The 67,555-nt window shown below is 35.8% G+C and overlaps 1 protein-coding gene across 1 annotated transcript; it reads left to right on the forward strand.

Annotated features, from left to right (window-relative positions):
• Nucleotides 1-9,616: 9,616 nt before the first annotated feature.
• LOC129904530 (uncharacterized) lies at nucleotides 9,617-14,521 on the forward strand. The gene is made up of 3 exons (XM_055980089.1): nucleotides 9,617-9,871; nucleotides 13,538-13,670; nucleotides 14,151-14,521. The coding sequence occupies exons 1-3, from the start codon at nucleotides 9,711-9,713 to the stop codon at nucleotides 14,205-14,207; spliced, it is 351 nt and encodes a 116-aa protein (XP_055836064.1). The 5' UTR covers nucleotides 9,617-9,710; the 3' UTR covers nucleotides 14,208-14,521.
• Nucleotides 14,522-67,555: the final 53,034 nt, after the last annotated feature.

Genomic DNA, 67,555 nt, shown 5'->3' on the forward strand with positions numbered 1-67,555 from the left:
TACTTTATTAATCATTTAATATGATTGATATAACTAATTAACAATCAAATTACTCAATCAAGGTTGACTACTCGTGCAATTACTCAATTTATCATCTGTTATGAATAATTTACTATGTAATTGTAAAACATCACCACTAAAATCAAGTATAAGTGTTATGTCGAAAAACAATGGTTTAAAATTAATTTTAACTTTATAGAGAGAAAATCAATTTTAGAAAAAAGAGGAGTTGCCACTTAATTTTTTAAAGAAATTAAGAAAACTTAATTTAAAAGACCCTAATAGATTTAAGTCTTAAAAATTCAGAGAAAAATGTACGATGTTCTTATTTCCACTTTGAGAAGGGGTTAAGCATTCAAAGTAGCCGCTAACGCGCGGTTATCCGACGATTTGAAAATTATTTGACTAACTTTTAAAAATATTAATTTAAAAGCAAACGAAGACTTTAAAATATTTTTTTGGAAAAAAATGATCAAACTTAAACATTGAAAATAATATACATGTATAAAAAAAAGTAAAGTTTACCATATGCCTAAGTAAAGGTAGAAAATCATCTAAAGAATAAATTAACATGAATTGATTTATCTTTAGGGGAATCTAATTAAGTTAAAATAAATTAAAATTAATATCTAAGCAAGCATAAACAACATAAGTGAATATATTATTACAACTCGAATTAATATAAATAAATAATAAACAACACATGATAATATTATCCGACACTTAGTTTCTGTACGCCTAACCCACAATTTTACTGTATATCGCAGCTGTATACACACCGTATATCGGAATGTATATATATTGTATATCAGAATGTACATATATTGTATATCAGTGTATACAATATTGTTTTCTTGCATATCAGACTATATAGATACTGTATATCACTGTATACGACACTATTTTCTACATAAATCATGAATATTACCTTTTTTTTCATTTATCAACTTTCCAGCAATTCAAATAAGATGATGGGAGACTCAAAACTCAACGATGTGCAACGATGGGGTCCAAAGATGGACTCGAATTGATATCACATGCACCAAAATAAAATTACATAAGTATTTACTTATTTTAAGCTAGACCAAAGAATATATAATAATATTTTAAGTTATCAAATTGATGAGCATCCTAGAAGTGACTAACAACATGCATATATGTGGAGAAAGGAAATGAAAGAAGAAATATATTCAAGTAACTAAAGAACATGAATTTAATATATACACTATACTAACTCAAATTTTAAAGAAAGAATTAAATCAATTAGGCGATGAAAATTCTAGTTGAATAATAACTTTAAGCATATTTTTGTTAGCTAAATCATGTTAAAATAAGAAATTAAAAACATAAAAAATCTATATTGTCAAAGAAAACTATTTGGAAAAATAATGAACAAAACTAAGATCTTTAATTAAAATCCTAACACATGATAGCTAATTCATTCTAACACATGCTAACTATAAAAAATTTCCATCATTAATCTAATTATTCGTAATACATGCTAACTAAAAAAAATAAGACTACAAATCAACTAAATATAAAACATGAAATAATTTAATAAAATAAAGCTAAGAAAAGACTTTACCTCTTTCCGGGCAGCAAGACTGAAGACGATGAGCGGAAGAAAACTTCACCACCACCCAAGAGCTTGATGGAACTCCAATAAAAAAAAGAAAATTAAAAATTTAGACTCGAACCTTCGTGGATTCGACGTTATAAGAACACTGTTCTTAGCCTAAATTTCGACTTCAATCTCCTATTTTTTTTGAAGAAAAATATAGATTGAAAGCTAAAAATTTTTACAACTTTTAGACTAGAGAAAAAAGTCCAAAATCCTAGCCAAGTTAAGAAAAGTTTTAACTTTCAGGTGGCTAAAAAATCTCCCACTTCTTCTCTCTTCTTAATAAGAATATGAGTCTTTATATAGGCTCCAAAAACTTCAAATTTTCATACAATTTTCGATGTGGAGATTGGAGATTTTTTTTTTTTAGAAAATACTAAAATTTTCAAAAATGCAAACTATAATTAAACTAACCTAACTAGCATTGTATTTAGTTATAAATGAAATCTTTTTGAGATAATTTTTGAATAACTACATAAATAGTAATCAAAGATACAGTTATATAGAAATGTATATATTATACTAAAATTTATAAATAAAAAAAATAGTTAAGAATAACATGAAAATATCTTTGTTTTATAAAAGCTAATTATTTCAAAAATGTTTGAAATTCAAAGAAACTCGATAGCTAATTTACGTTGTGGAAGGTCAAAATTGGGTGTCAACAACTGTCCCTTTCTTTGGAAGAATCGATAAAAGAGATCCTGAACAAACAAAATTGACAAATCCTATTTTGACTGACTCCATCTTCATCTTTCTAAAAAGGGGTTGTACGGATTTTGAAATTATGGTTGACTCTGAAATAACCACACACCTTTCGATAGGAATGTGATTTGCTGTGGTAGAAGTCGTTCCTCAGCTCATGTCCTATGAGTTTGATATTCCTCTTCGAACTGTGTCCCAGTTCGCTGCTAAGAAAAGATTCCACGTTGTGGTGCTGCATCCTCGTTGATGTTGTTCGCACTTTCCTTCATCCTCTTTGCATGTGAAAAATCTCCATTTATCCATTAGTAGGATAATGCTGCTCTATCGGTAGGAGGGTGATCCATTAATAGGATACTCGGCAAAATAACTGTATGTCCATCGGTAGGACGAATGAAGATCCATTGGTAGGATATAAATGTGTGTGTCCATCGATAGGATGAATGAAGATGATCCACCGATAGGATATGATGTGTGTCTATTATAGGACGAAATGTGATCCATTAATAGGATATTTTAGCAAAATAATTGTTTGTCCATCGGTAGAACGAATGAAGATTCATGATAGGATGTAAATGTGTGTGTCCATCGATAGGACGAATGAAGATGATCCACCGATAGGATATAATGCATCGGCAGGATATGATGTATGTCCATTGGTAGGACGAATAAAGGTGATCCACCGATAGGATATTTTGACAAAATAACTCTCTGTCCATCGGTAGGACAAATGAAGATCCATTGATAGGATGTAAATGTGTATCCATCTATAGGACGAATGAAGCTGATCCATCGACAGGATATGATGCAGTCCATTGGTAGCACGAATAAAGGTGATTCGCCAGTAGGATATTTTGGCAAAATAACTGTCTTTCCATCGGTAGAACGAATAAAGATCCATTGATAGGATGTAAATATGTGTGTCCATTGATAGGACGAATGAAGTTAATCCACCGACATGATATGATGCATGTCCATTGTAGGACGAATAAATATGATCTGTCGGTAGGATATTTTAGCAAAATAACTGTCTGTCCATCGGTAGGACGAATAAAGATCCATTGATAAGATGTAAATGTGTGTCCATCGATAAGACAAATAAAGCTGATCCATCGACAGGATATGATGCATGTCCACTGGTAGGACGAATAAAAGTGATCCATCGGTAGGATATATGTTGCTCCTTCGGTAGGACAATGATCCATTGGCAAGTTGCACTTCAAATATTCTCTAATATTTGATGCGCCTTACATGTGCCCTTCAGACATTTATAACACTGGAAAATACTGATGTTTCTATTTGATGAGATCGATATACAATGGCCTTCTCGGTAATAATATGCAATGTTATACTCTTGGATGATTTGAATGATGCATGACCCTCTTGGTAATGCCATGAAAATGAAATGACCCTCTTGGCAAATGAAAATGCAATGACCCTCTTGGCAAATAAATATGCAATAGCCCTCTTGGCAAATAAATATGCAATAGCCCTTTTGGCAAATGAAAATGCAATGGCTCTCTTGGCAAATAAATATGCAATGGTCCTCTTGGCAAATGAATATGCAATGACACTCTTGGCAAATAACTATGCAATGGCCCTCTTGGCAAATGAAAATGCAATGGTCCTCTTGGCAAATGAATATGCAATGGCCTCTTGGAAAATAAATATGCAATGGCCCTCTTGGCAAATGAAAATGCAATGGCCCTCTTGGCAAATGAAAATGCAATGGCCCTCTTGGCAAATAAAAATGCAATGGCCCTCTTGGCAAATGAAAATGCAATGGCCCTCTTGGCAAATACAAATGCAATAAAATGGCCCTCTTGGCAAATGAAAATACAATTTTCATCCTCTTGGATGATTTGACATATTATCATTTTCTATTTTTTTGAACAATTTGTGTTTGTTGGGACTCATGTCTTTGATGGAAGTTTATATGAGGCCTCGATGGATCTCATCTTGAATTTGTGTTCGCTCCATTCTAGCAATGTTGGAGATCATTTGAAGTTCACTCCGAACTTCTGATAATTCTTAATAGAATTTTTGAGATCTTCCTCCAAAATTCTGTCCCAGTTAGATTCTTGACAAATTCGAGCTGCTGAAAAAGGATTTTGATATTCTTGTGGAATTTTTGAGATCTTCTCAAAAGTTTTGTCCCAGTTTCATATATTAACATGATCTCCAATCTTGATTTGCTGGAGATAGTATCTTCTTGTAAATTTTTGAGATCTTCTCAAAAATTCTGTCCTAGTTTTTATTGTAAGGAAGAAATGAAAATCTTATGGGGAACATGATCGAGCCATTGTGGCGCCTACATATCCTGTTGGTGCAGGAATCAGGTTAAATGTAGTTCCAATCCTGTGGATGATGAGTACTGCAAAATCTGAGACAAAATAATTAGTAGAATATGTGCAATATGAGCATAATGATATGAAAAACTGTATTACTTGCAATATTTACAGCTTAAAATCATGAGATATGCCATCCGTTTGATATGGATGATCCAATGAAGTAAAATAGGCATCTCACACCGATGAGATTAGCCCAATTCACATTATTTAGAGCAAACCATCCAATTTCAAAGGACAAATGCAATTTTTTTTAAAGAATGTAAAGAGATAGTCAAATTTTGACTACAATTGGTACCAACAGTTACGATTGTATAGAAATATAATTTCCTTTCTCATAATTGAGATTGACTTCGAGGTAATTCCTATAGCTTCAAGTAGTACCTCAAACATACTTAAGTGTCAACAAAATTTTTTCATCCTGTTTCAAACAAAAGTTTAGAATTATACCAATCATCATGTTTCAAGTGCCCTCACAATAAACAAAGTCCTATTTCACACATATTTTAAGTGTTTGATTTGAGGACATTTTGCAAAGTGCACTCACACTCTCAAGAAAGTTCAACGCATGCAACTGTGATACCATATGCTTGGCCTGCATGTAAGTCTCTACTAATGTGAGAATATTTAGAATGAGATCATGTAGGGCTTGTTTATTGGCTTGTAATGTAGGCTTAGGGACGGGTAGGATATTTATTTAGAATAAAAATGACTTAATCTCTCCTTGAGCGTCACAATGAATTTGTGTTTTTGATGAAGATTATGCCTTTTGGCATCCGATCCTCTTTGTTATCTCCTTCTTAGATTTCGACATCTTTTTAGTCTTTATTTTTGGAGCTTTTTCTCTTTTCACTCCTTCTTTTTGAGATTTCTCCTCTTTTGTTGGAATTGTTTCCTTTTTGTCTTATAGTAACTCACATTAAAAGACCCTCTTAAACTGTGGAAGAATCGAAAAGAAAGATATAACCACCTAAAGTTGGTCATCCTTCCACAAGCACATCATGATTGACTCAATTTGAGATTAATGGATTTTAAAAATATAATTAAATATAATTCTGTCTTGTTTAGAATTATAGCACAATTAAATTTATGCGGAGAAGAAATCACTGAGCAAGACAAATTTGAAAAAATATACTCCACATTTCCACCGGCGAATATGCTTCTGCAACAACAATATCGCGAAAAGAATTTTAAAAAATATTCTGAATTACTTTCTCACCTTCTTATTGCCGAACGCCACAACGAACTGTTAATGAAAAATTATGATAGTCGGCCCGTTGGTTCTTTGTCACTCCCTAAAGTGAATCAGACAAACTATAACCAACGAGAGTGAGATCATGGCCTAGTCGTGGTCATGGTCGTGGTCGAAGAAAAAATTATAATCATGATACTCGGCGGACACTGAGAAATAATCAGTAATTTAAAAACAAGAGTGAAAATCCAAAAGTTATACCAAAGAAAAATTCAGAAAGTATATGTCATAGATGTGGAGGTATGGGGCACTGGTCATGGACCTACCGGTCATCAAAACTCTAATTCAGCTATATCAGACATTCTTGAAGAGAGCAGAAAATAATCTAGAGATAAACTTTATCTCTGGAGATAATATTGAGCCTATGCATCTGGATGCAACTGATTTCTTTAATTTTTCAGAAGAAAATATGAATATTGATAAGCCTAATAATATTTAAATAATTTCCTTTTTATTTGCCTGTACTAAGTAATATGTTTATATTTTTTTAATTTATGTAAATAAATACAATTTATATAATGATCCATGTTTTAATTATAATGTTTACTTTATTTCTTTTTGAAGAAAAATATGGATATTCCTCAAATTTTATTTGGATCAATGATCAATCACGAGGATATTTGTGTAATTGATGGTGGAATAACTCATGCCATTTTTAAAGACGAAAAATATTTTTTCAACTTATTTAGAAGAAAAATAAATATTACTACAATTTCTGGTAATCCAAAAATGATTGAAGGCTCCGGAAGAGCTATTATATTTCTGCCTAAGTAGACAAAGATTGTTATAAAAAATGCATTATTCTCTTCTAAATCTCCAAGAAACTTGTTAAGTTTTAAAGATATCCGCAGAAATGGATATCATGTTAAGACACTAAATGAAATGAATATTGAATACCTTGGTATAACCAAGAGTGTCTCAGGCCAGAAATATATTTTGGAAAAATTACCAACTTTGTCGTCTGGCCTATATTATGCAAAAATTAGTGTCATTGAAGCATATTTTATCGTAAATCATAAGTTTACTGATCTAAATACATTTGTGCTATGGCATGATCGAATGGGTCATTCTGGATCAATAATGATGAGATAAATTTTTAAAAATCCAACTCGTCATCCGTTAAAGAATCTGAAGATTCTTACGAATGATGAATTTTTATGTGCTGCTTATTATCAAAACAAATTAATTGCCAAACCATCAACCCTAAATATTGACATCGAATCTCCTGATTTTTTAGAGCGTATACATGGGGATATATGTGGACCTATTCATCCACTTAGTGGATTATTTCGATATTTTATGGTCTTAATAGATGCATCATCCAGATGGTCTCATGTGTGTCTCTTATCATCTCGCAACCTAGAGTTTTTGAAGTTATTAGCACAAATAATAAGATTAAGGGCGCAATTCCCATATTATCTAATTAAGGCAATTCGCCTTGATAATGTTGGAGAATTTACATCCCAAGCTTTTGATGATTATTACTTATCAATTGGGATAAAAATTGAACATCCTGTTGTTCTCATACTCAAAATGACCTTGCAGAATCATTTATTAAGAGTCTATAATTGATAGCAAGACCTCTACTAATGAAAATAAAATTGTCGATTACTATTTGGGGTCATGCTATTTTATATGCAACAACACTTGTACGTCTTAGACCAACAAATTATAATAAATACTCTCCTTCGCAATTAGTATTTGGTCATGAGCCAAATATAGCCCATCTACGAATTTTTGGTTGTACGGTATACGTTCATGTAGCACCACCATAACATACAAAGATGGCCCCTCAACGAAGATTGGGCATATATGTTGGGTTTGATTCACCCTCCACAATTCGCTACCTTGAACCGTTGACAGAAGATTCATTTACTGCTTGATTTACAGATTGTCGGTTTGATAAAGCAACTTTTTCACAATTAGGGGGAGAGAAAAAGGAACCCGAAAGAGAAATTGCGTGAAAAGTTTCATCACTATCTCATTTTGATCCGCGTACCTGCACATGTGAGCAGGAGGTCCAGAATATCATTCACTTACAGAACATAGCAAATCAAATGCCAGATATATTTACTGATTTGAAATGGATAACTAAGTCACATATCACTGCAGTGAATGTGCCTGTCCTGATTGATGTCCCATAAGGACCATCTACTAGTATTATAGATTCTGAATCCCAAACACGCCTGAAGCGTGGTAGACCATTAGGTTCAAAGGATAAAAATCCTAGAAAGAGAAGTGTGAGGAATATAAAGATGATACTACAAAAGAACCTCCTGAAGAAGGTCAAGATTTGAGTAATCCTGATATTTTTGAAGAAATCAATGAACTCGAGACTCAAGTGAATGAAAAACTTTCAATAAATTCTACCGGTGATGAGATAAATTTAGATAGATCTAAAATTATAGTGAATAATATTTTTGCATATAATATTGTACTTAACCTCATGAAAGATAGTGAAAGTCTTGAGTCTAAATCCGTCGAAGAATGTTGACGTAGATGTGATTGGCCAGAATGGAAAAAGGCAATTCAATCAGAATTAGACTCGCTTTCTTCTTCTTAGAAATTTAAATTCCTCTTCTGCGTCTCTTCTTCTTCGAAAAAAAATTGAGAAAATTTCTCAACTTCTTCTTCGTTTCTTCTTCTTATCCATTTTTCTCTTCTTCTTTGTACTCATGTCTTTGCCACCTCTTTGTTCTCGTCATCTTGCTTCTCTCATTGTTAGAATTTCAACACTCTTCAAAGATAAAGATCTTTTTCTTTCTCTCATAGTTAGGGTTTCAATTTTTCTAATGAAAATGATGATTTAGGTTAAAAAAGATGAAAAAGTATATAGATTTTTAAGTTTTGTTGTTCCATGCCCTCGTAAATATGTTCTTGGGTTGTTTTTATTGTGATATGTTTTTAAATATATTATTGTTCTTTGATTTTTGTTAATGTACTCCTTGTGCGAAAATATGTTGTTATTTAAGTTGTTTTACTCTTTGAGAGAAAAAAATATGTCCTTGTAATTGATGGTGGATTGATGTTGGAGGTTGGTTCATCAGATCTGAGGAACAAACCACCAACATCAATCCAACATCAATTACAAGAATATATTTTTTCTTTCAAAGAGTAAAACAACTTCAAAAGCAACATATTTTCTCACTAAGAGTATAACGATCAAAATCAAAGAACAACAATATATTTAAAAACACATCACAATAAAAACAACCCAAAAACATATTTATGAGGACATGCAACAACAAAATTTGTAAAATCTATATACTTTTTCGTCTTCTTTAAGCTCAATTATCATTTTCACAAGAAAAATTAAAATTCTTACTATGAAAAAAAAAGAACTTTACCTTTTAAGAGTGTTGTAACCCTAACAATGAGAGAAGCAACATGATGAGAATGAAGAGGAGGAAGACAACGCGAGTACAAAGAAGAAGAAAAAAATGGCGAAGAAGAAGAGACAAAAAAGAAGTTGAGAAATTTTCTTAGTTTTCTTTCAAAGAAGAATAGAAGGAGAATTTAAATTTCTAAGAAAAAGAAAGAGAAAATAAATTTGAAATGGGGACATATAAGTTATTTTTGTATTTTATTAAAATTTCAAAAAAGTATATTTTACTCCTACTTAACTTAATTCCTAATTAATAAAATATTTAGTTTTACGTAACTTAATTTCTATTTAGTAAGAGATTTAACTTTGACTAGCGAAAGTTGTCACCAATTGAAAACTTTTGTTACCTGAGGCTCAATTTTCTGTAGAAAAAATGTGTTTTGTCTGTCTTTGGGGGTGAAAATGGCGGCATCATTCAGATGGGTACTACAGCTACACAAGGACGTCCCAAAAGCAGCAAGATTCTTCTCAGAGGGCTTGGATTTCACCATTAACGTCTGTACTCAGAGATGGGCTGAGCTCCAATCTGGGCCCCTCAAACTTGCTCTTATGCATTCATCAACGTACTTCTCTCTCTTGCCAAATTTCCTGAATTATCATCTAAACAGCTGATTCTGGATGAAAATGTGTTAATTTCACAGTTTGGATTCTGGGTTTAGGTAGTTTAGTGTGCTTATATTTGAAATTTAGTGCTTTCTCTTTTCCCAATAATTTCAGGATTTTTGTGTTTCTTTCCCTTGCCAATTGTGCATGAATACCCATCCAAAATGTTATTGTTCAAAACAATGTGTTGAATTTGTCATTTTAGGTTGTGTTTATGTTTAAAAGTTAGGATCTTTTACTGTTCTTCTCTTTACAAGAAGTTGATTGTTGATCAACATTTTGGGTTCTGTCATTGGGTAGTTTAGTGTCTTAGATTGAAAGAGTGGTTTTCCACAACTATAATCCCCATTCCCGTCATATCAAAATGGTGAAAATATACATTTTAAATTTTTTGATCAAAGCTCACTTAGTTTGAATATTAGGAAGCAGTTGGAATGGACAGTTCATTGTTTAGGGTATGTTCGGTATTGAGGAAAATGCTTTCTAATTTTTTCATGTTGGATTGGTCAAAATTTTTGGAAAATATTTTCTTTAGGAAGACATGTTAATGACTTCCCTGGAGGAACTAGGGAAAGTGAGTTCCACCCGTGGCATCTAAATTAATTGTGTCCTTCCCACCTCCAACACACTTCATCTTTATCCCACCCCCTAGCCCCCTAGCCCCCATCCCCACCACCTCATCTCTCATAGTATTTGCCTAGATTATATACAAATGCTTTTAGGATAATATTTTTGCTTACGTACATAATTCCAATAAATAAGTAAGAAACTTACTTATTTTTCTTGAAATCTTTTTCGAAGAAAATAGTTTCCATGAAAGCCTTTTTCACTCATATTGAACACATCCTAAGGGTTGAAGGCAGTTTTGAGGAACAGTTCTTATATGCTTATTTTGGAGTAGTTGGCTTGAGAGAAATAGTAGATGCTTTAGTGGGAAGAAAGAGCATGTCTTAAGAGTCCTTCTTGTGGTGTAAGAAGAAAATAATTACTGACTTTGTTTCTTTGTCTGAGGTTATGTACTCCTTCAACCTATATATGGAACGAAACTTCCTTGTACTACTATAGTACCTCCTTGGAACATCTTTAACACAAAATTACTTTCTCATAAAAAAAAGAGCCAAACATCTTGGGGCATCAGGAGTATTTCTGTGGGTGGCTGCCTGACAGGTGATATAACAGGAAAAGCCATATGAGAACTCTAGCAGCTCCCAATCATTTCAATTGTGTTACTTACAGTGGGTGATTTTCTAGAATTGATATTGTCATCTTTTCAGGATGTAAGGTTTTATATGTGTTTTTTCCCTAGCTAATTTTATTTTGAATACTCAGCTCAAAATGGTTTGAGCTGCTTTAAGCCTTTAACAATCCGCTTATGCCATAAATATTTGATTGGGGATCAAGGTGTATCGAGATTCTCATTTTGGTATTGGGAGTTGGGCAGTTGAGCATGCTTATACTAATTTTTATAATACAATTCATACTTGGTGGCTTTGAGAACTTGCTCCGGTCATAATATTTTTTATATGTAGTAGGGTGCTTAAGGAAGTTACATTAATTGTTTGGATTCGAATTTGCACTTTACTACCTAATCCTAATGTGCAATAGTTTTGCTAGCAGCATCCCTTTTTAGATCATTGGTAATTATCTTTAAGAAAGAAGTATTTCTTTAGTTATAGTTAATTGGATTAGAAAATCTTTTTTTTAACATCATACTGAGTTACATGTGCTATACTCTTTTTTTTCTGTTTTTTTTTTTGGGTAAAAGATGAATATATAGACAAACAATATCAAGTAAGTGCTGAGGAGAATGTACAGAACAATAACACTACAGGTTTTGTTATGTGCTCAAAAAATCTAACATGGCTCGTACACCGTTAAATGGAGCCATATTTTACCAAAAAGAGAGTAAAGAAATACATCTGAATTTAACTATGGACACAGATTCTTTTTTGTTCTCAAAGATTCTAGTGTTCCTTCCCTTCCATATTGTCCACTAGATAACTGCTGGAATCGCGTTCCATTACCTGATTGACGTATTTCCTGGACCTTTTTTGTGCTAGCATGACAAAAAATCCAAGGTAGAATAGGGCATTGTCCATGTAAGGCCTAGGACGTTGAAGAAAAGTTCTCATAATTGGGAGGTGAATGAGCAATGGAGGAAGATGGTTGGAGTCTTCTAACTGACATTTGCAGAGTGAGCAAGCAGATTGTTGGACCTTTTTTTCGCAGATTGCACTATGTTAGACAGCTTCTTTTGTTGCCTACCAAGTGAAGCAGATGACCTTGGAGGGGACTGCACTTTTCCAGATTCTTTCCAAGGCCAGAAGAGTTTAAAGCACTATTACTGGAGGGAAATAGATGACCTTTTTTTGACAGTGAATCTACCATCAGGAGATTCATTCCATGACAAGTATCAGGCATATATATTAACTGGAATGACATATGAAGTAACAATTCTGGCAGGAAATTTGTTGTCTGTGAGAAGGAATAATAAAATCAAATTTTGGACTAGGCATTGTAAATTATGTCAAGTTTGGGTTCCAATCATTTTTTTAATGATGTCAACAGCTACTCATTGAAGCTCCTTACGGAGTATCGTATACCATCATATTACCAATCTGACATTATGCTGGTGTTCTATTGAGGAATTACACATTGGGCAACTCTGACAGGATAATTAGTTTACAGGCCTCGTAGAGAATGATGCAAAGCAGCTCACTCAAGCTCCTTTGGGAACAGCTGATACTGTGCTGGATATTTGTGGGCTACCAGATAGAAGACACATCTTGAATCAGATTCTTAAGCTGTAATGAGTGTTCAGAAAGTCTAGGTAGATCTAAGTTTTAACCACATCCATACACGCTGAAGTGTTAGAATATTCGATCCCTTCTAGTGCAACTATGAACCATTTAGTATATGTACAAATGCCACTGAGATGAACCATCTAGTATATGTACAAAGGCCAGGTCAGTGCATATAAGGATGATTCACCGTTTGATAGAGTTTGTACTTGTCAAGATAAGGTCAAGTTATGATAAATCTCAGCTCTTACCGCATCACCTTCACAGTCCTGGATATGCCTTAAGCTTAGTTTGTTTAGTTTGCATTCGGATATATGATAGCCTAGTTTAATATCCTTTGCTTACTGTATTCTGCTGCATTTTTAACCATTGCTCCTCCCAATCATCTCTCTTAATTAGTTCTCAGGAGTCGAGAATGTGTGTGATGACCCTATGATCCTTTTTCCTTTTTGTTCTTTTGTCAAAACTTTATGCAGTAGCGTTCACAATGTTGTCAGTTATTACTTCAAGTTTTAGTCTGCAGCTCAAACTCACTTATTAACTATGACAATTTTCTGTCTTCGCTTACTGAGTAAAATTGATTTTACTGAGCCGAGGGTCTCTCGGAAACAGCCGTCCTACCTTGGTACCTTGGTAAGAGTCAGGTCTGCGTACACTATACCCTCCCCAGACCCCATATTGTGGGATTTCACTGGGTCGTTGTTGTTGTTGTTGCTTACTGAGTAAAATTATTTCGTATCAATTGGTCACTTTTTTCTGTTTATGATTCCTTTTTTTATTATTGAACATCATACAACCGGTTAGCTGCTAACTATAGTTTTACAGCGACATTGTTGTGCAGAAGGGATACTCATCCCTCCTATCCTTTACAGTTGGTGATATAAACAACTCGGTGACCAAGCTATTGGCTTTAGGGGCTGAGTTGGATGGCCCCATCAAATATGAAATCCATGGAAAGGTAACCAAAATTTCCTAAGGTTGCTCTTCTACTTTTTTGTTGCTTTAAAGCATTAGTATCATTGTTATTGTACTTATATCGTTATTGATTAATCGGAAGTATTTACTCTAGTTGCTAGCTGTGATTTCTGTTTCACCAATTAGACGTTCGTTTTTTTTCTTTTTCCTTTTTAGCTGAGAAAGAGATAGCAAATTCTGCTGTGAACTAGCATAAAATGTGAATTTCGATGTGCTTCTCTAAATCATTATAATTAAAAGGTCAAAATTTTCTTTCCCATGCTATAAAGCTGTAATTGTTACTATGTGGATTGGTTCATATCTATGTGGTTTGCTTATAGTTGTTGACCGGCAATCTATTACTGGTTTATGCTCGTTATTTACATATTGATTCAGAATTTTGTGGCGCAATGAGCATTAGTTTGCCCCCATCATTTATGTCCGCAAAAGCTGACCTATCACATACTATATATGGTTCTCGTAGGTTGCTGCCTTGAGGTGTGTGGATGGGCATATGTTGGGTCTTTATGAGCCATCCTAAGACTTCCTTGAGACAACTGCTTGCAGCAGGTAAACGAAATTGCGACTTTTGTTATAAAGGCAAATCGCATGCTTGACACAAATTTTGCAGAAGAGAGATCTCACTCTTGTTCATGGAGTTGAAGCACAAGAAGATAGACAGGAGATGGTCAATTACTCATTACTGTAACAATTGTTTACAGCAAGAAACAGCCATTACAGTAGTTGAATTCCTACTGTTGATTTCAACTTCATCCCTTTTTGTAATACAGATGCATGTCCTGATAGCATTAAAAGTTCTTCATTCAAATGAGTCTTCAAGTTTTAAACTTCAAATTTTGGTTTAGCGGATAATGTTATCACCATCCTTTTCTTTTCAGGGGATTTTGTTTGTCTCCAATATTCTGCTGCCCTCATGAAGGGCATTGATTGATCTGTCCTTTTTACAGCTACAAAATGATGTTAGACTAGCATAACGATTTAAACGTTTCTAGGATTGTCTGAAATTTCTTGTCTCCGCAAAATCATACAAGACAACAAGCACTTGTTAACAAATCAAAACCATAATTATCTATCCGACTGTAACAAAATAAAACTAGATCACCAAAATATAGTTAGAAAGTCCAACACATAACTTGCAAGTCTTAAAGATAACCAAAGTATTCAAAATTGACTAATAACACTACATTAAAAGTTTAAAAGACACAATAATAGATGACAAAGACTCTTCATCCGCTTGAACCAATACGGGCTCTAACTAGTACCATCAACTTTGCTCTTGCTTTCTAGGAGACGAAGGGTCACTAGTTGTCTCTGTACACAACACTAGAAAAAGAGTGAGCTTACCATAAGTACCATCATGAATACCATAAGTACAAACTCTACAAGATATATTGTTGTAAATAAATACATACGTTTGCGAGGTGGTCCAATCATGTAATCAATGTGCCTCCTACCTTAATGGATAGCCAAAGGTAAACTATGACCCCTCTCATGAAAGTGTAAAATCATAAAGATGCTCCTAGTCAAGATACGATAAGATGCTCCTAGTCAAGATACGATAAGATGCTCTGGATCTAATTAATCTAGCATTACCTAGGGGATCTGTCAAAATCTCCTCCCAAACTAATAAAACAAAAAAACACAATGACCTTGAATTTTTATGATCAAAACTTGATTCTTCTCTGCTTTCTTTCTATACTTCTCTAGAACGCTTGTATTTTTCCACTGAACACGTGCTTTGCTTTATTCCTAAGAACTTTGCTAAGAAAAGCTTCTGACGAGTTGCTCAATTTGATCTTAAGGATTTTGCACACTCTCCCCCTAAATTCTTGTAACTGTAACACCCCTGAAGTTTCTAGTCTAAATTAACTCTAAAAAGATCAGAAAAAGGGTAAAGTTGCAGATCAGGGCTTTTCACAAGCCCTTTCACGGACCGTGGTAGGCTCCACGAGCCGTGAAAGGAGTCGTGGAGTTGAGGCCAAGTTGGAAAATTTCCCAAGGGAAGGTTTACAGACCCCTCCACGAACAGTGGTGGTTACTACGAGTCGCGGAGTTCATCTGTGAACATCCCCCTGAGCCAAGTCTCCCTCACCTTCATGGAACCCTCCACGAGCCATGAAAGTCTCTACGGGACGTGGAAATGTTCCGTGGACCTGGGTCCTCAAGAATTTTCTTTCAGTGCCTTTTCATGGATGCCTTCACGGTCCATGAAGATCCATACGACCAATGAAAGGCCTCTCGTGAAACTGCCCCGCTCAGTTTTAATGAGGGGCATCTCGGTCTTTTTCCACCTTTTCTCAACTGAACCCTACACGTTTACGGATCAAAAAAATTAGGCTCTTATCATACCCAAAAAGTTGTTTTTCTTCTCATTAACACTTCAACGTTTGAGAGAAGAGATTGGAGAGGAGAAAGAGGGCTAGGGTTCAAGCGCTCCACTTTCATTCTTTGCGTTTGATTGTTCTCCGATTTCCAGGTATGTAAATCTAATCATAATGTTGGAATGAGTTCTTTCTCGTGCCCTACATCTTCATTGAGTCGAGTTGAGTTTGAGTTTCGAGTTTTCATGAATTGAGTTTTTGAGTAATCTATAATTCTATCTAGTTCTTAATATATAATTGCTTATGAATTGATGATATCAATGAATTGAGTATTTCAGGTATACGTTCATGTCTTCATTCACATGAATCCTAATTGAGTTTTGGCATTTAAATACTTTATGCATTGATTGAGTCTAAAAGCGTGATTTGGGAATGTCTTGTATGAGAATGAGTTAAGTCTGAGAAGTCTTTAAAATTATTATTATTTGAACATGAGAATTTTGAGTATAAATGATAGTTTTGAGATAGAGTTTTGAGGAGATATGAATGAGTTTGAAAGCATGCTTTAAATGAAAGAGTTGATGATTGAGATTATATTGAGCTTGATGAGAGTCCAATGAGACTAGATGATATGATTTGACTATAATGATTTGATTAAGCATATGAGCATATTGAGTATTTTGGGAGTAGTATTGATGATTTTTATAAGATCAATAACAACTCAAACTCCATAAACTACATAGCTAGTGTAGGATAGAGGCTATGCCTCTCTGGTCCTAAAAAGAGGACTTTGATTGATTGTGGATCCAATGAGGTTGATCGTCCCTTACCCTGACAAGGTATTGGACAGCTGCGACAACAACAGTGTAAAGCGTTGTATCATCACTAGCTCATAAGTGATGGTTGTAGGTTAGAAAAACTCCCTGATAGTAAGTGTCATGATTTTTACTGAGTTTCATATTACTGAGTCTATTTTCAAAGTATTTTTTATTTATAAACTTGCATATCATCTTGAGTTAATTTGAGCTACCTCCAGAGTTGAGTCCTTTGAGTAGAGTTATCTGATCGTATTTCATTTTAGCTATTTTACATACTTGTACATTCCATGTACTAACACCATTTGGCCTGCATCATATTATGATGCAGATACAGGTGCTAGAGATCATCAACAAGCGCTCCCGTGAAGATCCATTTCCTTCCTGATAGTGGTGAAACCTCATTGCTTTCGGAGGAATCATAATTATTTCATTCGTTGCTTATGAGTAGTTTTTTTTATTGTAGCCGTGGGCTTGTCTTGACACTTTCTTGATAGTTGATAGGGGCTTCATAGATATAGACTGAGTAGATTGGAGTTGATGTCCCTTTTAAGTCTATTTTTGCAAAACCTATTATTTATAAGACTGAGTTAACTTTTAAAATTGTTTATTTAAAACTATTCCTTCCCTAAGTATCGATTGCCAGTCCGCTTGAACATCTCTTTATTATTAGATTGAGTCTTTTGTTGAATGATTGAATGAATGATCATACTAAGTGGTTCACTTGGGGACCAGCAATGGTTTTTGAGTGTTGGCCACCACTAAGGTACCCTCTCGGGCATGACAAACTTGGATCAGAGCACATAGTTCAAGAGTCCTAGGGCGTCTATGAAGTCGTGTCTAGTAGAGTCTTACTTATGGGTATGTCGTACACCACACTTATAATTAGAAGGCTACAGGATATTGGGAATTGTTTCACTTCTTCACATTCTGTGTTCGTGCAATAGAGTTTAACTCTATAAAATTTCCTTCCTAATTCGTGCATTTATGCATTTGCAGATAATGCCTCCAAAATATACTGCCAGTTAGAGGAACACGACTAGTACCATCATTCCATAGTTCCATATACCCTTACAGTCAGGGGTGAGAATGAGGGGATGACCTACACAGTCTACTGAGGTGCCCTAAATTCCTACTACTCAGCCTGCTCCTACTTCAGAGGAGCTATTGCCATTCTCACTCAGTTGGTAGCTGTCTAGAGTGGTAGTTGGAGTTCACCAACTCCTATCTCTAGCTCTCAAGAGACATAAGCTTCTGTGAGAATTAGGAATTTCTTGAGGATGAACCCACCAGTCTTCACGGGATTTAAGGTTGAGAAGGACCCCCAAAACTTCTTTGATGAGCTATGGAAGATTTTAAAAGTGATGCATGCTACTGAGGTTGAGGGGGTTGAGTTGGTTTCCTATCAATTCAAGGACGTGGCGAATGTTTGGTACAACCAATGGGAGGATGTTCATGGGGAAGATGCTGAGTTGGCTATTTGGGATGAGTTTGAGGGTGCATTCCTTGATTACTTCTTTTTCCAGAGAATTGAGGGAAGCTAAAGTTGAACAGTTTGTGAATCTAAAGAAAGAGGGGATGATAGTGAAAGAGTACAACCTTAACTTCATTCAGCTATTTAGATATGCTCTGGAGATAGTTCCAAATGTGAGAGCTAAGATGAGAAAGTTTGTTTCTGGATTGGGCAAGCACGTCAAGAAGGAGTGCAAAACATCATTATTGATTTCGAACATGGATATTTCTAGGCTAATAGTGTATGAACAATAGGTGGACGGTGATAAGAAGGAAGATCGAGAAGAGAATCTAAGCAAGAAGGCCAAATCAGTTGGGCATGAGAATGATCAAAAACAAAGTAAGGACAATAGGTCCTTCTTCTAGAAACAGTCTTCTGGCTATGCTCCATCATCAACAAGTGCACCTGTGCCCAACTACATGTATGTACATATATTGCATAGTCACCAAAATTTCAAAGCTCAGGGTTCCCAATCCCAAGAAAGTGTGGCTCAAGGTTTGAAAGGGAAACCACCTTGTGGCAAATGTAGTAAACTCCATTTGAAAGAGTGTACAGAGGGCACCAATGGTTGCTATAAATATGGTTAGATGGTTCATTTTGAGAGAGAGTCTTTGATGCAGGATGACAGAGCCTAATTTTCTATCGCAGCACCATCAGGTTGAGGTAATTAGAGGGGTACTACTTCAGGTATAGGCGGAGGTTCAAATAGTCTGTATGCTATGGCTAGTCTCCAGGATCTGGAACTCGCCAGATATTGTCACTGGCATGATTTGAGTCTTTTCCTTTGATGTCTATGCATTGCTTGATCCAGGGGCCACCTTGTCTTTTGTGACCCTATATGTGGCCAATAAGTTTGAGATTTTTCCTAAGTGTCTTCTTGAGCCTTTTGGTTTTTCTACCCCTGTTGGTGAGTCTATTCTAGCTGAGGGTCTATAGAGATTATATTGTGTCCATCTAGCACAGAGATATGTCATTCTAGTCATAGACTGGCTTTATGCTTGTATGCCACTATCGATTGTAGAACTCGAGTTGTCAAGTTTCAGTTTCCGAATGAACTTGTCTTAAAATGGAAAGGTAGTCCAACTTTGCCTAAGGGTCGATTCATTTCATACCTTAGGGCCAGAAATTTAATCTCCAAGGGGTGTATTTACCACATAGTTTGAGTTAGAGATGATAGTTTGGAGACTCCATCACTTGAGTAAGTTCCTATTGTTAATGAGTTCCCAAAGTCTTCCTTGATGATCTGCCCGGAGTCCCTGATAGGGAGATCAACTTTGGGATTGATATTTTTTTTGATACATAGCCTATCTCTATTCCGCCATACAAAATGGCTCCCATTGAGTTGATAGAGAAGTTGAAAGATCTCTTAGATAAGGGATTCATTAGGCCGAGTGTCTCACCTTGGGGCACTCATGTCCTATTCGTGTGGAAGAAAGATGGTTCTCTCAGAATATGTATTGACTATCATCAGTAGAAGAAGGTCACCATTAATAATAAGTATCCTCTTCCCAAAATATATGATTTGTTTGACCAACCACTTATTCCTCCAAGATAGATCTCATATCAGGCTATCACCAATTGAAGATGAAAGAATGTGAAATCCCAAAAATGGCCTTCCGAACCCAATATGGTCACTTCGAGTTTCTTGTTATGTCCTTTAGTTTGACTAACGCCCTTGCAACATGTATGGATTTGATGAATCGAATAGTTAAACAGTATTTGGACATGTTTGTGATTGTGTTTATCGATGATATTTTGGTCTACTCCAGAAATGAGCAGGAGCATGCCAACCATCTCAAAATTGTTCTTTAGACTCTAAAGGCTGGGAGTTAAATGCTAAGTTTTAAAAGTGAAAATTTTGTCTTGCTTCTGTGTCATTCTTAGGCCATGTTATATCTGGTTAAGATATTTGAGTTAATTCATAAAAGATTAAGGTGGTAAAGAACTGGCCCAAATCCACATCCTAGATTGACATAAGAAGTTTCTTGGGTTTGGTTGGTTACTACAGAAGGTTCGTAGAAGTATTCTCATCTATATCATCACCATTGACTAAGCTGAGACATAAGAAGGCTAAATTTCAATGGTCCAATGCTTGTGAGAAGAGTTTTCAAGAGCTGAAAATGAGGTTGACTACCACTCCAATATTGTCCCTACTAAAGGGGATTGGTGGTTTCGTTATCTATTGTTATGCGTCCAGATTTGGGTTGGGTTGTGTATTGATGCAGAAGGGTAAGGTTATTATATATGCTTCCAGACAACTTAAGACTCATGAGAAGAAATATCCGACTTACGACCTTGAGTTGGCATTCATAGTATTCGCTCTCAAGATTTGGCTTCACTATCTCTGTGGTATGCATATTGATGTGCTTACTAATTACAAGAGCTTGCAGTATGTGTTTTGTTAGAAAAAGCTAAACTTGAGGCATAAGGGGTGGCTTGAGTTGCTCAAGGACTTTGATATGAGCATTCTCTACCACCCAGGTAAAACTAATGTTGTTGTTGATGCTCTAGGAGGTTATCCATGGGAATCACAGCTCATGTTGAGGAATGAAAGAAAGAGTTAGCTAAAGAAGTGCATAGGCTTGCACGTTTGGGATTTTTCCTTGTGGACTTAAGTGAGGATGGTGTCATAGTTCAAAATAGTCCTGATCCTTTATTAGTGGTGGAAGTGATAGAAAAGAAAGACCAAGATCCTATTCTCCTCCGATTGAAAGAAGATGCTCATAAGCAGAAAGTGATGGTTTTTCCCAAAGAGGGATGGGGTGTTGAGATATCCCGATGGATTATGTGTTTTGAGGATCGATGGTCTTTGAAACAGAATTATGGCAGAGGCTCATACCTCCAGATATTTGATTCATATGAGATCTATAAAGATGTACTATGACTTGAGAGACGTCTATTGGTGGAATAACATGAAGAGAGATATAATGGAGTTCATTTCCAAGTGCCCTAATTGCCAACAAGTCAAAGTTGAGCAGCAAAGACCTTGTGGTGTAGCTCATAATATAGAGTTTCCATAATGGAAATGGGATATGATTAATATGAATTTCACTATAGGCTTACCCCGATGTTGCAGACATCATGACTCGATATGTGTGATTATGGATAGAATGACCAAATTAGCCCACTTCTTGTCCGTTAAGACTACAGAATCAGCAGAGGATTATGCAAGGTTGTACATTCGAGAGATAGTTATATTACACGGATTTACCTTGTCCATCATCTCAGATAGAGGTACCTAATTCACTACGTAGTTTTGGAAGTCATTTCGGAAAGGTTTGGGTTCAAATGTAAATCTTAGTACGACTTTCCACCCCCAGAAAGATGGTCAGGCAGAGCATACTATTCAGACCTTTGAAGACATTTTAAGATCTTGTGTTATCGATTTCAAAGTAAATGAAGATGACCACTTGCTGCTCATTGAGTTTTCTTACAACAACAGTTTCCATTCGAGCCTTTAGATGGCTCTATATGAGGCTCTTTATGGGAAAAGATGTAAATTGCCAATTAGGTGGTTTGAGGTTGGTGAAGCTGCATTGATAGGGCCATACTTAGTTCATTAAGCTATGGAGAAGATAAAGATCATTCAGCAAAGGCTGAAGACTATACAAAGTCGATAAAAGTCCTACATTGATGTTAGGAGAAGAGACTTGAAATTTGAGGTAAATAATTGGGTATATTTAAAAGTTTCACCCATGAAAGAAGTTATGAGGTTTGGGAAGAAAGGGAATTTGAGTCTGCATTACATTGGTCTTTACCAGATTATAAAGAGAATTGGCAATGTTGCCTATGAGTTAGAGCTTCCACCAGAGTTAGATTTCGTTCATCCAATATGCCATATCTCCATGCTTAAGAAGTGCTTAGGAGATCCTTCACTCATTGTTCCTATAGAAAATATTGGGGTGAAAGATATCTTGTCCTATGAGGACGTTCCTCTATAGATTCTTGATCGTCACGTCCATAAATTTAGAACCAAGGTCACTTCAGTCAAGGTTCTATGGCGAAATTAATTTCTTGAAGAGGCTACATGAGAAGCTGAAGAGTATATGAAAGCTAAATACCCTTATCTATTCATGCCATCTAATGATGATGTTGATGGTAATATTCCTTTTTCTATGTTTGAGTTGATGTTCATTTTGAGATTGAGTATATGCTGTGTATTCTTGAGTCCGTGTAAATGATTGCTTAAATGTTTGAGTTCTTGATTTACATTCGTTCCTTGAGTGAGATCCTGTTGATCATTTAAGGATGAATGATCCCAAGAGGGAGATATTGTAACACCCTTAAAGTTCCTAGCCTAAACTAACCCTAAAAAGATCAGAAAAAGGGTAAAGTTGCAGTTCAAGGATTTTCAAAAGCCCCTTCACGGACCGTGGTGGGAACCACGAGCTGTGAGGGAGTCGTAGAGTTTGAGACCAAGTTGGAAACATTACCAAGAGAGGGTCTACGAACCCCTCAACAGATCGTGATGGTTAATACGAGTCGTGGAGTTTATCTGTGAACCTCCCCTTAAGCCAAGTCTCCCTCAGCTTTATGGAACGCTCCATGATCCATAAAAGTCTTCACAGGCCGTGGAAGTATTTTGTGGACGTGGACCCTCAGGAATTTTCTTTTAGTGCCTTTTCATGGTTTGTGAAGAGCTATACAGCCCGTGATGGGCCTTTTGTGAAACTACCTACCCAATTTTAATGAGGGGCATCTCAGTCTTTTCCAACCTTTTCCCAAATAAACCCTACATGTTTAGGGAGAAAAACAATCAGTCTCTTATTATGCACAAAAATGGGTTTTTCCTCTCATTAACACTTAAATATTTAAGAGAAGAGATTTGACAGGAGAAAGAGGGCAAGGGTTCAAGCACTCAACATTCATTCTTTGAGTTCGATTGTTCTCCGGTTTTTAGGTATGTAAGGCTAATCACAATGTTGGACTAATTTCTTCCTCATTCCCTACTTCTTCATTGAGTTGAGTTAAGGTTGAGTTTCGAGTTTTCATGAATTGATTTTTTGAGTAATCTATATTTTTATGTAGTTCTTAATAATAATTGCATATGAATTGATGATGTCTATGAGTTGAGTATTTGAGGTATATGTTCATGTCTTCATTCACATGAATCCTAATTTAGTTTTGGCATTTAAATACATTATGCATTTATTGAGTCTAAAAGCGTGATTTGTGAATGTCTTGAATGAGTATGAGTTGAGCCTGACAAGTCTTTAAAATTATTATTATTTGAATATGAGCATTTTGAGTATAAATGATTATTTTGAGATAGAGTTTTGAGGGGATATGAACGAGTTTGAAGGCTTGTTTTAAATAAAAGAGTTGATGATTGAGATGAGATTGAGCTTGATGAGAGTCCAATGAGACTAGATGTGATGATTTGACTATAATGATTCGATTAAGCATATGAGAAAAATGAGTCTTTTGGGAGTAGTATTGAGCACTGATTTGGGTAAAAGCAAATAAAAACTCAAACTTCATAAACTACGTAGCCAGCGTTGGATAGAGGCTATGCCTCTCTAGTCTTAATATAAGGCTTTGATTGATTGTGGATCGAATGAGGTTGATCTTCTCTTACCCTGGCAAGGTATTGGAGAGTTGATGCAATGGTAGTACAAAACGTTGTATCATCACTAGCTCATTAGTGATGGTTGTCGGTTAGAAAAACTCTCTAATAGTAAGTGTCATGATTTTTACTGAGTTGCATATTACTGAGTCTATTTTCAAAGCATTGCTTTTTTATAAACTTGTATATCATTTTGAGTTGATTTGAGCTACCTCTATAGTTGAGTCCCTTGAGTTGAGTTATTTGATTGTATTTACTTCAAGCTATTTTACATGCTCATACATTCTATGTACTAAAGCCATTTGGCCTGCATTGGTTTATGTTGCAGATACAAGTGCTAGAGATCATCAATAGGGGCTCCGTTGAAGATCCATTTCCTTTCTGTTAGTGATGATACCACATTGCTTTTGGAGGAATCATAATTATTTCATTTAATACATATGAGTATTTCTTTTAAGGTAGCTGTGGGTTTATGTCGATACCTTCTTGATAGTTGATAGAGATTTCATAGACATAGACTGAGTAGATTGAAGTTGATGGCCCTTTTGAGTCTTCTTTTATAAAAACTATTATTTATATGATTGAATTAACTTTTAAATTTTTTTATTTAAAATTCCTTCTTTGAGTATTAATTGGTTATCCCTCTCCTTATTATTGGATTGAATCTTCCGCTGAATGATTGAATGAGTGATCGGACTAAGCGGTTTGCTTGGAGACCATCAATAGTTTCTAAATGCCGGTGACGCCTAGGGTACCTTCTCGGTGAGTGACAGTAACCCTCCGTCAACTCCACTTATGGTCTTTGGATTTTATTCTTGCTTCTATATATTATTTTGGCTGATGGCTCAAATATCCAACATCCTATTGCATCTTTCTCTTCTGATAAATTCCATTTTTTTCTCAACTTTAGTAGTCATGACAAGTTGATGTCTGGTTCTATATGAGTGATGAGTGCCTGATGATGAAGTGTCACAACCTGAACTAGGGCCAAGCCGTGACATGGAAATTGGGATGAGAGAGACCCCAACCATAATCCATCTTAGTATACATCGCATACATAAGGTAAAGAAACATGACAATATAAGCGGAAGTACTCAACATAGGGGAACGAGTCTAAGGGATAACAATGCAAAAGATGTCTAATTTGGACTACATCATAAACCGTCTAAACATGCCTCTAATATAGTCTTTGATGGGATATTATAACAAGCTCTTAGATCACCCGAGCAATAAGAAGAAAATCAAGTAATGGAAACAAGAAACAAGGTCATTGTCCTCGAGAAGATAAGGACTCACCAACTCTTTAAAAATCTAAAATAATCTCTAGCCACAAATAGGATGGTCGTGAGTGTCATCCATCCCTACATTATGAGACAATGTAGTCAAAAAAATATGCATTAGTACATTTGAATGTAATAAGTATGTGAGGCATGCATGAACAAGTCAAAGAATGTAATCAATATGCCATAATTAACATGAGTAAATCTGAAAAGCATTTTAAAACATATGAAACTCATGGTCAATGCATATCATACAACTTCAACTTTCAACTTATAACTTAATTCAACTTGTGTGGGATAATGCCTTTAACCGACATCTAAGATCATGAGAGCTATTACATGGAATCCAATGACTCCTGTATCGAGACAGGGGAGACTACCTTTCCAGGGCATACTCCATAAGTAACTCATCTCAACTCAACTGTGATGTATGTAGATCCACTAGATAGGCCATAAGGGAAACTTACTTGGGAAACATAGTTTGAGACTTTAGTTTGCTACTAGCATTCCCTTGGGTAACTAATTGGAACCCTACCTAGAAGTCCTCTTGGTTCTTATCAATATCCCAATGGAAACTCATAAAAACATGATCATAACATAATAGGAAAAGATAGTAATTGCCTATCAATCTATCTTTAAAACATATTAGGAATAGCTCATTAACTTCGGTGATAATTATCCTTATCACTATCTTTAAACATATTTGTATGAGAATTTAACTTATCACACTATAATAACATCTTTGATCATCATAATAACTTCATCTTTCAAAATCATAATCCCACCTTTAACTCATAAAACTTTCATTGAAAATCATTTCACTTATGATCAACTCATAAAAATCATCTTTAACTTATAATCATAGCTTGAGAATAACTTTATGAATGAGCATCCATAATTCAACATAAAATCATGCAACTCATATGAGAGCATTCATATAGTGATCATTGATAACATCTAAAAATGGAATTTAATCATCCCAATGCAATTCATCAGATCTAGGGTTCCTAATCAATTAAAAATGGAATGAAAACTTGAGAAATCTTTGGGACTTCATTGGTGAAAGCACCCATGAATCAATCCCCACATACCTTGCTTGAATTCACTAAGAATTGAAGAAGAACCTTGAAGAAATCTGAAAACCCTAGCTTGAATTTGAAGAGAAACCTTGAGAGACGTTGTTGTTGCCTTAGAAAATTTTGGGAGAATGAATTGAATAGGAGGAAAATTTGAAGAATTGAGTATTTATAGAATTTGAATTTGGCCATAAAAGTCTCTTTGTTCATTGAACCAAACTTGGGAAAAGACACAATTGCCCTTCATTAAACTTTGAATTTTGACCCTACGGATCACCTTCTACGTGCCGTCTAAGTAATGACGAGTCATCTAAATGACTCGTCTTGCAGGTCTAAGAAAAATGCCAAAATCGAGTCTCTCAAGTTTAGGAATGGGTCGTGTTTATGACCCATCAACTAGTCTATGGGCTGTCCTTTGGGCTCGTCCTACAGGCTTCAAAAACCTACAATTGGAGTATCTCTAAATTTTTGTCCCGAGTTATTCTTACAACCCATAACAACTTCTACGACCAATCCTGGCAAGTGATAGAATTGGCCTTGAGGAATCTCTGAGCAAGGTCTTTGTACTTTGGTTTACGAGGGGTCTCTACGACCTGTCAATAGGACGATGACTCGTAGAGCTTCTCCTGAGGTCAACATCTTATTTTTCTCAAAGGGTAGCTTTACGACTCAGCTTTACGACCCGTAGAAAGCTCTGCGAGCTATAGAGTTGCTCGTTCACATGGGTTAGTTCAACATTTTGAGAATTTCTCCTTGGTTTCAACTTTTCGAATTGCGGGTTCTAACAATATCTCCCCCTTGGGAACATTCGTCCTCGAATGAGATTAACTTATCATAGGAAGGATATGGAAAGAGGACTAGCAACCCAACATGAACATGATGACATCTTAAAATGCATGGAACATGAGAACTTCAACTTAACATAAAATCATGACTTTAAAAATTAACTTTTTCATGAACATGTATGCATGTGAATGATATGGGAGGAATTGAATAAGTAAGAGTTTGATTTATCTTAGATAAGAACAACTTACTATTTTAGGCTTGAGTAGAGGGAAAGAGGTATGTGTATCATTTTATCATATCTGCCTCTGCTTCCCAAGTAGCACTTTCTACTTGTTGATTCCTCCATAACACTTTGACGGACACAACTTCTTTGTTTCTTAACATCTTAACTTGCTGGTCTAAGATTTCCACCGGGGCTTTTTCATAAGTCAAATTCTCCTCAACACTTACATCCTTTAATGACATAACGGAGTTTGGATCACCCACAAACTTCCTTAACATAGACACATGAAATATCGGGTGAACCACAGCTAACTCAAGTGGCAAATCTAACTCATAAGACACATTGCCAACACGTCCCAATATCTTATAAGGTCCAACATTTCTAGGAATCAATTTCCCTTTCTTGCCAAAACGCATTACGCCTTTCATGGTTGAAACCTTCAAATAGATCCAATCATCTATTTCAAAGTCAAGCTCTCTTTTCACAAGCTTTCAACCATTGAAACTTCACCTTCTTTTGAGTCAGCTTGGTAAAAGGTGACGAGACTGATGAAAAACCTTCCACAAATCTCCTATAGTATCCGGCTAGGCTCAAGAAACTCCTAATATCTGAAGGAGATAATAGTGTAGGCCAATTCTTCACCGCCTTGATTTTTTTAGGATCGACCATAATCCCTTCACTAGACACGATGTGACCAAGAAAAGCCATCTCTCTTAATCAAAACTCATAATTATTGAATTTGGCAAATGATTGTTTGTCCCTTAGAGTTTGCAACACAATCCTCAAGTGATTAGTATGCTCTTCCTCATTCTGGGAGTAAACCAATATATCATTAATAAATACAATTACAAACATGTACAAATATTATTTGAACACCCTATTCATCACGTCCATAAAAGTCGCGGAGCATTGGTCAAACCGAACGACATGACTAGAAACTTATAATGGCCATACCATGTTAGAAATGCCATTTTGGGAATGTCACACTCCCTCAACCTCAATTGGTGATAACTAGAATAAAGATCTATTTTAGAGAAGTAACTTTTCCATTGCAATTGATCAATCAAGTCATCTATCCTCGGAATCGAGTATTTATTCTTGATGGTTACCTTGTTCAATTGCCGGTAGTCAATGCACATACGCAATGAGTCATCCCTCTTTCTAATAAACAATCTGGGAGCACCCTATGGGGATATACTTGTTCTAATGAAACCTTTGTCTAACAAGTCTTTCAATTGATCCTTCAACTCCTTTAAATCTATTGGAGACATCTGATAAGGAGAAATAAAAATAGGTTGGGTGTCCGAAAGAAGGTCTATGACAAAGTCAATTTCCCTTTTGGGAGAAACATCGAGTAAATCATTAAGGAACACATTCAGAAACTCATTAATAATGGGAACCAACTCTAAGATAGGGGCTTCAGAATTCTCATCCCTAACCCTCACAAGATGGTAAATACAACCCTTGGAAATCATTTTTTGAGCTTTAAGGCAAGAAATTAATTGATCTATAAATGGAATTACTACCCTTCCATTTTAGTATTGTCTCATTTGGAAATTGGAACTTAACCACTCGTGTTCTATAATCAATAGAAGCATTACATGTATATAGTCAATCCATACTAAGGATAACATCAAAATCGGCCATCTCAAGCTCAACTAGATCACATAGAGTAACTTTATGGAAGACCGTAATCAAACAACTTCTACAAACTCTTTTAGCCACAATCGACTCACCTACGGGAGTATAAATGGAGAAAGACTCTAACAATATCTCAAGACTAACATCAAATCTAATGGCCACAGAAGGGGGAAATAAAAGACAAGTTTGCACCCGAATCAAGCAAATCATAAATATCATAGAGAAAGACCCGTAACGTACCAGTAACAACATCGGGAGTCTATTCCACTTCTTGCCTACCATGGAGGGCATAAAACCTATTATTTCATTGACCACCCTTTGGTTGCACTTGGGCCCCTTAAACAACTTGGCCTTGAGGACGAATATTTTTGAACTTGCATTCCTTGGAATGATGACCCAACTTACCACAACAGTAGCACATATTCAAGCCAGCTAGGCATTCACCCTTATGGTTCCTACCACACTTCTTGCATGCAGGATTAACTCAGCCAATAGGAGCACCTTCTTGAGGCTTAGGATTGTGCACCTTATACTTGTCAAATCTTGGAGTAGTGGCATTAGAAGACCCTTGGCCGGAGTACTTTTGGTGAAAACAAGGATGTCCACCACTTCCGCTCTTAGCATGAGAGAATTCACTACCATTGGTCTTTGGTATTTTGGACTCCCTATTCTTCATCTTTAATTTCTCACCCTCTACTTGCTGCGCATAGGTCATGAGTCTAAATAGATCCATCTCCTGAATCAACATAGCTATTTTGCACTCCATAACGACCATATCTGACACACCCAATACGAACTTACTCATACAAGCTCTTGAGTCGGCAACCATGAACGGAGCATATTTTGACAATTGAGTAAACTTGAGGGAATACTCCCTCACACTAATACAACCTTGCTTAAGGTTGATGAACTCTTGTACTTTGGCCTCCCTCAACTCCAATGGGAAAAAGCAATCAAGAAACATTCCCTTGAACTCATCCCAATCACAGGCTCTGCCTCTCTAGGCCTCTCGCTTTTCCATTGATCAAACCAAATTTGAAAAACACCCCTTAATTGGTACGTAGCCAACTCCACCCTCTTAACCGGGCTAATCCCCATGATTTCAACAATCTTATGGATGCTATCAACAAACTCTTGTGAGTCCTTATTCATTTTAGAACCCCAAAACTCTAGAGGATTCATCCTCACGAAATCACGAACTCTTGTCACTACTGTACCCATATTTGGGTTCACGAGAGCAACCACCTCATCATTAACTTGAGTAATAACTGCTTGAGCAATTACTTAAAAGGCCTCTTGGAACTCAACATTAGAAACTTGATCATTCATAGGATCATTTGGAGCTTGTTGCTCCTCTTCAATCACGTTCCTTCTAGTGGGGTATCTTCATGAAGGCATCTTCTAAAAATTGCAAAGAACAAGCGTTAGAGGGAAAAGATTTAACCACTCTACTGCATGACATAGATCATGAAAGAAATTAGACTTTCCTAATACGTTTCATAGCCTACTATTCATGGATGTGGCGTACTTCACACCAATGAATAAGATTCTACTTAACGTGACATGTTAAACTTCCTAGGACTCTTCCAAACCTTATGCTCTGATACCAAGTTTGTCATAATGAACTAGGGCCAAGATGCGATACGACCATTAGGATGTGTGAGGGGCCCCAACCATAAGCCATCTTAGCATACATAAAATACATAAGGTAACAAAACATGACAATATAAGTGGAAGTACTCAACATAGGTTAACGGGTCCAAGGGATAATAACTCAAAAGATGTCCAATCCGAACTACATCATAAACCGTATAAATATGCCTCTAATCTAGTATTTGATGGGGTCTTAGGACAAGATCCTATATCACCAGAACAATAAGAAGAAAGTCAAGTAATGAAAACAAGAAACAAGGTCATTGTCCTAGAGAAGATGAGGACTCACCAACTCCTTGAAAATCTAGAGCAATCTCTTGCCACGAATAGGATAGTCGTGAGTGTTGTCTGTCCTACATTATGAGACAATGTAGGCAAAAAAATATGTGTTTGTATGTTTGAATGTACTAATTATGTAAGACATGCATGAACAAGTCAAAGAACGTAATCAATATGCCATAAGATGCATGACCAACCATAGTGAACAGTCAATAAAATATGGTTGGTCAACCATAATGACTACATAATGACTTAACTTTGTGTAGTCAATCCCAAAAAGAAAACAATTAATAAAATATTGTTTTTATCTAAATTCCAATATTTCAAATTTAATTTGCAACCAAAAAATGAGAAACAAAAGAATTAGGGTTAAAAAGTTTCAGTACTCGATAACCAATAACGTTACTGTCAGTTACGTTTTAGCCTTAAAATGTGTCTATGAGTAACGAATTAATAAAATGTATTTGACAGTAATGATTTATGTCTCTTTACTTCGTCATATATTATTCTTTTAGCTATTGATTTTTTTTGAATAAAATAAAACCTAAAATGTTACTGTCAAATATATTTATTTTAGTTTTGTAATTTTTTTTTTTTAAATATATTATTTTGATAAACGGATGGAAATAATGACTTACTTTGATAATTTCTTTTTGTTATTTCATATCCTTTTCAAAATTATCCAATAATTTACTTTTCCACTTCTCTCAAATGAGCTTCTATGAAAGTTTTACATCGTTAATTTAAGTGAAATATTTTACATTTATATATATGAAAAATATATACAAATCTACAAGCATTGACGACACCTTGATGCAATCATCTAGCATTCCATTACATTGTCTGTTGTGTGTGGGATTGGAAAGATAGATTTTATGGACACAAGTAAATCTTGAAGATAGTCTTCATATACTAGTTAACAACTATGTAAGAACTCATCAATTATCTGAAATGGCTCGGTATCAATATCCTGAAATCATATTTTCTAAAACACCTGAGATAAGTACTCCAAAAACTCTTCAAATCAGAGTTGTATTTCTAATTAATGAGTTCAAGGATATGTAACAATATTAGTACATCAATAGATAGTGTCACCTGAAGATCGAACTTCAAAATCCTTCATGAGTGATCAGAATTTAAGATAACCAATAATGTCATAGTAGTCCTTCCCGATAATCTTAATGAAGGCACATCATCCCTTGAATCCGAATCACTTGCTATCAAAATTCAATCTTTATTTGTATCTAGGTACTTGATTGAAAAGCTTTGAAGGGGTATCTTAAGCCTCTTTTCCACTTCCTTCTTCAATTCTATCAAGGTTAATGAAGGGGAGAGATTGAACTTTATGATATCACTTCCACATGTCACCTTTACAATCATCACACTCTCATAAGATTTTTCTTAAGGACAAGATATTTCGTAAATCAAATGATCTGCCTTTTTTTCTTGGTAAAGATCATAACATCATTGATCTCCCACATTCTATAGAGATTTGTATTGGCTAACATGGTGATAAACCTTCTAGTCTTATGATGTGGCCATCTAGATATACCATATTCTTTACGTATTCATTTCAATGTTGATCGACTAACTGGAAAGTCCAGAAAAAGAATTTTAGTGAGCCTATGCAAAAAAACATACATATATATAAACGATAAAAGCCACAAACACAAATATATAAAGGATAAAAATCTCAAATGATATTTGTTATATATTGTTTCATAATGCACCATATTGTATTGTATAGTTTTGTATCATATTGTTTCAATAAATACATTATTTTTATAAATTATATTATTCTACGTTGTTATATAATGTGACACATCAAGAATTTGAATAATAAATCTACAAAAAAGTAGGGTACATGATAGAACTACTATGAAAAGGTAGAGTAAAGTATATTATAGGAATACTAGCACACCAAATCAATCATTACACAAAATGTGACTTTTCATGGTACTAACAGTAATATAAATATAATATTTAAACTAACAATACAATATAATACAGTAATGACCCTCTGGTCACTTTTGAGTTAATGCATTCATTTCATTGTTTAGAGTATTCCTATAGAGACCCAAGTCATTTATAATTAGCTGGCACTGACTATTCGGACATCTGGTCATTCGTTTGGGTTTTAGGCATGTTTCTATGTTTCGGAGCTTTAAAAACTTAAAAAGATTATTTTGGTCATAACATCAGGTAAACAACCTTAAAATAGGATTCTAATAGTTTCTTCAGCTCTGGAATGACCAAATTAGGCTAGTAGCATCGTCGGCATGAGTATCAAGGCATTCAGTGTGAGTTTGAGGTCATTTGACATTTTAGCCTTTGAAATTTGACGACTTGGTCAACATTTTTGAAAAACGCACTCAGATGAAAATTTTGTTAGCATGGTTAGTTTTAGAATGTCAATTTTGGTCTAGAACGACTCTTCGTTTGCATTTTAAGGCCTTCGGTCTAATTTCGAGACCCGTTGTGGAAATTAGCTAAATATGACACTTATGTGTGGGATCTGCTTTTTATTAAAATGACCTCATATAAAAATTTTGAATGTGAAATTGAGTCTGAAACATCGAATTTAGTGGGGTAGCATATCTCATTAGTGCGCACAGGGTTCCGAATGAATCCCGAGCATCCCGTCGAGAATTTTAAAATAGAAAAACTCAGCTGGTGCATCAGCTGATACTGTAGAACCCGGTACCCATCGCATTCGCGAGACCTATGGTTGCAATCATGAAGGTCTGGCCCCCTCAGCTTCCGTAACCAAGTGGCCCTTCTTGCGATCACGATGAGGTGTTGACCCGCATTGACCCTCCATGTTCTTTGAGATTGCGAGGTCTTACCTCCGTGATCGTGATAGTCAGTATGTCAGTGGACCATGATCGTGAGCCTTTGACTCGGCGATTGCGAAGAGCATTTCATCTGATTTCTTAAATAGGTGATCATACGCGATCAACCATTATTCATAAACTTAGAATAGCCATAACACTCTCGATTCTTATCCAAAATTAGTGATTCAAAGCCTGGATTTGCAAATATTTCTAGGAGAACGCATGGGTGACTTTGGAAAGAGTTGGATACTTGTGTTTGAGGTAAAAACGATCCTGTAAATGCTTCCATAATTTTATTTTGAGCTTAAATTCTTGATTTTCTTGCATGCTTTGATTTATATTTTTTTGAGTGTCAAATTGTGTTCCATTTTCAAAACAAGTTCAGGGTGGTGCTTCAAACCTTTTCACGGAGTCAATTTCGAAATTACTGAAGCAGATTCCACATTTCCTAATTTTGACTCCCAATATGGTTCATCTCTAAATTTGATAATTATAGGGATAAAAAACCATATTGACCTTGTGATTATATTTTTGATAGCTTGGCAACATTCTGAGGATGTATGGATAGAAAAATACCTGGCAATGTGATTTGTAGTGCGCATGGTCAGCCTACAGGTAGGATACGACTTCCCTCTCCTTAGACTGAGCATGACTAAGCATTGGTATATTGAGTTGTGTGAATTTAGGGGTAATTGGTGGTTGAGTATGCTAAATTCCTAGAAATCATGCCTTAGACTCTATTTTTTTGGGTAATTCAGGTTATTGAAGCATGTCTTTTGTTATTATTGACCATCCATTCCCTTTGGTGTGTATTGTGTGATTTATTTATACCATTGGAAGCATGTTTAGCCTTAGTCTAAGCTTATACTAGTGATTTCCATAGACTTGCATACTTTTGGAGACCTTAGGCCTTGAAACTTTGTCTGCATCGCTTTGGATAGCTTAACTCTTTGTAGACTAATGTGGCAGACTTGAATCTGATAGTCTGGGCCTTGGCTAGGCAGTAACACCGCTCTTGGAACCGATATCCATAATTCCCTGATTTCATCAATCACGTATCACTTGATTCTTGGTTATGGAAGTTTACTCATTGATTTGGTCGAATGTGTTTTAAGCTGGAGTGATTTATTAATGGCACTCAGATTGGGGGTACTCCCCGTGATGCTGGTTGGTTGTTGATCATAATTCTGAGTAATTCGCCTCTATTCGTGGTTCAAGACCCCAATTCAATCCACTAGACATGTTTCAAGTCCCAGTACCCTACAATCATGATTTAAGTCCACCGCTCCTTTTAGCCTTGGTTTAAGTCTATAGCTACCTTAACTTCTGTTCAAGTCCTTGATCATAATTACTCATGGTTCAAGTCCACAATCACCCTTATCCTTGGTTGATACAAATCCCGGTTCAAGTCCTTGATCTTTTCATCTCTATTCGATTCAAGTCCTCTTTTCAGCTTTGGATAATGCTTCTAGCTCACAGAGTGGTTCAGTTCAAGTCCGCAGAAAGTTTTGGCATTGTTGGAACTTCATTGAATTCTCTTATTTCACTTCAACTTAGCCTTGCTACTATTGGGCTTATGGGATTCCATTCAAGTTTTACTTTTAACTTGTGCACGAGCGTACCTATCAGGTTTATTAGAGCCCGACATATTTAGTTAGCTACTCTCTATCTCTTTGCATTTTATGTACATACCAATGTTTATGGGAGCCCAATGGATTTAATTAGCTACTCTCTTTCTCTTTGTGTGTCATGTACATACCTATTTGATTTTCTCATTCCTATCTCTGGCAGTGTTTCAAATTCTTGCATTTCATATTAGTTTTACTTTTCTAGCTAAGTCGGCCTATGATGACTACTGGGTACCTGCTTGTTTGGTACTTATATTGCACTTTATATCTTTTTTTGTGATGCAGGTCCCAGCACCAACTATTAGTGTTGATCCCAAGCCAACTGCAATCTTGTTTAGAGGCGAGGGTGAGCACACAATGTCCTGGATTTACTCGTCTCCTTGTGTATATATATTGACTTGTCTTTTTCTTTTTGAGATAGTCTTATTTCTGTGGTCCACTTTTGAGACTTGCACTCTTGTTTTTTAGTAGCTTTGTACATGTGACTTTCAAGTTCTTGGAGGGATCTTTTATTTGTATATAGTTTTGGTTTGTTTCTGCTCTTTCATTTGTGATTACTGTTTTAGCTAAATATTGATCTTCTACTGTTACATACCATTAGTCATAGTTTTGGGATATGGTTTGGCTTCCCTACTGGTGGGTTATAGTAGGAGTTATCATAACTCGAGGATTTGAGTCATGACAAATTGGTATCAGAGCCTCAGGTTCACTGGTCTCACTTGTACCGAGCTAACATCTAGTAGAGTTCTGCGGAGATGTCCGTTACTTATATTTGGGAGGCTATAAGGTGTATTTAGGAACTTGTTCTCTTTTGTATCACTGTCATGCAGGGTGTGTCTTATCAGTTTCATGAAATCTCACTTGTTCTACTCTTTCACAATATAGCTTACTCACATGATAAAGCCATATCCAGGGATAAAAGCCAACCCGTGGTCATGCTAGGGCTGCAGCCCTAGCCTAAGACAAAGAGTAGACTCTGGAGCTGGAGGTGGAGCCACAGGTAGCTCTAGGACACCCTTAGCCAGTGGTCCTGAGACTATCCTAGCCATCGCCCATACCAGTTGTAGCTCTAGACCTACAGCCTATGCTAGCCCAAATATTGGCTGCTATAGGAGGCATGCAACAAGCTCCAATTATAGCTGCTCCAGCCCTGTAGGGTCATCTTGCACCAGCGACACTAGTAGTTCAGTTGACACCTGCCACCTGCCACCCGACCAAATGATTTAGAGGGCGTCATGCCATTACACAAAAATAAAATGCTTAGGGTGTTTCTTATATTATCACCATTGTGGTTTTCTGGGGATGTGGGTGAGGATGCCCATAAGTTTCTATTTATTTAGCGTGAGCGACTGTATGCCTTTAGATTGGTGGAGTCGTAAAGAACTGACTTCATCATATATCAGCGAGATGGCCTAGTCAGATAGTGACGACATTCATATTTAGAGACAAAGTCAGTTGGGTCTCCATTATGTCATGCACTGAGTTTTGTAAGGCCATTTTGGCCAGGTTCATTCCTAAGAGTTTTAGAGATTCTCTTTGAGATTAGTTTCTGTGGATAGAGTAGGGCTCCAAGATCGTGTCAGAGTATGAGGCTAGATTTCATGAGCTCTCCAGTCATGCCACCATAATCTTACCTACCGAAGAGGGGAGACTTCGATACCTTCGTTCAATGTTTGAGACTCTAGATGTAGATTCAGACTCAATCCCTAGTCTCAGCGGGCTTCTCCTTTCTAGATGTTGTAGACCACGCCCTCACGCTTGAGCATCTCTATTACGAGGCCTAAAGGGGAAGGGACAAGAGAGTTAAATAAGATGATAGCTAGGGTGCGCCCCATTTAAGCCTAGAGATTTATATGATAGGTCCCACCTGAGGTTCCAGGTAGGTCAATCCAGTCTCTCATTCCAGGCGTCGCTACATTCTACAGAGGGTGACTAACACTGTGTATATCTAGTACTAGTCCGAGTCATGGTCGAGGTGTATTTAAATGGGTTCTTCGAACCAAAGTGGACGACCTTTATTTGCAAGAAAACTACCATAAGGGTGCTATGAATTCGAGGAGCCAGATCATTTGTCCCATGAGTGTCCCCTCTGTAGGTCAACCTCACCCGCTCCACAGGTGTCTAGACCCGCACCAACAGCAGCACCTCTAGTCAAAGGGGGAGACTAGGGTCAGGACCGTAGAGGTGGTCACCAGGGTGCATAAGGAGGTCTCTGGGGAAGCAGGATAGGTGGTCGAGTTGATGTACGGGGTAAAGGCGCCAACCCACTTATATGCAGCTCCAGCTAGAGTAAAGTTGAGGCATCAGACGATGTGATCACAGGTATAATTATTTTATGCCATCAGCCCTCCTTTACTTTATTTGACCCCCAGCTCCACTTATTCATATATATTTTTGTTTTGTGCCCCTCAATTAAGCATGAGTCCAAAGTCCCTAGCAGAGTTATTGCATGTTTCGATCATAATAGATGATTCTTTAGTAGTGGATCAGGTTTTCAAATCATGTGTGGTGACTATTCAGGGATGGGACACTAGGTCTAATCTTATTTTTCTGGATATGTTAGATTTTGACATGATTTTAGGCATGGACTGGTTATCCCCTCATCGAGTGATCTTGGATTTCTATGCCATGACCATTACCTTAGTTTTACCTGGTATTCCACTGGTGGTGTAGCAGGGCTCTTGTAGTCGTATACTGGTTGGGTGATTTCTTTTATTCGGGCTTAGAGGTTAGTGGCTAGCGGGTGTTTGTCTTACTTATCTTATGTTAGAGATGTTAATAGGGAGGTCTCTATAGTTTATTCAATAACTATAGTCCAAAAGTTTGCAGATATGTTTCCTGCCAACCTACCCGGCCTTCCTCCAGATTATGATATTGACTTAGCCATTGATTTAGAGATGAGTACCCATCTGATTTCTATCCCACCATACTATATGACCCCCGTAGAGCTCAAGGAGCTCAATGTTCAGCTTTAGGATCTCTTGGGTAAGGGATTCATTTTGTCTAGTGTATCACCTTGGAGAGACCCAATCCTATTTGTAAAGAAGAAAGATAGTACTATGCGGATGTGTGTTGATTACAGGTACCTGAACAAAAGTGACAGTGAAGAACCATTGCTCTATGCCTCACATTGATGATCTATTTGACTTGTTTCAAGATATCGTGATGTTTCCTAAGATTGATTTGAGATTTGGCTACCACCAATTGAGGATTTGGGTAGCGGGCATCCTAAGACTACATTTAGGAATCGGTATGGTCATTATGGATTCTTAGTGATGTCTTTTGGGTTGACTAATGCTCTTGCCACCTCTATAGACTTATGACTTATGTATTCAGGCAGTATCTGGACTCCTTTGTTATACTCTTCATCAATGATGTATTGTTATACTCATGGAACCAAAGTGATCATGAGCATCATTTGAAGACAATGTTGTAGACTTTGAGAGATCAATGAATTTATGAAAAGTTCTCAAACTGCGAGTTTTGGCTTGACTCTATAGCATTCTTGGGGCAGTGGTGTCCATGGATGGAATTATGGTGGATCCGGCAAAAATTGAGGTTATTTGTGATTGGGCCAGATCCACTTATGTGACTGAGATTTGTAGCTTTCATCAGATTGGCAGGGTACTACAAATATTTGTTGAGGGCTTCTCTACTATAGCGGCACATTTGACTCAGCTGACTCATCAAAATGTTCCCTTTGAGTGGTTGGAGGAGTGTGAAAGGGTCTTTTTGAGCCTCAAGGAGTTGCTTACTACTGCTCCTCTATTGACTCTTCCAGTTGAGGGTAAGGGATTCACGGTTTATTATGATTTATTCAGAATTGGTTTGGGTTGTGTACTGAGGTAGAAGGGTTGGGTTATTACTTATATGTTGAGGTAACTTAAGTTTATGAGAAAAATTAACCCACTCATGACTTAGAGTTGGCAGCGGTAGTTTTCACACTTAAGATTTGAAGGCACTACTTATATGGTGTCCGATGTGAGATCTACATTGATTACAATGTCGGTCAGGATACCTTAGATCCAGATGGGATATTTAGGTTTGGTGGTCATCTCTGTGTTTCAAGAGTTGGGGGTTTGATCTAGTTGATTCTTAGCAAGGCCCATGATTCCAGATACTATATCCATTCGGGCACAACTAAGATGTATTGTAACTTAAGGAAATGTTATTGGTGGAGTGGCATGAAGATATATATTGCAGACTATGTGTCACATTTTTTGAGTTATCAGTAGGTGAAGGCCGAGCATTTGAGGCCTGGTGGCGAGTTTCAGAGATTATCCATTCTTGAGTGAAAATGGGAGCATATCACCATGGACTTCATTATGGGGTTTCCTCACACTTCCAAAGGTATTGATAGTATTTGGGTCATCGTTGATCGGTTGACCAAGTCAGCACACTTTCTCCCTGTTCATACTTCCTACAATGTTGAGAGGTTGGCCCGTATCTATATTTGGGAGGTGGTTTATCTTTATGGTGTGCCTATTTCTATCATTTTAGACTAGGGCTCATAGTTCACATCCATCTTTAGAAGGACTTTTCAGGAGGAGTTGGGTACCTGTGTCAATCTTAGCACAACTTTTTACCTACAGACTGATGGCCATCGGAGCGCACTACTCAGGTTCTTGAGGATATGCTGTGGGCCTGTGTTATGAATTTTAGAGGTCAGTGGAACCAGTTTTTATCTTCGACATAGTTTGCATACAACAACAGCTACCACTCTAGTATTCAGATGGCTTCATTTAAGGCCTTCTATATAGGTATTATCACTCTCCGATTGATTGATTTGAGTCTACGGAGCCCTGGCCACGCGATATAGATTTAATGTTGGATGACATAGATCCTGTGAGGTGATTCAGAATAGCTCAAGACAATTCAGAGTAGATACCAGAATTATACAGATTGTAGGTGTCGATTGTTGAGATTTATCATTGGTGACAGAGTATTCCTTCATGTATCGCCCATGAAGGGCATGAAGATTTATTGGTCTTTTTGAGATTTTGAGGACAGTTGATGAGGTTGTAAATGAGTTACCTTTACCCCCAGCCTTCCCATCTATCTATCCGATTTTCTATGTTTTGACGTTGTGCTGGTATGTTCCAAATGAGTCTCATGTACTCCAGTATGATGCAGTTGAGTTGGATGATCTTATGAGTTATATTAAGGAGACAGTTGCTATGTTGAATAGATATGTCAGATAGTTGCGATCTAGAACCATTCCTATGGCTAAGGTTCATTGGATGCATCTTCCTATTGAGGAGGCTACCTAGGAGACCGAGCAGGAGATGAGGGAGCAATTTCCTAGCTTATTTGAGCCTTCAGGTACTTCTCAACTCTTACTTTTGTGGACAAAAGTTTTTTTAGTAGTGGATGTTGTAATGACCCTCCGGGACACTTTTGAATTAATGTATTCATTTTGTCATTTAGAGCGTTCCTACAGCTACCCCAAGTCATTTATGACATATTGGCACTAACTGTTCGGTTTCCTGGTCGTTCATTTGGGTTTTATGCCTATTTTCCTATTTCAGAGCTTTTGAAACTTGAAAAGTTGATTTCGATTATAGCAATAGGTAAATGACCATGGAAAAGAATTTGGACGGTTTCATCAACTCTAGTTTGATAGGGCATGAGTATCGAGGCATTTAGTGCGAGTTTGGGGCCATTTGGTGTTTTAGCCTTTAAAATTTGACCTAAGGTTGACTTTGGTGACTATTCTTGGAAAACACGCTTGTATTAAATTTCACTAGCGCAATTAGTTCTGAAAGACCATGTTTGGTCTAGAACAACCTTTCGATTGCTTCTCCAAGCCTCCGGTCTAATTTTGAGGCCCGTTGTAGAAATTAGCTAAATATGTTACTTGGGTATGGGACCCACTTTTTATTAAAATGACATAGTATGGAAAATTTAAATGCGCTATTGAGTCTAGAATATTGAATTTGGTGGGGTAACATATCTTATTTGCGTGCACGAGGTTCTGAATGAATCTCGAGTACTCCGTCGGCAATTTTTAAATGGCCAAAACTCAACTGGTGAGTGAGCTGATGTTGCATACCTCAGTACCTATCTCATTCGCGAGGCCTATAGCCACGATTGCATGGGTCTATCCCTTTTGGCTACTGTGATTGCATGATACATTTCGCGATTGCGATGAGGTATTGAGTTGCATTGACCCTCTTTAGTCGTCATGATTGCGAGGTCCCACCTCTGTGATTGCGATGGTCATCCTGTCACTAGGCCGCGATCATGAGCCTTTGGCTCTGTGATCGCAATGAGTATTTTGTCTAGTCTCTTAAATAAGAGATGAGACGCGATCAACTATCATTCTTAAACTTAGAATAGCCATAACTCTCCCGATTCTTGTCCAAAATTAGTGATCAAAGCCTAGATTGTGGATAATTTCTAGTAGAGCGTGTGGGTGACTTTGAAAAGCTGTATTTTGAGCTCAGATTTGTGATTTTCTTGCATACTTTGGTTTGCATTATTCCAAGCCCGAATTGTGTTTCATTTTGGAACACATGTTTAGGGTGGTGCTTAAGACCTTTTTACAGAGTCAATTTTGAAATTATCAGAGCGAGTCCCACATTTCCATTTTTTACTCTAAAATTGGGATTTCTTTGAATTTGGTAATTGTAGGGTTAAAATTACTATATTGACATTGTAATTCTATTTTTGATAGCATTGCAGTGTTCTAAGGCAGTATGGAAGGGAAAAGCTTTGGCAACGTAATTTGGAGGGTGCACAGTTGGCCTACAGGTAGGCTACAACTTTCTTCTCCTTAGACTAAGCATGACTTAGCATTGGTATATTAATTTGTGTGAATATAGGTGTATTGGTCGTTGAGCATGCTAAATTACCATAAAACATTCCTTAGGCTTTATTATTCGGGTAATTCGGGTTATTGAAGCATGTCTTTTGTTATCGTTGACCAGCCATACCTTGTGGTGTGTAGTGTGTGATTTGTTTATATCATTTAAAGCATGTTTGGACTTAGTCTAGGCTTAGACTAGTGATATCCATAGACTTGCATACTTTTGGAGCCCTTAGGCCTTGAAACTTCCTCGACGTCACTTCGAACGACTTAGCTTCCTGTAGACTAAGGTAGAAGATTTGATTCTGATAGTCTGGGCCTTAGATAGGTAGTAATACCACTCTTGGATCTATATATCCATAATTCCCTAATTTTGTTGACCCCTATATCACTTGATTCTTTGTTTTGGAAGTTTACTTCTCAATTTTAGTTAGATGTGGTTCGGAATTGGAGTGATTTATTGATGGCACTCGGATTAGGGGTATCCCCTTGATGCTTGGTTGGACGCTGATTCTAATTTTGATTGATTCACCGCTATTCATGATCCAAGTCCTCAATTCACTTCATTGGGTGTGGTTCAAGTCCTTGTCTTGGTATTATAGCCCCGGTTCAAGTCCTTGTCTTCTTACAACGGTGGTTCAAGTCCACCGCTCCTTTTAGCCTTGGTTCAAGTCCAAAGCTAGCTTAACCTCTATTCAAGTCCTTGGTCATAATTATACGTGGTTCAAATCTATGATCATCCTTATCCTTGGTTGATCCAAATCTTTGTTCAAGTCCTTGATACTTTCATCTCTATCCGGTTCAATTCCTTAACTCTTTTCAGCTTTGGTTAAAGCTTCTAGCACATGGAATGGTTTTGTTCAAGTCCACAAAAAGTTGTGGTATTATTGGAACTTCATTAAATTTTCTCATTTCACTTCAACTCAGCCTCTATCATATCAGGCTTTCAAGAGTCCATTCAGGTTTTACTTTTATTGTGCACGAGCATACACATCGGGTTTATAGAAGCCCGATGGATTTAGTTAGCTACTCTCTTTCTCTTTATGTGTGAGTACGCTTGTGTATATACCTATTTGATTTTCTCATTCGTGTCTCCAGTAGTGTTTTAGATTCTAGCATTTCATATTACTTTTGCTTTTGTTACTTAGTCGTCATATGATGCCTACTGGGTACCTGTTGTTTTGGTACTCATACTGCACTTTGCATCTATCTAAGCACTAGCTATCAACGTTGATCTCAAGCCAGCTGGAATCTTATTTTGAGGTAAGGCTGAGCACATAAAGCCCTTGATTTACCCGTCTCCTTTTAACATACATTGACTTGTCTTGTGCTTTTTGAGACAGTCTTGTTTCTGTGGTCCACTTTGAGGACTTTTGCTCATTTAGTTAGTAGCTCTGTACATGTGACTTTTAGGTTCTGGGAGAATCTTTTATTTGTATATAATTTTGGCTTGCTTCCGCTCTTTCATTTGTGATTCCTGTTATTATATTACTATTTTTAGCTGAATGTTGATTTACATTCCATTAGTCATAGTTCTGGGATATGGGTTGGCTTGCCTACTGGTGGATTATAGTAAGCGTCATCGTGACTTGAGGATTTAGGTCATGACAAATACAATACAACAGATTAACATGTAGATCTTTAGCAACATCTTCACGAGCCATGCTAAAATGTTGCTCCTGAATCGGCGAGTTATCCCATAGTCTTTTACTATCCTCTATATTGCATTATTTTTCTGTGAATCAATTCCAGATCTTACAATATCCACATTGGATTGTGAATCAATTTCTACCTCTAAGGGTTATTGTTGTTTGTTGGTTGTGGAAAAGAAGAATCAAGTTATGCTAGCTCTTTCGAATTAAATGGTCCAAGCCAATACTCATCAACTTGTGCATTAGTCGTTTGAATTTCCCCTCCAATTTCACATGGAATTGGTGAGCAGTTGGTGAACAATGGAAAATAATCACATATCATTAAAAGTTTAAGTGCTTCGAAAAGTTCATTTCCAAAGGAATTAAGACAAGTTTGATTGGTGTTAGTATACATATCAGTAGATGACAAGGTTACAACAAACTAGGACGGCTCAACCGTGCTATAAAAAAAGAAAAATAACACTTATACCCCAAAATAGAAAAATATTTACCCTTTAAAATGACATAAATTAATTTTTAAAATTCGCATGTTGATGTCATGTTGACGTCAGCACCAACCCTATATAATACTGATAGGGTATCAATATACCGAATGAATATCACAGAGGATTAAGTTCAATCCTATGTGATTGCGATATGGTATCAATATCGATGGAGTATCACAAAGAATATATTTACTAATTTAGAGTTTACTAAATAAGATTATAATTTTTTTTATTTCTTAAAAAAACTCAATCCTATATAATACTAATAGAGTATCAATATATCAACAGAGTATCACAAAGAATTAAGCTCAATCTTATATGATACCGATATGATATCAATATACCGATAGAATATCACAGAGGATTATTTCATAGCAGTAATGTTGACATCAGCGTGACGTTATGCACGAAATTAATAGGTAGAAAGTGGTGTAAGCAGATAAATAATTTGGGCTATGAGTCTATTAAAGGTAAATAGTGAGTTTGGTCTAATTTGAGTAAATAGTTTCACAGTTGGGTCTATTTTGTGTAATTTTTTCTAAAAAGGGCATGCTACTTTGGGGGCATTTTTTAACAATAATTAGTATACATATCCATGCAATGCACATAGAAAATATTAAAATATTATTTTTAGCATTTTAGATTATAATGTCTTATTTGGACATGTTAAATGGGGAAAATGAGATAAAAAGGTCTCACAAGTCTCGAATTAAAAAAAGAAGAAGAAGGGACAAGTGGGGCTTCTTCTTTTTTTTATCTCTATTTATTTAATTCTTATTTGATATAAGGGAATAAATTAGTAATTTTAAAAAAACCTTTTTTGAATTGATAAGTATACTAACAGAGCAGGTGTTTTCCTTTTCAATCATTAGCTTCTAATAGAAGGTAAATTTTCTTCTCTTTTCTATTCCAAAGGATTAAAACTAGGGTTTAATAAAGAAGTTAATCATCCTCATCTACCTATTATATATATATATACAACAATACAACAATAACAACCTAGTGTAATCCCACAACGTGGGGTCTGGGGAGGGTAAATTGTACGCAGACCTTACTCTTACCAAGGTAGGACGGCTGTTTCTGGGAGACCCTCGGCTCAATAAAGCATAAAAAGACGTTAGATAATGCTAAGAAGTGAAGAGGTCAATAATATATATATATATATTGCATTATATTTATTCTGCTTGAACTTGAAATTAACTCAAAAGAGCATTTTGATAAGCATACAAATTATTTTTTATCCATTCTTTAGCTGGGTTTAGTGAATTCAATTTAGTTGTTTCAACCAACAACTTTTGTAGTTGTCTGGGTAATTATTGGTGTTGTTTGTAGAAATAACTAGATATGTCTTTTAAATATAGAAATTGTCCAACAATTGTTTGTAGTTGTCAGACGATTACAAATTTTGTCCCTACAACTACTGCAGTTGTTAGAAAATTGTGTTCAATTGTTGGTCAATTGATTAGTTGTAGGATCAATAATTTAATTATTTGTCTATAATGTACTAAGATTTCTCTTTTTATGTTGATTCTATTCAGTTAATTTTTTTATTATGTACTAATTTTTAACTATTTTAGTGTAGATATAATGATTTGATATAAGAGGAAGAGAACTAGAACATTTTCATCAAATTCAGATGCTAGACAAGTTGAGAGCTTAATTGATGCTAGAAAAAGAGGTATCACAACACTTCAAAGAATCGATGGAAAACCATCTGGAGAAGAAAAAAGTGATCAAAGTAGCGAAAAAGTGACCAAAGTAGCGACGAGCAATATAGCAAAATGGAACAAAATAGTAAGAATAGTAGAGACTTATAATGTGAACAAGAAAATGATAAATATAGCAAAAACAATTCAAGTGAAGAGATAAAAGATGGCGAGAATGATAGAGATAAATTAAATAGAGAGGAAAATAGTGAAAGTGAGAAATCAAATGAAAAAGAAGAAGAAGAAGAAGGTATTGAATCCTTTCAAAATTATGTCAAAATCATTTCCAATGATAACCATAAATTTAAGACCAATTTGAATGTGTTTGGGTCTTATGATTCAAGAATCCATGCGAGAGTTAGTTTTGAAGCTCAATTTGTTGAGTTTAGAAAGATTTTAATCGAATGACATAATGAAAATGGTTTCAAAAAATCTTATTTTGGTCACTTTTTGAAGTTGGATCAAGCTGTAGCAGTACAACTTCCAATGAAGTTAGTACATGACCTTTGTCTTCGTCGTATATTTTCTGAAAAGAAAAAAGAGGTTTGAATTGATTATAATGGTTTGACTGCTTGTTTCAGCATTGATGAATTTGCTATTATGATTGGACTTCGATGTCATTCTCTTCATCCTCTAAGTCAGCAGTTAGCAAAAATTTAAAAAGAAGGAGAACTTTTAATTAATATAGTGGATGAATCTGCAAATGGTGTTGTACTCATAAAAATGATGTGTGATCCAAACTTGACCAAATAGTAAAAGCTTGCTATTAGTAATGTTTGATTTTTGCATTATGTATTGTGTTTAAAACGTGCAGATAAGAAGATAGAAATTTATTGGCTAAAGATACTATAGAAAAAAATGTATTTAATTCATATCCATGGGGTTGATTAAGCTTTGATCTTACCGTTAGCTATCTTTTGAAAGAGCTGGATTCAACCAAATCATAGTATAATCTTCATGGATTTTTATGAGTGTTTGACGTAAGTAATTAAAATGGTGTTTTCATTCTATGATTTATAGTTAAACTATTATTTGACTTTATTATGTATACTAAGATATTTTTAATATTATATTATAGGCTTAGACGTTTGAAGCTATTACGACACTTCAACGATTTTTCAAAGATTCTTCACCTGAAAGATCAATTTCAAGAATAATTAAATGGATGGCTGCAACACCTATTTATAAGACAAATATTAATCCTATTTAGCAGACAAAAGAACAAGCACAATTATATCTACATAATATTATTAATTGTTTAATGCAATAGTTAAACAACAGTTGTAATTATTTGACAACTGAACTTGTTGTTACCACAACTATTTTAGTTGTCCAACAACAGTAGAAGTTGTACACATACAACTAAAATTGTTGTTACATAGTTGAATTAGTTGTTTCAAAAAAATTATATATTTACATAATATCAATTATTTTATGTAGCAGTTAAATACTACTGTAATTATTAGACCACTGAACTTGTTGTTTCCGTAACTACTTCAGTTGTCCAAAAACAATAAAAATTCTTCCAACAATCACATATAACTGGAGATATTGTTGGCCAACTGAATTAGTTGTTTTAAATTATATATAACTTATTTTTTTTAAATACGGATTAAAAATCAAGTTGTTCACCCTTTTCTTTTTCAAACAATCATAGAGAAGAAACATATTTCTGTTCAAGATATTGAGCCCTATGAAGATAGTCCTAATTCAAAAATTGATGCTTTAAAAGAAGAGTTGAAACTTGTAACAACTATAAAAATGAATATAAATGTTGGTGATGAGGGTCTGGAGACAACTGGTGGAGAGAATAGTGTTCTGAGAGATTATGGTGTTGAGAGAGATAGTAATGGTCAGATTGATCTAGATACTTATAGATCTTTTGTAGGAGTAGAAAGAGATGACTTATATTTAGCTGATATCAGTAGGGGAGGAGATACCCCTGGTGTGATAAAAACAACAAATGTGAATGACTCCAACGTTGATTTTTATTGTAAATGTGAAACATGATGTGATAAGTATGAAACCCTATTGAATGATGTAAAGTCCTTACAAAAAAGGTTTTATGGACAACAATCAAAGAGGACTTTAGTTTTGAGTTATGCAAGAAAATCTCCTTATACTCCTACGTTAGAAAGAAGGTTGGCCATGAATTCCAAGACCAAACATGCGAGGAAGAACAAATTAGAAGTGAATTTATACAAATATCTTAATGTGGAGAAAAGAGAGGCCTTTAACGTATTCATTAGTAAGAAGGAAGAGGAAAGAAAAATGTATTTGAATGGTAGATTTAATTATCAGGACTTGGTGACCATGACTGATCCATATTTTTTTGTTCAAGTGTAAGAAAAATATTACTAAAATTTTAATTTATTCAATTATCTATTGATATTGAATTGACTGTCAACTTTTTTTGGCAGCATGTTGATGAGATCTTGGCCCTTATGAGCAAGAGACAAATTTGGTATTTCAGGCACTATAATCAAACAGATCTAATTTTAGATCTAAATTTCTACAACACCTTGTATGATCAGTACAATAACTTGAGTGATAAAAGTTTTGTGGATTGTGCTCCAACAATGCATGAGGCACTCACATTATTAGAGATGGATAGTGACATACTCAGATACTGTAAAGGTGAAAGACTCTATCCATATGGCCGAAAGTGGAATGGAGCAAACAAATTTTATGTCGTGATAAAAATAAAGAATACACACTTTATTGCACTTGATATTTTGATAGAGAAGAGCTTAATTCAAATTTATGATTGCAATATTCATGTGTGTGATGAGCCGACTCTTTTTACATTGATTCAATCCATTCTTGAATTGTGGCCCAAACTACTCAAGCAAAGAGGAATGCTCAATCATTTGTCTGATTTGTTTTTTGAATGATGCATGGTCATATGAGCGTCTAAAGGATATGCCAAGTAACAATTCTTGTGTGGCATGTGGACCATATTCTTGTGTTTTTAGTGATCACTTTCTTATTGGAATGAATATGAATTGCCTTAACGACAATGAGATGGATAATTTTAGGATGAAATATGATGTTGCGGTGCTTGAGAAGGAATTAGTTCCTTGAGAAGGTAGTTGTGTTTGAAGGTGGTTTTTTCACTTGATTTACAAAATATTTGGATCAATGAAATTAGTTTTTGTGTTAATTTTTATCTAATTATTTCAGTATTTTGTCTATTTGTTATCATCTGCTTTAATTGTCTCTACAACTGCTTCAATTGCCCCTATTACTGTTACAATTATTTCTACAACTGACAATTAAATTATGTTACAATTTCACTTCACTATTTTTCTATCCACTTTATCTCCACCACTCTCACCATCTTTTTTTCTCTTCACTTTAATTTTTGTTGCTATTTTCATCACTTTTTTCTTCACCTGCTAGGTAACTGCTATTCTTACTGTTTTTTTCATTTTTCTAAATTACTCGTCGCTACTTTGATAACTTTTTTCTTCTCCAGATGGTTGCCCATCGATACTTTGAAGTGTTGTGGTACCTCTTTTTCTAGCAACAGTAAAGCTCTTAGTATTTTCTCTGGCATCTGAATTGGATTAAGATGTTCGAGTTCTCTTCCTCTTATATTGAATCATTATATCTACACAAAAATAGTTGAAATTTAGTACATAGTAAAAAAGTTAACTGAAAAGGATCAGTAGAAAAGGAGAAATCATAGTATATTATAGAAAAATAATTAAATTATTGATTCTACAACTAATCAATTGAAGAATAATTGAACGCGTTGTCTAACAACTGCAATAGTTGTTGAAAAACTTCTATAATCGTCCGACAACTACAGACAGTTGTTGGACAATTTATGTATCTAACAGACATATTTATTTATTTCTACAACCAACTCCAGTAGTTGCCCAAACAATGATGAAAGTTGTTGGTTGAAACAACTAAATTGAATTCATTAAGCCCAAGTAAAGAATTGTAATGACCCTCAACGTCATTTTTATCTTTCTCCTATATTTTCAGCTTTTAGAGCTTTCCTACAGTGACCCCAAGTCATTTATGACTTTCTATCACTAACAGTGCGGTTGCCTGGTCGTTCGTTTGGGTTTCATGCCCGTTTACCTATTTTGAAGCTATTAGAGTGTGAATGGTTGACTTCGGTAAAAACTCTAGAAAAATGACCAAAAAATGAAATTCTAACAATTCCATCAGCTTTAGAATAACCAAATTAGGCTAGTAGCATGGTCGGCACGAGCATCGAGCCTTACGGTGAGAGTTTGAGCCAATAGGTGTTTTAACCTTTAAGTTTTAGCCTAAGGTTGTCTTTGATCAACATTCTTGGTAAACGCACTCAGATTGAAATTTTGTCAACCCGATTAGCTTTAGAATATCGAGTTTATCTAGAATCACCTTTCGTTCGTGTCCCGAGGCTTCCGGTCTCATTTTAAGCCTCTTTGAAGAATTGAAAAAAATTATGCTTGGGTGTGGGACCCATATTTTTATCGAGATAACCTTAGATAGAAATTTTAACTCTACCATTGAATCTAGAACGTCGAATTTGGTGGGTTAACATAGTCTGTTTGTGCGCACAGGATTCCAAACGAATCCTAAAAACCCCGTCAGAGCTTTTCAAAGCTCAAGTTTGAGCTGGTGCAGCACTTGCTGGTGCCAACACCATTTCTCATCGCGTTCGCAATGCATAGGCATCACTATCATGAAACCTTATCACCTAGACCTTCGCATTATCAAAGTGGTCGCCATCGCGATGTACTGGCTCAGTAGGCTTCTTTTTCATGAGGCCAAAGGCCGCGATCGCGATGTATTGTCTCGCCTGGTCTTTTAATTTAAGACCAGACGCGAATAGCCCTAACCTCCATTCCCTATTTGGTGATTTTCTGAGCTAGGAAGCTCCAAATTGGGTGATTCTAGTCCAGTGGGTTTGTATTGATCGTGGGTACGTGTTGGTAGATTTGGGGAAGTGTGCAAGGTGTTGCTTTGAGGTAATTTTTTCCCCAAACGGGCTACCCTAACTTAGTTTAAGCTTTAATGATATTTTTAATTTTTAGGTTAATTTAGGATGTTTTGAGCATTGATTTATGTCCCATTTTAGGGTACTTGCTCAATAATGTGTTTACAACCTTTTCACGGAGTCATTTTTGGCTTTTCTATTACGGGTCCCATAATCTCATTTTAGACTCAATTTTGGGTCTGTCTCTCAAAAATATTATTTTAGTGTTAAAATGTTCGTATTGATGAGGCGATCAATATTTTGATAGCATGGTGGCATTTTGAGTCATTTTTTTTAGCCAAAACCTATTAGAAAATGGACTTGGATCGCACATGTTCGGCTTTGAGGTAGGCTATGAATCTTATTCTTTGATTGAGCTTTAATAGGTATTGTTTAGTATAATTTGCTTGTGGTTTGAATTGTATGTGATGGATTAGGCTTGACTCCTAAATTATTGTCTCGTTGTTCTGGTATAAGCCTTAGGCTAGTTTGCCTTTATGAGATTTCCCGTTTAGTTGGTAAGCTTGTTAATTATGCCTTAGTTTGGCCTTGTTTAGCCTATCTTAGGTGACTTGATTTATGTTATGGTGGTTGGCGGAATTTTTTTCTTAGAATTGATTTTTGGGATGAAACTTAGTTTATGAAGCCATTGTTGGCCAGAAGTTATGAGACTTGGTATCCTTCTCTATTATAGCACCTATGTTGAAGCCTTGGTATAGTGGCTCTAACACAGTTAGGCTTGTGAATTATTGTTGGATCCCATTTATGGATTTAGAGCTAGAATCCCTTATGCTTTCTTGTCACATTTGGCGGGGCTATCTGTGGTTATGAATCTCGAGGTGATATTTTTCAGATGGATCTGGAGGTATTGATTGACTAGCTGAGCACATGTTTTCTCATATCCTCCTCCTTGTTATCTAGTTAGAGTTTAGTTCCCTTTTGGGATTTGTGGTTGGGTTAGAGGAGTAGATTGTTTTCTCATTCGAACATTGTTTTCTCATGGATGTAGTCGACCCCGATGCATGCATTGGTTCTTGGTATTGATTTGAGAAAGTTGGGTTGTAACACAAACTATTTAATACTAATTTTTCTGAAAAGAGGGTCATACTACCTTTATTACTACTATTTTCAGTGGACTGGAAGCATCGAGGATGTGCTCATTTTATGATATTGATTTGAGGCATTGAGGATGCACTCTTTTATTATATTGATTTGAGGCATCGAGGATACACTCGTTTTATGATACTGTCTCGGTTGATATGCTCAAATTACACGTTCCTAAAGAAGTATAAAGTGATCGTTGATCAAATATAGAACCTAACGAAGGTTAGGGTCGATCCCATGAGGAATATGATTTAGACTTTGGATCAATCATTTATTATTTACTTTAGTAATCCATTTATTTCTGTAAAGAGAAGGGGGATTTTTATAAAACTAACTATCAAATCAAACATCAACAAACACAAATACGGTTTTAATGTAGTTTAAAATCAATATGAAGTAAAACTAGGATTTTATGTTTACCCCATGAATCCTTAACTAAGTAGACCTTTTAGGCAAGAAAACCCTAAAGATTTAATCGAGTGTCTAGGGTACTCAGACTTCACCTAGATACTCATGCATTCATTCAGTACAACCCCACCCCTACTTAAAAAACCTTGCATTATTCTCAATGCAATACAACAAAAAGTAAAAAATATGAGGGATTAGAAAAAGATATGTGGCGCATAAGCGCCGAAATCTATATGGTGGCATTCGGGTCCATAGGTGTGGATCCCAGTGCAGTAGTATATAGCACTATGGCAGTTTGTGCATCATCATGAGTGTCAACACATGAGCTCGAAGCTCCAATAGCACGCTACCTCTCTTTCTTTCGTTAATCTCCTCGGTCACTCTAGATGCTCGAGTGGCCTCCTCAATATCATGGTGCTCCTTTCTTTTTATTTTACTTGCCTCATCCCTGTCTGAAGTGTAATCATTAGTATGGGGTCATTTTCTCAGACCAGTATAGACTCATCATCCGCAAACAAATCAAATAATTGTGGTGGCTGAACAATAGGCAAAGCAAATGATATAAGGGATGGTGTAGCCAAGGATGTGACCTCCGCATATATTACTCAAATCTCATTTTGAATGGCAGCAATGTCAGAACTGGACGAGGTCTGCAGCCTCGCATTCACCCTTATCTCAAAATTATCAATACACGCCTGAATTTGTCGATCTCGCTCAGCCAAGGCATCTTCAAACTTTGCCGCCATGTGCTCCTTTGATTCAGTAACAGATTTTCTGACCCATGAATTTAACTTCTGAATCAACTGACCCAATTGGGCCTCAGTCAGTGCTTGCTGCTGCATCAAAGTATAGTAGGTTGTGGCTAAGATAGTGATCAAACCTGTGTGTTGTTGATGCAGCATACTCATAAATGGGACTACCAAGGCTGCCTGGGCGGCCGCTGATGGCTCTATAGGAGGTGTCTTGAGGTCTGGGGCAGCTGCCGAATCATCTTGCATAGGTGGTTGAATATGCTCGAACTCCGGTAGCTTCACTACTGGAAGGGGGCCACGCTGCTCTCCCACCGAGTTAGTATCATCTTTAATGAGCCCTGATTCTATAGTCCTATTCACTCTAATCAGCGGGTCGACCCCTTCAATCAATGAAACTATGGCGTCTCTATACAATGCAAACAAAAGATATGGGAACGATATGGTGATGTTCTGCCGAATAGACTGCTCATGAATCTTAGACATGATGATCTTTATGCAATCAACCTCATACCCAGCCATCAAACTAGCCACAATCACAGCTCGATCCAGAGTCAAATGGTTTTCTGCATTTTTCGGGCAGAGGCGATGTCAGACAATAGCCCACCAAAATTTTGCGGCAAAATTTAGGGATGCCTTCTTGATTGGAGTTGGGTGTGATACCCAATCTGCAGCTATGCCCTTCTCAGCTATGTAACCCACTACCAATCTAAGTAGCTTTCTATGTTACTATCACCACCCAAAAACACTTAACCTCCAAGGTGGAATAACCAATGATATAAATCCCAACTTATATTAGTGATTCAACTCATAAAACACGATAATATTGCGGAAGCTCAAACCTTATTAAAGTAAGAAATAACAATCCACTAGAATCTACTACATAACATTTTCCAAAATCTGAAAGTCATCACATCAAGGACATCTAATTCTAAAATACTAAGTCTAGAAATATCAAACACCAAAATAAATAAATAACATAATGTGTCCAAAAACTAAAGGCATCATGCCATGCCCGAGAAAAACCAACACAAGCTAGAAGGAATTATTCACCCTAGAACCTAATGTGATGTACATAGGCTAGAGCTGAGGGCGAGTCGAAGTCGATGGAATACTTGTAGCACTCCACAAAATAAAATAAAGAAAAATACAAGTAAGGGTCAGTACAAGATAACAGTACTGAGTAGGTATCATTGGTCAACTCGAAATAGAAATCAATATGCATAAAGTAATAGCGGTAAATCAACCATAACACTTAACAGGTGACAACCAACAAGATCAAGATCAAGTGACAACACAATGAACAATTACATAACCAGTCACTAATATTAAGATAACATATGAGGATTCAGGCCTCCACATTACGCTCTTTTGGAAAATAAGTTATTTGAGATTAGGTAGCATTAAGTCATTTTAATATATTTTCCTTTAACATTACCATGCCAGAAACTGACAACCGATCCAATAATACCATGTCGGAATATGACACTCGAACTTAATATACCATGCCGAAATATGACACCCAATTCAAATATACCATGTTGCAATATGACACCCGATCCAATAATATCGTGTCAAAACATAACACCCGATCCAATAATATCGTGTCAGAATATGACACCTAATCAAAATATATAATTAATTAATCATTCTTTATTATCACATTTTATTTTATTAAAAATATTTTATCAAGCCTTCTTTATTTAAGACATCACTTTTGATAGGATAAGTTTAAGATTATGGATTTCATGGTCTTGGGATTGCAAACTAATCAAAACAACATATCAATCATTCAAACCACAATAATTAAATGCATAATAACCTTCACACATTACTCAATGACTATGAATCACTATTAAGAGTTTATCTATGATATAGAATAAACCATAACCTACCTCAACCGAAGAACCGAAGTCAAGCAAGCTAATTCACTAGTGATTTTCCTTTCTTCGGTGCTTCAAAATATTTTCAATCTATCAAGTGTATAATATTCGTAAGTAAATGAATCCGTAGACACCAATATTATGTATATATTTAACCTAGACCCAACAACTCGCCAAACTCTATAATCAATTTCTTTAAACTCAAGTCTAGGGTTAAGCCTCAATTCTTCAAATATCATAAATCTAATGGTATTCATATAATATAACACCTAATATTTAATTGTCTATGTCAATATATCAAAACATAGATTAAAATATGATAATCATAAGAAAATTTCCCAGGCCCGAACTAATTTATGCTGTCAATAACCTTCGATAATGGAATCAAATATGCAGACTACCTCTATCATACAAAAATGCACCAAAAAATAACCCCAATGATTAACCCCTCATTGGTTGTCATTGATTCCCATCCAATATTTTCATCATTACCTAATTATTAAATACCACTTGTCTGCCTACTATTTTTAGCCAAAAACCTTTCAAAACAACAACAATTCATTGTCTTAGTTCCCTTTCTTTAATATATATATATATATATATATATATATATATATATATATAAAGGAGCTTTAAGCTTTAATATGTTCATGCCTGGAGAACGTCGCCCGCCCTTTTGCAGTTCGTTCGTAACTTCACCAATTTTGAGTTATGACTCAAAAATATCAATCCCTATCTACTTATTTTAATAAATAGTATAGGATAATAAATAAATCATCAACTTAGCCCACCAATTAAATTAATTATCTAAAGTTACCCTTAAATAAATAACCGTAGTTATCGAATAGTTCAAAATACTTATTAAAAATTTACGAGATGAGTCTTTTATGAAACAAAAAGCTCTCGTACTCAAAATGACGTAATGGATTGTTATAGTTACATTAGGTCCTTCATTGTATTTTTATATCAAACCACTTTTATTTTTTGATCAAACTCTACCATTGAGGCTGTCGATGGAGATTTTGGGTCGTAGAGGACACTTCAGACTGTCTCCTATGATAAAATAATCAAAATCTCCCAGACCAGCATGGTCAAAGGTAATGGCTGCTCTAGTTCTTTTTCTTTAGAAGGAGTCAACTATTTGATCATAACCACGTATGAAGCATAGAACTCATGGACCATGTTATTGTTGTAACTCCTGGGGTGCTCAGCCATCCACTCTAGTCTGTGGTAAAGGAATAAGTCACGAATCTCAGGGACTTGTTCAAGCCTAGTTATGATCAGATGCGGCTCCTCAGTAATGGGTCTTCTTAGATTCTGACGATCATTTCTCTCTTTCCCCATTCTATAAAAGTCTAGTATCCCTGGAATACACCATCGCTTTGGTTGTCTTCCTATGTGGACTAGTATGGAGGGATGCTCGGGAGTTGACTTGCCCTCGAGGGACACAGATCCAGAGGTGGATGGGGGTATGGAGTCTTCATCACTCTCCTCTGCCTTTGCTGAATCCCCATCATCAGAATGGAAGGGTGTTGGTGTTGCAGATGTGTGGGGAGGGGAGGAGTCTCTGCTTTGTTGCAGTGATGAGATGACTTGTGAGGAGTTCTTTTATTTGGGAAATCAAACAAGAGGTGTCTCAGATTCATTTGAGTTTTCCTCCTCAGACCCTATATTATCGGCGTTTGTTGGTTCATTGCATAGTCGATTCTTTAGAATCTCTATAGCTTTTTTTTGTGAAATCTGTTTCTTTCCACCACCTTTCTTTGGAGTTCATTTAGGAGGCATTGTTACCTATGGAGGAAGGGTTAGTCCATGAATATAAAAAGAAAAACAAGTAAAGAAAGAAAGAGAAAGAAAAAAACAAACAGGAAGTAACTATTTTTGGTTCTACGAGGGAGAATCTACGGTCGTAGAAGAGTATACAGCCCACAAACTCAACTCATAGAATCAAACCTACAGGTTTTAAGTCTCTGAAGTTTGTCTACCAGAGGACCTTACGACCCGTAAAACTTTCTACGGCTCATAAGGTTCAGTCGTAGACTCAGTGCTATGCCACTGGGTTTGGGTACTTGAGTTGTACGAGTCAACCCTACGGGTCGTAGACAAGTCTACGACTCGTAGGATGTACTCGTGCAAGTTGAGTGTCCAAACACTTGGCCACTGGAATTTTATCATTTTAATTTGACGAGTTCAATTTATGATCCGTAGAAGATTCTACTACCCGTCATTATAGTCATGACACTTGTTGGTGAGAATGTTGAAGCACTGACCTTGAAGTCTTCATTTATGAGGGATAACTACAACACATAGACTTTTCTACGACCCATAGAAAACCCCTGAATTAAGAAACTTCAAGGTCAGTGATCATCACAATTTAAAGTACAACAAAACAAGCTTAATGACCCCTTTTTATTCAATCCTTCGATTTTAAACAACAAATGCACCACAGTCCCTGTGTACCAATTCACATATTATTTCAACAAATTAAAATCATACCCTCAAAACACCCAAAATCTAGAGATTGGCATATTCTATTGACGAGACGTAGAAGAATCTACTAGTCGTAAGTAGACTCGTACAGGTCATTACATATGAAATCTCCACAACTAAACTTGAAATCTCCTTGATGAGGGTAACTACGCCTCGTAGAGTTATCTATGACTCATAGAAAACCCCCATTTGAAGAAAATGTCAAGTTCATAGGGTGAACTTACAGCGGAAGTACAACAATCAATTTATATTACCCTATAATGTATCAATCAATTTGTTTAACCATAATTTCATTAAAAACTCAAAACCCTAAGTCTCACATCAATTCAATAAATTAATTTTGAAATCTCAAAAACCCTAACTAGGCAACAACTGTTCCTCATAGTCCCACTACACTACAATCATGTATGACATATTTGAAAATAAGATAGCATGGGAAGATGAACTTACCACAAATGAGGAGTAAAAACTAGTTGGATAGTACTGGTACTTTTGGGAGTGAGACTTCGTTAGGCTCCAATGGTGAAGGATATTACTGTGAATTGGTGTTTGATGAAGGTGGAAATTGGAGAGTTTGGTGTGGGAGGTCTAAGAACAGAGGTTTTTTGGTGTAAGTTAAGGTGGAGGTGATGTTTGAACTTTGTTGCTTTTATTTTATTTTAACACGAGTCGGGTTGGGGTGCTTTAGCTTACGAAGTCAGCAAAATGGGAAAGTTATGACTCATAATAACTATTTGGGTCGTAGACTTTCATCGTAGGTTATCACAGAGAAAAGGAAACATACCTAGAGTCCATGAGTGTAGGCTACAAGTCGTAGAAGTTTTTATGGGTCATAGAGTACAATCGTAGACTTAAAATTGCATCATGTTTTGAATCTACATGTTGACGAGTAAAGTTTACAAGCCATAGAAGTGTCTACGACCCATATAGATGACTCGTGTGTCACTCTAATTCCTTTTCAGTTTCTAGTATTTTAAATTCGACTTGGGCACGTACTCAACCTTTGGCCTATTTTTTATGCTTTTTGTGACTCTAATTTAATACGGACCCTAAAAACGTCTATGCTATTCAAAAAACTAAGAAGTCGGAATAGAAAAAAATAAAAATAAAATAGACTAAATGTATAACAAAGTAAACTGAGTTGCCTCTCAAGTAGCGCTTGATTTAACGTCTTGGCACAACATAGATATGCTTAGTTACTCAGACTTCACTAAGCTTCCATGCTTCTATGGTTTTGACTCCATCCTCTTTGCCCGTGTATGCTATGATTTGTTGGCCATTTACTTTGAACTTCATACCGTCCTTGTTTTCTACATTGACCGCACCATGTGGAAATACTTGACTCACTCTAAGTGGTCCTAACCATTTTGACTTGAGTTTTCTAGGAAATAAACGCATCTTTGAGTTGAAAAGAAGGACCAAGCCTCCAGGTGAAAATGTTTGCTTTTCAATCTTTTGATCATGGTATTTCTTCATTCATTCTTTATATAAGACTGCACTTTTATATGCATTTAGGAAAACATCATCAAGCTCATTTATTTGATTTATTTTTTGTTTAGATGCAGCATCCCAATCCATGTTCAATTTCTTCAATGCCCACATAGCTTTGTGTTCTAACTCTATGGGCAGATGACAAGATTTCCCAAAGATAAGTTGATAAGGCAACATACATATGGGAGTCTTGAATGCAGTACGGTAAGTCCATAGAGTGTCATCAAGCTTCCTTGACCAATCCTTTCTATTTTCTCTCATCGTCTTTGAAAGTATTTGCTTGATTTCATGATTCGAGACTTCAACTTGTCCACTAGTTTGTGGATGATAAGGAGTTGCTATACTATGTCGAACCCCATAATTTTTATGTAATACTTTGAACAATCGATTTCAAAAATGGGAACCTCCATCACTGATTATTGTCCTTCGTGTACCAAATCTTGAGAATATATTTTGTTTAAGGAAGAAGGTGGCACTTCTTGCTTCATTATTGGGAAGTGCAACAACTTCTACCCATTTAGGCATGTAGTCAACCGGAACGAGGATGTATTTCATTCCACTTGAACTCAGAAAAGGACCCAAGAAATCAATTCCCCATACATCGAACAATTTAATAACTAGAATAGGAGTGAGTGGGAGATTGTGCTTCCTTGAACTCCCTCCTTCCCTTTGACACTGATCACAAGACTTGGAAAAATCATGAGCGTCTTGATGAATTATTGGCTAGTAGTACCCATATTGTAAGATCTTGTAGGCTGTCCGGATACCACTATGATAGCCTCCAATGGACGATGGATGGCATGCTTCCAAAATACTCATCATCTCTACTTCGGGTACACAATGACGAATAATCCCATCGGCACAAACACGGAACAAGTATGGTTCCTCCCAAAAAAGCTTTTTCACATCGGACATGAACTTGCTGCATTGGTGAACATTCAAATCTGATGGTACTATATCACTTACCAAATAATTATCAACATTTGCAAACTATGAAATTAAGACGTGTGATGCTGCCAACACTTGTTCGTCCAGAAATGTGTCATCTATCTCAACTCCATCTTCCATCTTTAACATAGTCTATTCTTTAAGTCTAGAAAGGTGGTCTGTAACTTGGTTCTATGTCCCTTTTTGGTCTTTACTTTGAAGTCAAACTCTTGTAATAATAACACCCAGTGAATAAGTCTTAGCTTGGCATCCTTCTTTTCCATGAGATATCTCAATGTTGCATGGTCTATGTGCACAATGACTTTGGTGCACAACGACAAACAACCCCTGTTCAGTCATGGTGTAGTTTCTTTGAGAAACATTAAGGGCTTTGCTAGCATAGTTTATGGGATGTAGAATCTTATCGCGCCTTTTTCCTAATACTACACTAAGTGGTACTCCACTTGCATCACACATGATCTCAAACGGTTGCTACCAATTTGGTGCAATGATAATTAGAGCCGATACTAACATTTTCTTCAACTCTTCAAACGCTTTTAGACAAGCCTCATCAAAAACAAAGTTTGGCCCCTTCTCTAATATTTTGCATAAAGAATGAGTTATTTTGTAGAGGTCTTTGATGAAATGATGATAAAATTCGGCGTGTCCCAAAAAGCTTTGAATGCCTTTGAAGAAGATAGAAGAGGATAACTTTGTGATTACCTCAATATTTTCTCGATCTGCTTCAATGCCTTTGTTTAAAATCTTGTGACCCAGCACTATGCTCTCTTTCACCATAAAGTGACACTTTTCCTAATTGAGAATGAGGTTACACTCTTTACACATTTTTAGTACATCTTAGAGATGAGTCAAGCAATCATTAAATGATTCATCCACTATTGAAAAATCATCCATGAAAACTTCAATTGTATCTTCCACCATGTCAAAAAAGATAGACATCATGCAACGTTGGAAAGCCGTCAGTGCATTACACAATCCGAATGTCATTGTTTTGAAAGCGAATGTCCCATATGGACATGTGGAAGTGGTTTTCTCTTGGTCTTTGATTGCTATAGAGATCTGATTGTAACCCAAATATCTATCAAGAAAAAAGTACCATCCTTTGCCAGCAAGACGGTCTAGAATCTAATCCATAAAAGGCATTGGAAAGTGATCTTTTTCATTCCATAAGTTGAGCTTGCAATAATCCATGCGTACTCTCCAACTGGTGACATGCCTCATTGGAATGAGTTAATTCCTTGCATTTGGCACCACATTAATACCACCCTATTTTGGTACATATTGGTCAGAACTTACCCAATAACTATCCATGATTGGATAAACAACTCTAGCATCTAACCACTTGATGATCTCCTTTTTGACTACTTTTTATATAGGTAGGTTAAGACGTCGTTGGTGTTCAATGTTTGGTTTGAAATCTGGCATGAGTTGGATTTTGTAAGTACATATGACTGGTGGTATGCCTATGATGTCGGCTGTGGGCCATTATATTGCTCTTTTGAAATGCCTCAAGACAGATGTAAGAGCTTCTACTTGATTTTGGTGAAGATCGGCAGCTATTATGACCGGCATGTTGTTGGGTCCCAAGAATGCATATTGCAAGTGAGATGGAAGTGCTTTAAATTCCAAAGTTGGAGGTTCCTCGATGAATGGCTTCGTGGATGGAGTTGCTCTATTATTCAAGTCTAAGTCAAGTCTCTTAGGTGCGTGATTGAAAGTCCCAAGGCTATTTAGTGCACAAACAATATCATCATACTCTCCAATATGATCTTTATCAAAGTTCATGATGATAGCATCTAAAGCTTCAACACCCAACCTCTTTTCAATATGTATTTTTGGTTGCAAATCGTCGACAACATCAATCACGGAAATAACTCATAGTTCATTGTGATGCTTTATTGCTCGGCATGTATCAAAGTTCACCTATTTATTGTTTAGTCAAATCTTTAGTTGTCCAATTTCTATGTCTACCAAAGCACGTCTGATTTCCAAGAATGGTCTACCCAGAATGATAGGAACATCAAAGTCTACCTCGCAATCAAGAATGATGAAGTCGGCAGGGAATATGAATGATCCGACCTTCACTAGAACATCATAAATAATGCCTACGGGATTCTTTATAGTACGATCTGCCATTAAGAGCCACATTAACATCGATTTGGGGCCTCTTAAGCCCAATTGTCGGAACACTGCTAGCAACATCAAATTAATGCTAGCACCCAAGTCACACAACGCTTTTGCAAAGTTGAATACCCTAATGGTGCATGGTAGGTGAATGTGTCTGGGTCTTTTTTCTTTTGCACAAGAGAGAGAGTAGTGATTACACTATAATAATGCAAGTTATCGGTCGATTCAAAGCTTATCATTCTCTTCTTTGTGATAATATCCTTCATAAACTTGGCATAACCCAGCATTTATTGTAGTGCCTCTATCAAAGGAACACTTACGAAATGTTTTTTCAACATAGAGATAAACTTAAGGAACTTCCATCTTTGGCCTTCTTCTTCAATCTTTATGGAAAAGGAGAAGGAGGTCTTGGCATTGGAATTAGAGTTGGAGTAAAATCTTTTGCATGTCCTGCATTCTCACCATGCTTTGCATCTCCTTTTTAGGTTGTTTTGTGCTTAGGTCTTCACCTACTATTTCTTCCTCGCTTTTGCTTTCTATTTCATCCTCACTAACAGACGTCGTGTGAATCATCCTCAAGTTCCAACATAGGCATATCCATTATTTGAATGCCACTTCGAGTGGTCACAACCATGTATTTCTCATTATTCTTTGTATTTTGAATCGTATTACTTGGGAGAGCTCCTTTCTGGAATGGATTCAAAGATGATGAAATCTGCCCTAATTGTTTCTCAATAAGCTTAATTGATGTAGAGTGTGACTCAACTTTTTGATTCATACCAAAAAGATCATTGCGTATATCCTTAATATTATCCTTTATTGCATCATACTTTTTCACCATCTTTGTCATCATGTCTTCGATTCTTGCAAGTTCGGATCCCCCATATCGATTTGTAGGAGAGATGTATGCAACACTATTATTGTTATCTCTCTTTCTCTAATCACCTTGTCTGTCTTGCCCGCAGTTGCAATCATTGTAACTATTTTGATTGTAATTGTTCTCGTGATTGTAGTTTTCATCATAATTGTAGTTGTTGTCACAGTTGTAATGGCCCTATCGATTGAAGTTGTTATAGTTTCGACCTTGATTTCCTTGACCTTGGCGCCAAGAATCCTGGTTGGATGCTTGGGCGTTAGTCTAGAAACCCCCACTTGATTATTCATATAGTAAGCATCTTCATGATATCCATAATCGTCATAACATGGTGCCCTACCTTGATGGTCGATTGCATTGATTTTCTCATATCCCATACTTTTGAATGCCAGCTTGAATTTAGTTTTTAATTGAGAGAGCTCTTGTAGTATCTCTTTGTTTTGTATGTTGGGACCTTTATTTGTACGAATAGAGAAGGATCTTTTTAAAGTTTTTGTGTCCCTAGTTCTCCTAGCTCGATTGGTCTTTGTAACATGATCAAGTCCCCCTGCGGCCTCTTAGAAGATGTTGGCCGATAATGCTCTGACAGTGATGGTGTCTGTGACAGCTTTTCCATTATCATCAAGCGCGTGGTAAAATAGCTCAAGAAGTGACTCGTCTTCTATTCTATGATTTGGAATGCCTCGTAGATACTTTACAAATCTCTCCAAAGCTCTACAAATTGACTATCTGGGCAACTATTGGAAATTATTGATTTTGTCTGTTAGTTTCATCTTTTTGGACAGTGGAACATACTTCTCCATGAATGCCTTGTGTAATTCACCCCAATTTCTGATGGAGTTGAATGGAAGTTTGGACAGCCAAATTGAAGCCTCGCCAGTAAGTGATAATGGAAAAACTCTCAATCCAATGACATCCATATTTAGGCTTGGGTCACCAACACTACTTTGGAAAACGTACGCCACATTCTAGAGATGAATCTGTGGATCTACGGACGACAATCCAATAAACAGTCCTCTACTATGAATCATTTGAATTAGCTCGCTTGTGACGCTAAACTTGGTTCCCAACGGCAATAGAGGTAACACAATAGCACCCGTGCTGTGATAATCTTATGTTGTGATAATCCCAAGATGCCAAATAATGATTGGATGTGAAAGTCCATATTATTATAAAAAGATTAAAAGAAAATACAAGAAAAAGACTCTTTAAGAAGAAATATTTTAAAAAGAGAAAAGCTAGATATTATAAAAAGAAAGGATATACTCGATATCAAAAACCTTTTTATAAAAAAATAACAAAAGAAAAAATCCAAAAGAATGCAGATGTTACTACTGCAAAGAGATAGGACACTATGCAAATAGATGCCTAAAGAAATTTGTTAATAACAGTAAGAAAATAGAGATTGATAAAGATATTAAAAAAATGATAAATTCAGAAGAATTTATATAATTAAATAATTTGAAGTTGAGTCTGACGACACAATCTTCATATTAACAGATACTGATTATTACTCATCTTCAGAAGAAGCAAATAGACAAGATGAATAATGAAATAGAAACAGCCCAAGATATAATAGAAGAAACGATAGAACAAACTAGAGAATATACACAAGATATACTTATAGATAAAAGAAAATTAAAGCAAATACAAAAAGAATTTTTTTAAAAATAATTATTCAGGATTTAAGGTCACTACCCTCAAAAGATTAGGAATAAGAAAAAGACAACATCATCTATTTTATGGATTAAATATCCAAGAAAAAGCTTTAGAAGTTTCTATTACTTCTAATAAAGTAATAACACCTTTATTATCTAAAAAAGATATTCAAGACAAATTAAGAAAAATAAAAACAGAAATTTGAAATACTCTCGGATGAATACATATAGGTGCTATCCAGATAATAATAAAATCTACTTTTAGAGAAGGATTAGATACCCCAATAGATTTGGCCATTATAGACAACAGGATAATAAACAGGAAAGAAGCCTGCTTAGGAATACTACGAGGAAATTTACAATATGGAAAGATTAAGTTTAATATACATCCAAGAATTTCATATCTTCTATTGGATAAAGACTTTGATAAAACACTAAGCTTAATACAATATTTTAAAAGAAAAGATTTCTTTCATAATTACAACAGACCATATTTGATAACTTATGTAATCTCATATGTTGTATCAAATACACATCATTCAGATTGCTTTGCTATAAAAGATATAATAGATTATCCCCAATTATTTGAGGAAGTTAGTCAGATACAAATACCAAGTATGGCATAGATACAAGAGATAGAAAATACTTCTTTAGATTTAGATTTACAATCTAAACCTTTATACAACCAACAAGATTTCACGTCTCGATTATCTTTTGATGAAACTCGAGTCTTTAACCCCTCTGCATTAATAAGAAAAACTCAATCAGAAAGATTTATACAACCAATCTTAGAAGCAAAAAATGATGAAATAAAAAACTATAAGATAAAGGGAGAATATTTTAATGGTATAAAATTCATTCCCATCAATATTTTATTAGATACAGGAGCTAGTGAAAATTATATTAGCTTGAAACTATGTAATCATCTCCAACAATATAAATTAAAGAATATTCATTTTTATACCAATTTTAACGGAGAAAGATATGAAATCACAAATATGATAGAGACTATTTTAAAATTCAAAGATAATACTATACCTATAAGACTATTAGTTGAACCAGAAGGAAATAATGATATACTAGAAATATTGTTAGGAACTACGTTCTTAAATAGCATAAAGCCATACGATATACTTAACAAAAACGTTGCAGCAGATTTTCTCACAAGAGATGAAAGAAATAAAAACCCATCTACAAGATATTGATAAAGGCTTCACAGATATACAGACAGCTGTTTCAGATATAATCGAAATAGCCAATTTCGATTGCGATCAACAGATTGCTGATAAATTACTCAGCATATGTGCTCGGATAACATCCAGAATTGGTCACTGTAGTGACACTCATGATATTAATACTAATTTGATAAAAAGTCAAAAAAATTACAATACGTCCACCACGATGGAGGCATAACAGATAAGTATAATAAAATATCTTTCAGGCCCTAAATACCTCAAAAGGGAATTACTTTGGGAACAATGAAAGAAAAATTTGATAAACTACTTCCCTTTGATGCTGAAAATCAAGAACAGATAATGAGAGATTTATTTTCTCTCAAAACCATTCCAAGCCGATACATTGATTTTACGGGAATTTATCCCAGAATTAATTACTTACAAGATTGTTCTCCTCAGGAGATTAGATATTGGTATGATTTTGGAGCTGTTAATTCCATTTATTTAACGACTCCTAACTTTCCAGAAATAAGCCAATTACCATCTTGGGTTCAAGATGGAGTAAAATATTATTATTTAAATAATTCCACGATCACGGTGAAAGATATTCTGGTCCTTAAGCTTATTTCGTTTGGACCTGATTATCAGAATGGCAAAGCCGATGATTTTAATATTATTAATAACCATCAAGAAAGATCATTTGCACGATTTACAGAAAAAGATGTCCACTACAGACATGCAATCGGTCTAAGGATAGTTCTTCAGAATATGGAACACAGTTTCAAAAGAGGCTTTAGGACCTACGGAGGAATAAAAATACACTCCTCCATTATGATTGCCCTTGCTAAAACTACACCTCCTTCTGCAAAAGGATATATGCAGACCAAGATAGACTTAATCAATAAAGAAATTATTAGATCCAGTCCACAGGCTCAACAACGATTGTGTGAAATGCGAAAATACACCAAGGTGACTTGTGAATTCTGCTCTCCAAGGAAAGAAAAAATAATTAAAGATGTCATGTCAACATCTTCATAATAGACCAGGCACAGATGGAAAAATGATAAAAAAGACACGAAAAAGTAGATAGGGACAAGCTGACAAGAAGATAAGGATGATTAGCAACGCATAAAAGATGACAGGATGCATAGAAGAAAAGTAAAAGATAAGGAAAAGATAAGCAGTCAACAGCGACATGGGATAATGACCCTTTTGTCTTGTTGTAATAATGTAGAAACATAGGGACCAACGTAGTTTGTTTTTAATAATAATGTAAGAAAAATAAGAAACGTATGTCAGTTTCTTTCTGTAAATATATTAGGATAGGATAGGTCTTTTTCTTAGGTCACTTTCATTTTCATTTAATTGCGTTGTAAGATTATTTAAAATCCGTAGCCTCATGCTATATAAGAGGCTTCAGTTTGTAAAGAAAGGCATCGATCAAAAGGCCCTCAGAATCCCCTCTTGTAAAAAACTCACTTAGTCATGAATAATAATTAAAAGTTTGTGAGTATCTTTCTTGAACAAAATTTTATTATTCCTGTTATAATCTCTTATCTTTTTGAGTATGCCGCTCCAACAGTATTCTGAAGCATCTGTTTTTAAAATCAATTCATCGCTATCTTTAGGCAATTGCAACTTTGGTAGATCTTTGAAAATTGATTTTAAATCTTTTACCTTTTTCATTAAGACTTCATTGAATTCAAAATTTTTA

The sequence above is a fragment of the Solanum dulcamara genome, chromosome 9 (genome assembly GCF_947179165.1).
Source record: "Solanum dulcamara chromosome 9, daSolDulc1.2, whole genome shotgun sequence".
Taxonomy (NCBI): domain Eukaryota; kingdom Viridiplantae; phylum Streptophyta; class Magnoliopsida; order Solanales; family Solanaceae; genus Solanum; species Solanum dulcamara.

Excerpts from the sequence above, each read along its gene's own strand:
- LOC129904530 (XM_055980089.1), top strand. The coding sequence starts at position 9,711 with ATGGCGGCATCATTCAGATGGGTACTACAGCTACACAAGGACGTCCCA. Across the intron at positions 9,872-13,537 it reads GCTCTTATGCATTCATCAAC|CGACATTGTTGTGCAGAAGG; the intron begins GTACTTCTCTCT and ends ATAGTTTTACAG. Across the intron at positions 13,671-14,150 it reads AATATGAAATCCATGGAAAG|GTTGCTGCCTTGAGGTGTGT; the intron begins GTAACCAAAATT and ends TGGTTCTCGTAG.